Consider the following 60,948-nt stretch of genomic DNA (forward strand, 5'->3'; position numbering starts at 1 on the left):
AGGAATTCCATGTCACATGACTCCCACCTCTTCACAGTGTCCTTGACAAAGGGTGTGTATCACCTGTCTGGGTTCCCGAGATGGTTACATGTTCCAACCGTTAGGATTTGAAAGGAAGGTTGTGGGGTCATTTGCCCTACCAGATGGATAGGCCTCAGTTGGCCAGGCCTGGCTTATGAAATGGAGGTGACTTTTGTATAGTTCTCTTTGAATTTGATCTCTGCAGCCTATAGGGGCTGACGAGGGTCTCTTCAGAGATAATGAGGTGCAAGTTTCTATGATGCTTTATGATAGCTCATTTTGTTCAAAGGTCATGGACAGACATAGCTTCAGCTTTTTTAAAAAGGCCTTTGTCCAGTTTTTAAAAATTTTAGAAATTAACCATGACGATATCTATATACACTTTATAAAAATCTAGAGTGTGAGGTCTTAGTCCCCTGACGTATGACACCTTATCATATTTATATGAGAGGATAGACAAAAACCAGAGGTAGAACACCATTAAAGCCAATAGTACATTCTCCTCTGACCCAGCCCGAAAACTTTGACATCATTCTATGTTCAACAGCATTCATATGTGCTCATTTGCTATCATCTGCGTACAGAAGCAATCATCTAGTCATCATTTGACATCAAATAATGATCAAATGGCATCATTGGTGATCACCTGACATGAAATTAAATCGTGCAAAGCTCAAACAACATCATTTGTGATCATCCAGCATCATTTAACTGCTCAGAAGGCACTCAACTGACATCAAAAGCGATCAAGGATCTTGCTCGTGAGGAAAACCATCAAGTTCTAGTGATCATAGCACAATTGACTAAGTTTCAGACATCAGATTTTTCTAAGTCCCAGCAGATGCAGTATATGTAAGTAGTGTATAGATTGTTTAACACAGGGTCACTGCACAAATCGCTATAGTGATTATTATAGTGGGCGTTCAAGGATCTGGGGGAACAATTCATTAAACAAATTCAGGCAAATTTTCCAAACACAATTTCAAATGGTCTCTTAATGTATGGATTCATGATCCATTATACATCTTAAGATTATCACCAACTTTCATCCCCAGTCTCCACCCTCCCGCCCCCCCACACCACCTAACCTTTGTTTTATACGACAAAAGTGAAATACTGCGGATGCTGGAAATCTGAAACAAGAACAAAAATAGCTGGAAAATCTCAGCAGGTCTGACAGCATCTGCGGAGAGGAGCACAGTTAACGTTTCGAGTCCGTATGACTCTTCGTCAGAACGGTTCTGATGAAGAGTCATACGGACTCGAAACGTTAACTGTGTTCCTCTCCGCAGATGCTGTCAGACCTGCTTTGTTTTATATGGTCTCTTCTCGTGATTGAACGCGTTCTCTTAATGAAATCCCATTTGAGGGGCACGTTCATTCACTCATCTTTTAAAAAATTTTCTTTTAAACGAGGGGTGGAATTTTCCGTGCCCGTTGGCTTAGGGCGTGTTCAGTGGCGTGAGCGGACGTTAGACTGAGAAGGCCAAAAGTCTGTTTCACGACGTCATGAAACCAGTTTGCAATTGTCTGGTCAGCCCGTCAATGGTGGGCCACATTTCCCGCCATCGGGCGTTGGGAACCTCATTGAAATACATCTGCATATCATTATAAGTACAGCCCACCAGAATCATCCCCCGATGCTGGATCGTACACCCACACCAGGGGGAAAATACCCCAGCGCAGAACATGTCTTGACAGCTGTGACGAGCCGAAGTCAGGACTTTACCGCCAAGCCCTTGCTCGCATCGCAGACATCTGAGGAGCAGAAGACGCTGGAGCCTGACAGCAATGGCACACTGGAGGAACATCCATGGCAAGCTGGGTGGATTCTCATGGACACGGCTCCACTGTGAAGCCACTCACGGAAGGTGGAAAGTCATCGCTGAGAATCTGCTCACAACGGATGATGGTTGACGGGGTGGAGAGAAAGGTCCAACTGTGTTTGAGAGAGGAAGATGTACCAGGGGGTGGGAGAGGAAGGTCTAGCATCGACTGGGAGAGGAAGAGGTGTCGGGAGGTGTGAGGTTGGGATGGGGGGGAACAAAGATGTCGGGGGGGGGGAGGCTGGGGGTGGGAAGGAAGGTGTCGGGGAGTGAGGTTGGGAGGTGGGGAATGAAGGTGCCGGGTGGAGTTTGCGAGGTGGGGAACAAAGGTGGCGGGTGGGGAGGTTGGGAGGGGGAAGGGACTATGGGAGGAGGAGGGTGTAACATGGGAGAAACCGGGGATGTAGGTTTACAGGGGGCGAAACTGTAAGGGAAGGAGTTTGGAGGGGGAGGGACTGTGGAGAGGGGAAAGAGTCCAGGAGGAGGAAGGAGTCTGGGGGGAGGAAGGACTATGGAGAGGGGAAGGAGTCCAGGGGTAGGCAGGACTCCGGGGCGAGGAAGTAGTGCAGAGAGGGGAGGGAGTAAGGGTGGAAGAAGGAGTAAGGGTAGAAGGAAGGGTTGAGAAGGGGGAAAGGGTAAGGCTTGAGGGAGAGGTGAGGCTTTCTGAAGGAGTCAGGAAGGGACTGAGGGTGGGATGTGAGTCTGGGGGAATGTGTCTGGGGGGTGAAGGGCTAAGGGGTGGGGCAGGGGTTTGGTAGGGGTGGGGGGGCCAGAAGGGGTTCCAAGGGGGGAAGGGGTTCCAAGGGGAGGAAGGAGTCTGGAGGGGGAAGGATTACAGAGGGGGGAATATCCACCCCACCCTCCTCCATGGAGTGTAGCACCTCTCTGCCCCAGCACCGCCCCACCCCCGGAGTGCAGCACCTCCCTGTGCCTGTACCCCACCCCCAGAGTGCAGCACCTCCCTGTGCCTGTACCCCACCCTCAGAGTGCAGCACCTCCCTGTGCCTGTACCCCACCCCCGGAGTGCAGCACCTCCCTGTGCCTGTACCCCACCCTCAGAGTGCAGCACCTCCCTGTGCTCGCACCCCACCCTCAGAGTGCAGCACCTCCCTGTGCTCGCACCCCACCCCCAGAGTGCAGCACCTCCCTGTGCCTGTACCCCACCCCCGGAGTGCAGCACCTCCCTGTGCTCGCACCCCACCCCCAGAGTGCAGCGCCTCCCTGTGCCCGTACCCCACCCTCAGAGTGCAGCACCTCCCTCCTGCTACCCCTCCGATCGCAGCATTGCTGTAGACCCCTGCAGCCCTCTCACTCTCCCCTCAGCACCTACCCCCTCTACACAACCCCCAGTGCGTTGGTGAGGTGTTCAGGGAGTGGTTGGTGGTGGAAGGCCATGAGCAGCTCTCCACCAGTCAAGTGGGACAACACGGCGCCAGCAATGACAGTCAAATATTGGGCTGAGGAAGTCAGGGAGTGGGAATCCAACTCTCTCTGGGGTTGGGTGGGGTTGGTGGGATTACTGAAGGCGCCTGGCGGCTGTTTCTAGGCCAGTGGCATCACTCAAGCCCAACTGAAGGTGCCAGGGGTGGGTGAGGGGGTGGTTCTCCGAAGTTCAGTGGCGAGTAGGCCCAAGACAGGGGGGGGTTTGGTGCAGGCCCTAGACCAGGGGGAGGGGTGGGGGGTGGTGGTTCAGGTCAGGCAAACAGGCTCAATCAGGTATATATCCAGCATGCCTGAGGGAGAGGGGCAGGGAGGGGTCAAGGCCAGCCTAAGGATTGTGTGGCCCTCAGCCCCAGCAGGGGAAGGGGGGTTGAGGGAAACTTGGAAGTGGGGAGGTGACCCGCGGACCACTCTGCTGGTCTTGCCAGCAACACCCGCTCTTCTGGCAGAGCATCCCTTTTGTTTCCCCCAGAGTTGGTCACCCTGGTGGAGTAAGCAACACAGCAGAGGCAGGGGTGGTGGAAACAGGGGCAGAATCGATGGCTGAAGCAGTGATGGAGTCTGATAGGAGCAGGGCCTTTAATAGTGAGAGAGTGTGAGAGAAACAGCGTAGTCAATTACAGCGAGAGTGTGTGAAACTGGCATAAGGTAAATAAAAAGTCAAGGAATTAAATGCATGGCTCAGAGATTGGTGTGGGAGGAATGGGTTTTAGTTCATGGGGCACTAGCACCAGTACTGGGGTAGAAGGGAGCTGTTCCGATGAGACGGGTTTTATTTGAACGGTGCTGGGACCAGTGTCCTGGCGAATTGAATAACGAGGGCTTAAGAGAGAGCTTTAAACTAAAAAGGGTGGGAGGGTTCTGGAAAGGAGATATGTGGGCTTACAAAGCAAATGGATATGGCAGCCTGGCAGGGCAGCTATTTAGGTAATGGTAGCCAGAGTGTGAGAGGAAGGGACAGAGTGTACAAATGTAAAAAAAGCAGCAAATAGGGTCAAAAGGGGAATACTCCCCATTTGCCTGGATGAGTGCAGCTCCTACGACACTGAAGAAGCTGGACACTGTCCAGGACAAACCAGCCCACTTGATTGGCACAAAATCTACAAACATTCACTCCCCCCACCACCGACGCACAGTAGCAGCAGTGTGTACTATCTACAAGATGCACTGCAGGAATTCACCAATGCTCCTTAGACAGCACCTTCCAAACCCATGACCACTACCATCTAGAAGGACAAGAGCAACAGATAGATGGGGACACCACCACCCGGAGGTTCAACTCCAAGTCACTCACCATCCTGACTTGGAAATATATCGCCGATTCTTCACTGTCGCTGGGTCAAAATCCTGGAACTCCCTTCCTAACAGCACTGTGGGTGTACCTACACCACATGGACTGCAGCGGTTCAGAGAGGCAGCTCACCACCACCTTCTCAAGGGCAACTAGGGACGGACAATAAATGCTGGCCCAGCCAGCGAAGCCCACATCCCGTGAATGAATTTTTTAAAAACAACAGGGATAGTGGATGCACTGGTAGTAATCTACCAAGGATCCTTAGATTCTGGAAAAGTCCCAGAGGATTGGAGAATGGCCAATGTAACACTCTTATTCAAAAAGGGAGGGAGACAAAAAACAGGTAACTATAGGCCAGTTAGCTTAACATCCGTCATTGGGAAAATGTTAGAGTCTATTATAAAGGATGTAATAGCAGAGCATTTAGAAATGCATAATCTAATCAAGCAGAGTCAGCATGGCTTCATGAAGAGGAAATCATTCCTAACAAATTTATTATAATTCTTTGAGGAGGTAACAAGCAGGATAGATAAAGGGGAACCAGTAGATGTATTATATTTGGATTTCGAAAAGGCTTTCGATAAGGTGCCATACATAAGGCTACTTAATAAGATAAGAGCCCATGGTGTTGGGGGTAGTATATTAGCTTGGATAGAGGACTGGCTAACTAATAGAAGACAGAGAGTTGGGATAAGGGGGGCATTTTCAGGATGGCAACCTGTACTAGTGGAGTGCCACAGGGATCAGTGCTGGGGCCACAATTATTTACAACATATATTAATGACTTAGGTGAGGGAAGTGAATGTACTATCGCCAAGTTTGCGGATGACACAAAATAGTTGGGAAGACAAGTGGTGAGGATGACACAAGGGGCAGAATAATGAGCTCGGCTGGGGAGGGGGGGGGGGGCGTGCCCAACCCAGCCAAGCATAAACTGATGCATGATGATGTCATCTCGTAGTCCCGCAATATTTCATTCGGTGGGCGCGCGCCATAGTCAGCATTGTACCCGCTGACAATTAGAAGGCCTATTAAAGCCATTAAAAAGGTCATTCATTTCAAATTTACACTGACCATTCAACCTTACGGTTGGCAGGCAGGCGAAAATGCCAAACAGCCTTTGTGCTTTTTAGGGAACCTCATCCACGGGCAGGATGAGGTTTCCTAAAGCAAATAAAAATAAAATAAAAATTTCACACTTGAATTAAAAACATTTCCATGCTCGTGTGACAGATTCACATGAGGGGACATGTTTAACGCCATTTTTATTCTCTTCAATATTTTTTTAAACAGCGCTTCATCTCCCTGAGACAGCTCCGTGCCTCAGGGAGATTGAAGCACACTTATAAGTGCGATGTTCGCGCTAGGCCCACTCATCCTCCTCCCCCACCCGCACAGGCAGCGCTCAGCACTGCCACTCGCGTTCCATGCTGGGCAGGCCTTAATTGGCCCGCCTGCGTAAGATCTCTTCCCGACCGCCCCCCGCCCACCCCCGCCAACCCCCGCCAAGCACCCCTGCCAAGGGAAAAATTCTGCCCAAGGAGTCTACAGAGGGTTATAGACAGGCTAAGTGAGTGGACAAAAACTTGGCAGTTGGAATATAATGCGGGAAAATGTGAAGTTATGCATTTTGGCAGGAAGAATAGAGGAGCTGAATATTATTTAAATGGAGAAAGACTGCAGAAAGCTGCAGCACAGAGAGATTTGGGAGTCCTCGTGCATGAATCCCAAAAAGCTAATATCCAAGTTCAGCAGGTAATAGGAAGGCAAATGGAATGTTGGCCTTTATTTCAAATGGAGTATAAAAATAGGGAAGTTTTGCTAAAACTGTACAAGGCATTAGCCAGACCACACCTAGAATACTGTGAACAATTTTGGTCCCCTTATCTAAGGAAAGGTATACTGGTATTGGAGCAACCCGGAGAAGGTTCACTAAGTTGATCCCAGGGATGGAGGGATTTTCTTATGAGGAGAGGTTGAGCAGATTGGGCCTGTAGTCATTGGATTTTAGAAGAGTGAGAGGCGACCTTATTGAAACATATAAGATTCTTAAGGGGCTTGACAGGGTAGATGCTGAGAAGTTGTTTCCCCTTGTGGGAGAGTCTCGGACCAGAGGGCATAATCTCAGAGTAAGGGGGCGCCCATTTAAAACAGAGATGAGGAGGAATTTCTTCTCTCAGAGGGTAGTGAATCTGTGGAATTCTTTACCACAGGGGCCTGTAGAGGCTGGGTCGTTAAGTATATTCAAGGTTGAGATATGCAGATTTTTAATCAGTAAGCGAATCAAGGGTTATGGGGAAAAGGCAGGAAAGTGGAATCGAGGATTATCAGGTCAGCCATGATCTCATTGAATGGCGGAGCAGACTCGATGGGCCAAATGGCTGACTTCTGCTCCTACGTCTTATGATCCTACGGCCACTTCAAAAGGATGTCATTTGCTGTAAAGTCCTTTGGAACATCCTAAGGTTGTGAAAGGTGCTATAAAATGCAAGTATTTTCTTTTTAACAAATTGGGCTGTGGGAACCTGGAGCAGTGACTCATCCTGTTCCTGGAGAGGGGGAATGGGTCGTTGGATACATCAAGCAAAATCCACCATGTTTTCTAATGAGTGAGAGAGAAAGAGAGAGAGAGAGAGAGAGAGAAAGAGAGAAGGAATGTGAATTGCCACTGCAGCTGATTTCTATTATTGGCACTGGCGTTATTAAATACACTCAGCTCTATTTACATTATCATGTTTGGAGTCTTCCCTCTCATCTAATGTTTACACTGATCACCAAGTTTGACTCCTAATAAATACAGATGGGACCTTGAACAGTCCCATTCCTACATTTAGCAAGAATCTTCATATCTGAAAATGTCATTGAATCACAAAGCGCAGAAGGAAGCAATTTGACCCACGATATCGGTGTTGACTCTCCGAAAGAGTTATCCGAATACTCCCCACTCCCCTGCTCTTTTCTGTAACTATTTTTTTTTTCTTTTTAAGTGTTTATTCAATTCCCCCTTTTAAAGTTATTATTGAATCTGCTCCCACTGCCCTTTCAGGCAGCAACTTCCTCATCTAAACAATTCACTGCATAAAATATTCTCCTCATCTCTCTTTTTTTAACCAATTATCTTAAATGTATGTCCTCTGTTACCACCCCTCCTGCCAGTGGACACAGTTTCTCCTTATTTACTCTATCAACATCCCTCATGATTTTGAACACCTCTATTAAATTTCCCCTCAGCCACCTCTGCCCTGAGAACAAACCCATTTCTCCAGCCTTTCCACATAACTGAAGCCCTTCATCCCTGACAAATCTCATCTTCACCCTTTTTAGGTCCTTAACATTCTTCCTGATGTGATGTGCCCAGAAGTGACTACAGTGAATAGTCAACAACTTAATTATTATTCTATCCAGTATGGTGCAATATGAATTAGATGAACTTTGATCTTTTATCATCTTGGAATTCCTGTTTCTCCAGGCTGACTTGCTAGAATTCCTAAAATTTTGAATGTCTCATTTCTCCACTAATGATCTTTGAAGGCATTGACCTAACATTAAATCCAGCATGGAGGCAAGCCGCTTGGCCCCATTTGATTAACTTAACTCCTTCTGCATCATAGGAAGATATTTGACACCTAGTGAAACATTAATTAATCTGACATGTACAAAAGGAGAATGATCGAGTAATGAGTAGGGCATCTCGCTCTGTTTCTCTTTATTCTCCAGCTCAAAATTGTTGCGTGGTGTAACTAGCTGGGAGAGCAAGTCGATAACAGTGGGACGAAGGCAACAGAATATCTGGGACTTCAGTGAACAATGGTTCCAGAAGTCTATCCCCTTAAACAATGAGATTTAAGGGGCGAGAAAGAAACTGATAAACAACGGCGAGGGAAATTGGGTGAATTAGAGACAAATCAGGTACAGAAAGAGAAATGAAGAGAGGGAAAGAAAGATTGAATTAAGAAACTGCCACAGACGAAATGTATTTGTTCTCTTGCTGTCCAGAATCAGTATGTTTTGTATGGAAAGAAGTCTGTCTTTACTTACCCTTGGACTGTGTATTCTAATTAAGTAATCAGCAGCAAGCTTTCATGATTTTAAAATAAAGAGGGTTATTTATTCTCACACACTTACCCCAAATTAATGCAATGTCACTCGGTCTCCCATATGCACAAGTACACACAAAGATTAGAAACTGATAAAGATAGCGCACTTTTACAGATTACAGTTAATTCAGTCTCTGATTTACGATTTCCAGTCTCCCACATGGCAGGCCTGTGATTTCTTGAATGGGTTTGATGATTTAAAGTTAAAGTGAGGGTCTTATGAAGTGAAGGATTCACAGTAGGTTGCGAGGTTTCCTGAAGTCAAATATCTAGGAGCTTGATTCTCAGTGAACTTTGAAACTGGAACAGGTTAAATTCTTTGGCTGCTTGATGATTTGCAGCAAGTTTCGTAGCCTGATTGTCAGACAGGCTGGTGACTGATGGTTCCCATGGATCCACTGGGTGGTTAATAAAGCGTAAAGTATCCTGGGCTTTATTAATAGGGGCATAGAGTACAAGAGCAGGGAGGCTATTATGAGCTTATATAAGACACTAGCTAGACCTCAGCTGGAGTATTGTGTACAGTTCTGGGCGCCACACCATAGGAAGGATGTGAATGCATTGGAGAGAGTGCAGAAGAGGTTTATGAGAATGGTTCCAGGGATGAGAAGCTTGAGTTACGGAGATAGATTGGAGAGGTTGGGATTGTTCTCCTTGGAGAGGAGAAGGCTAAAAGAAGATTTGATAGAGGTGTTCAAAATCATGAGGGGGCTGGATAAAGTAGATAGGGAAAAAATGTTTCCTGCCCATAAAAGGATCAAGTACGAGAGGGCAAAGATTTAACGCGATTTGCAAAAGAAGAAAATGTGATGTGAGAAAATATTTTTTCACACAGCAAGTGGTTCGGGTCTGGAATGAACTGCCTGGAAGTGTGGTAGAGGCAGGCTCAACCAAGGCAAGAGGGCATTAGATGATTATTTAAATAGAAACAATGTGCAGAGTTATGGGGGAAAGGCAGAAGAATGGCACTAAGTCATAATGCTCATTTGGAGAGCTAGTGCAGACATGATGGGCCGAATGGCCTCTTTCTGCATCGTAACAATTCTGTGATTCTGTAATAAGGGTGCAGTCCCTGAAACTAGATTCAATCACGTGACCACAGGTCCACCCGATGTAGTTTGGCTGGGAGAGGCCATCGCGATACGACGACAATTGATAGTGGCCATCGAGATTCGATCTTCCCTTTTGTCCGGTAAGAAACATGGAGGCAGGCAGTTTGGAAACTCCATAATCTTTAGCCCATCCTTAAACAATGAGGTGTGTGAATTCCACAAATTGCTTTAACAACTTAGATTACACGTCACCCTCACTTGTCCATATTTAATTAGGCATTCACTGGAGACTTAATACTGTCTGTAGTCCAAATGCCAAAAGTCACATGATTTACAGCAACCATGTTAGCAGCTTGTTTGTGTTTGATTTTTAAAAATATTGACTGAAAGTTTGTAATATGGTATGCCTGTACTGGGCATTTTTCTTTATTCATGGTACATCGCTGGCTAGGCCAGCATTTATTGCCCATCCCTAATTGCCCTTGTTCAGAGGGCATTTTTAAGAGTCAACCACATTGCTGTGGGTCTGGAGTCCATGTAGGCCAGACCAGGTAAGGACGGCAGATTTCCTTCCCTAAAGAACATAAGTGAACCAGGTGGGTTTTTACAACAATCAACATCATTAGACTTTTAATTCCAGAAATTTATTGAATTCAAATTCCATCACCTGCCATGGTGGGATTCGAACCCAAATCCCCAGAGCATTACCCTGGGTCTCTGGATTCTCAGTGCAGAGACTCAGTCTCAATGACAAAACCACTATGCCACTGCCTCCCCCTATGGCAAAACAGAGACAAAAGGAGACAGGGTGAATAAAAAAAATTGTCATTTTTAGAATCTCCAATAATTTATTACATGAAGGAATGAAATTGAACAGTTCAAATTGTTCTAAAAACAGAAAATGCTAGAAACACTAAGCAGGTGTGGCAGGAGCTGTCAGAGAGAAACTGGGTGAACATTCCAGGTCTGTGATTTGACATCAGACATTAAATTTAAAGTGAATTAAATTGTTCTGTTTCCACACCGAGTACTTTTTGGTTATTTCGGTGAATATTAACATATTCCAACAAGGTAATTATACTGTTAAGTTCCAGCCCTAACTTTCTGTGACGAGTTCAATGGGAAACTAATGTGCAAATCCGGCAAATTCTTAAAAATAACAGGAAAGCTCAGGGTGCGATATTGTTTTTGCAAAGCAAATGGAGGAATAGCATAAATCAACCAGCAAGTTCTGGAGATTTGCAGCTCACAGGGTGTCTCCTGAAAGCATTGGGCAATTTGTAAAATAATAACGTGTGTTATTACCCCGTTAGCTTCCCAGAAAGATTTGGCTATATCTCTTTTATTTGTTTACAGGATGCCCCATTACATATTTAAACACGGAGCAAAAACAATCAATCAAAATTCTATTTCTTTATGATCAAACCGATGCAAATACATACATTGCAGATCAACTGTTGCCTCTAAATAATTATCCTGTAAATACAAAAACAATATGACACTAAATAATTTCTGATCGCACCTCTGTAAAATGCCTTGAGATATTTTTCTGTTAAGGTTGCACTGTAAATACAGTTTGTCAATGTTTAATGTTCGCAGGGGCTTCCAATATTTAAGTAGTGCAATCTCTTAGATAAATGCTTTTTTTAAAATCAAGGTTTGGAATTTTGAAGTATTATTAAGCTCTCAGGCCTTTCAATACATAAAAAATACTACTCCGAAACAGGAAAGCTTCCGCACACAAAATAAATCTTTCAGGGATTAGCAAGATCTCATTATGAAACTCACCTCCTTTGTCCAATTTATAAAGTATATGCTATTCACTTTTCATTCAAGGCTAAAGTGAATAGGATGGGTGTTTTGAAGGATCTCTCAAAGCTTAATATTGTGAATTAGATATGTTAATGTGTCATCCTTTGAACAAAAGAGTAATCTTTTTTGACATTATGGATCCCTTTCTTCTTTTCATAGAGGAAACAGCTCATTAAGACTGCCACTGTTTTGGATATCGCAAGGGTTGCAATAGAAATAAGCCCATTCAACTTGGATAGAAGATGATCACATTGCCTCTTGGTGTGATGAACCAGACTTCCATTCTTTCAGACATGACAGTGAGGTTTCTGCAGGAGGTCTGTTAATGATGTTAAGGGATATAAAGTCAGGTGTACCAGTATCCCACCTGCTTCAGATTAGACTTCTCTCGTTGGCTTTGGGTTTCTATACAAACCAGGAGAAACCAGTGCAAGAATGATCCTTTCTGTTCACGCTGCTCTCTTTATTTCTGTGCTGTTCTCTGCACAGTTCCCCATTTCGTCTGCTGTGGGGCAGTTGGAAGGAAGCAAGATGCCAGAGAATGATTTTAACCAAGAAATGTTGGCGAGTCTCGGTCTGCCAGAGAAACCGAGGTCTTCTGGCTCATTCAACCCTTATCAACTTCTGCAGCCGGACAAAGTAAGTCTCATTTATCACAGTAAATTCTCTCTTAAAATGTGTAACTGATCCTTTGATTTCCGAAAAAAAAACCTGTTCGTTCAGCCTTAAAATGTGTAATCTAAGTTGTTAAAATTGATTGGCATTATCAGCAGTAGGAACTTTCAAGATGATCGTGTCTAGGGCGTTAGTGGGGAGAATCAGCACCTTGCTCTCTTTCTATGAGGGGTTCAATGGAGTAAATAAGGAAAAACTGTTTCCATTGGCAGAAGGGCCATTCACCCATCATGTCTATGCTGTTTCTATCCAATTGACCCAACTGCCCGACTCTTCCCCACAGCCCCTGCAAATTTCTCCATTTCAAGTATTTATCCAATTCGCTTTTTAAAGCTCCTGTTGAATCTGCTCCCACTGACCTTACAGGCAGCACTTTCAAGATCAGAACAACTCGCTGCAGATTTTTTTTTCCTCCTCAACTTCCCTACTGGTCCTTTAACTATCTGTGCCCTCTGGTTACTGACCCTCCTGGAAACAGTTTCGCCTAATTTACTCTATGAAAATCATTGTAACTTTGAACAATTTACCTCTTAACTTCTTCTGCTAGAAGGTAAACAAACCATTTCTCTAGCCTCACCACATAACTGAAGTCCTTCTTATCAGCCTTTATAAATCCACCTCTACTCTGGAACTTCCCATTCTCTCTTCACCATTAAGACACTGCTTAAAACCAAAACTTTGACCAAGCACTTGGCTGCCTATTGTAATATCTCCATCTGTGTTTCGATGTTGATTTGTGTCCTTTTTATGTTCCCGTGAAGCAGCCTCGGGATGGTTTACTATGTAAAGTTTGCTATAGAAATGCAATTTGTTGTGGTAAACATCCAATCTCATTTTCTGTTTAGGATTTAGGTTTTAGGATGGACCCCAAAACCCTTCAACGTCCTTTTATATCTGCTAGCCAGAGGCTATTCAAACTACCCTTGACCTTGAATGAGCCAATGAAAGAGCCACTGTACTTCTCAGCCAAGAGGACTGATGCACCTCAAGAATCCAACCAACTGGAACAGCTTGAGATGACAGAGGCACATCAAGCTACTAATGAGGGAGAAAATGGAGCTGTACTTCCTGTGGGCAGGAGAGATTTTGACAGTAAGTCATTGCCATTTTGAAATGGTTGTTGAGTTGTGATATGCAATTATGGAGGGGAGACGGGCAAGTTGTGGGGAGATATTTATTGAGTCAACTTTTAATTTTCTTCCCTTTGCAAGACTTAAGCTATAGCCCACCTGAGGCCTGTGGATAAGTTATTCAGTAGTTTTATCTCACCCGTGGCTCACAGGAGTGACCAGCTCCAGAATGTCACTTTTCTAGACAACTCCTGCTATCCATAACGCTGAATTTACAGAACGACTCAGACTTTGCCGCTGCCTAGAACAATTTGCTAACAGTCGATAACATCACTTAGTACCTTCTTGGCACACATGCCAGAAGATGGTGAGCTCAAGACCCCACGGTTGAACTTGAGCCCATAATTTTTGTGGATGGGACAATGCAGTACCGAGGGAGTGCTGCGTAGTCGGATGTGTCATCTTTTGGATGAGGTATTAAAAACTGAAGCCCCGCATGTGTGTCCTGGTCAAAGTTCTCAATTGGCTTATGTCACATCCTCACTTGGAGAATAAAGCTGCCAGTAAATTGGCTTCCACATTTGACTGCATAACAATGGGGAATGAGCTACAAGATAAATTACTGATGAAGTGTGTTCCGACAATTCTGAGATAGGTGATGAAAGTAAGAAATGAAAGAACTCGCATTTCCACAGCTTTTTCACACTCTCATGGCATTCCCAAAGCAACACATGTTACTATTGTTGTAACATAAAATCATGGCAGCCAACTTATGCTCAGCAATGTCCCACAGCAGTAATAGGGTAACATACAGATAATCTGTTTCAGTCATGTTGGCCGAGGAATAGATGTTGGCCAGGACACCAGGCAGAACTCCCTGTTCTTTTGCAAAATAGTGCCATAGGATTCTTTTATATCTTTTACATCTGAGAAGGACCTTAATTTAACGTCTCATCTGAAAGACAGCACCTCCTTAAAAAAAAATGGAACACAGGAATAGGGGGCCATTCAGCCCCTCAGGCTGGTTCTGTCATTCAATTTGATTGTGGCTGATCTATATCTCAAATCCATCTACTCATTTTAGTAACTTATATACCCAACAAAAATTTATGAACAGAATTACCTGGAAAAACTCAGCAGGTCTGGCAGCATCGGCGGAGAAGAAAAGAGTTGACGTTTCGAGTCCTCACTGTTGAAGGGTCGTGAAGACTCGAAACGTCAACTCTTTTCTTCTCTGCCGATGCTGCCAGACCTGCTGAGTTTTTCCAGGTAATTCTGTTTTTGTTTTGGATTTCCAGCATCCGCAGTTTTTTGTTTTTATAAAAATTTATGAATCTTGGTTTTGAAAATTTCAATTGGGCCCCAGTCTCAAGGCCTTTTTTTGAGGGTGAGGGGGTTGTGGGGAGCAGTGTCCTAGATTTCCACTCCCCTTTGTGTGAAGAAACGTTTGCTGACGTCACCCTTGAACAGCCTAACCCCAATTTTAAGGTCATGCCCTTTTGTACTGGACTCCCCCCCACCACCAGGGGAAACATTCTCTCCCTATAGACCCTATAATCATCTTAAAACACCTCGAAAAGCTCACTCCTTAATCTTCTAAATTCGAGGCACTACAAATGCATTGTTAGGGCCTCATAATTTAGCCCTTTTGGACCTGCTATCATTCTGGTGAATCTAAATGCAGCTCTGCCCCAATACTGTACTGGATATCAACCTTGAGCTTTACCAAGGTGTCACAGCTTTAGTTCATGGAGTACATTCTTGCCTCAGAGTCAGAGAAACATGGGTTCGATTCCCAATCCAAATCTTCAAAAAGAATGCAGCTCCTTCTTATCTAGGACGTTTGGGAAACACTCTGATTCTAGATTTAACTATGTTTTCCTTTCTTTACCGCAGTGCTGCGATGCATGCTTGGAAGAGTGTACCGACCCTGCTGGCAAAACTGACCATCTCCTTTCGGCCACTAGATTCTTGGTGAAACTTTAACGCCCCGGTATCCGATTAGCGCAACTGTGCATTCCTGGGTGATTGAAACCGTGCACTCGGTCCTTCATGTGATTTATTCTTCGTAGCTTAAACGGTGAATTCTTTATTAACTGTTAATAGTTAGCAACTGTTCATTACTGAGCCTGTGACGGTCACTGTATTTTTTTAAAAATTTGATTAAAGTATTGAACATTCTGCACTCGTAACTGTGAGAACTTTGCGTGCGCATTGCCTTTTTGAAAATAAATTCACACAAACTGGTCGTTTATAATCAATGGATTTAACATTTGAAACGTGCACCTTGTCCAGTTTTGAAAAAAGAAAACAAATTTAAAAAAATTAAACCCTAAAGAAATTTGTCAGCTTCAATTGCCCAGGAATGAGCTTATTCTTGGCCTTAGATTTGACACCTTTTAAAGTCTTCCCCACTTTCTTCTGCGGTGTGATGGTTGTCACATCATCAGCGCACTTGGGTGGTTCGTTCTCATAGTCCAGATTGGTGTCCGATTGCCCCCGTTTCCGCTTTGCCACCTTCCCGCGGCCTTTCCGATTCCCAATTCCATCATTCCCAGCTGTCGGGAGAATGGTTCCTGGTTTGCTTTTGGATTCTGGCTGTCCTGTGGGTTGGGGTGCTAACGTTTGGCTGGATTCACCTTGGGGAACAGGATGGAAAAAGAGGAGACGAGCTCAGACGTAGATCACACTGGACAAATTCCAATTTTATATTGTAAAAAGGTCTTTTTGGAATTTATTACACTTCCTTAGTCTGATGTCTTCAAAAGATTGAGGCACTTTCCCCACCTTCCCGAAATTGGAAAAAATCAGTCAGCAGTGAAATATTTGGCACACTAGCCCTCAGTCACCCAACGTTTAGATTTAGCCCTGCAAATGTTTCCTTTAAGTTTCTGTGTATCTCCAGTTTTCAGAATTCAGAATTCCAGATTTTAACATTCGCTGCATAAAAAACAAGTTTTCTCACCACCCACATCTCCCCCCACCCCTCCCTGGCTTTGTTCCCCTAAGCTCTGGAATTCCCTCCCTAAACCTCTCCACCTCTCCCCTCCTTTAAGGTGGTCCTTAAAATCCACCTCTTTGTCCAAGCATTTGGTCACCTGCCCTAATATCTGCTCCGGTGACTCGGTGTCAGTTTTTTTTCCTGATAACGCTTCTAAAGCGCCCTGGGATGTGTCACCAGGTTAAGGCGCTGTATAAATACAAGTTATTGTTGTTGTATCCTCTAGTTACTGACCCTCCTACCAGTGGAAAGAGTTTCTGAGCAGTCAGTCGGATACCTGTACCTCGAGTTTGTGCGCTAGGACCACACCTACAACAGCATTTCCAGGGATTAATTACTTATGCGTGAGGAAGGGCTTCCTAACATCAGGTCTCAACTGGCTTTTCACCAGCTTGTTTCCCGTGTTCCCTTGTATAACAGCGGTAGTTTAGCCATTTCGATTTTACTATTTCATACACCGATAGAGGGTTGACTCTCGTCTGCTGCCTTCAAATCTGCAGAGTCTGAGGGTTTTGACCCTTCCTCAAAGCTCTAACATGACCCATCTCCACTCCACATTGACATTTCCCTATTGTTGGGAAAATAGGACCCAAATATCACCCAAAAAACCACCAAAGATGCTGCATATGTAATAGGGTTAGTTAGCTAGCTCTTGCCTCATACTAGGATGTACAGGATGGTGGGAGTTAAGGTGCAATTTCAGAATTCGCTATCCACTCGGAAGACCCAATCACAGTCGTGTTTCCCCAGTGACAATTCCACAGAATCAGCACAGGAACAAGCCAAGCAGCCCAATGCTGTTTTTTGCTCCATAGGAGCCTCTCCTAACCCTATTTTATCTAAATCAATCAACATATCTTCCATTCCTTTCTCCCTTAGGTGTTTATCCAGCTTCCCCTTAAATATATCTACACTATTCACCTCAACCACTCCCTGTAGCAGCGAGTCCCACATTCTCACCATTCCCTGGTTTGAAGAAGTTTTGCCTGCATTTCCCGTACTGGATTTATTAGCAATAGATAATAAAGTGCAGCAACACTAAAGTGCCAGTCAAAAGTCTGCAAGTGACTGAAAGGCAAGCTACTAGTAGCAAGAAATGTTCCCTTTAAAAGCTAATTGTGTGTACAGCCAGTTTTTCTAATGTGTTTAAATTTTTTTGCAAGCTATTTATCATGGAGCAAGGCCAGTGCGGTGTCTTGCAGTCTGCTGCACCGACACACACTTAGCAAGAATATTTCCTATTTATAATTATTATTCAAAACCTATTTATATTCTCTTTCACTTTGCATCACATTTCAAGGTCTGAATATTTACAACGTGTCAGCAATATTGGTACTGCAAAACATACAGATTTTACTGTTAGACTTTGCATGGTGCTGTCCACAGGCAATTGATGAATAACTTGTTTTAGATATTCAAATTGGTGACAAGAGAAATTTGCTCTACAGAGCTTCCTAGTGGTCGGAATTTGCAACTACACTGTGACAATTGGCAAAGCAAAATTGAAAGGGAGGTGTTGACATAGCAACTTATAATGGTCAATATTGACATGAAGAGGTGACAAGAGGAAGCAAGATTTGTGGATAGGAAGTGTTCTATTGTTGAAAGATTTCTAAGAAGAGATAAGTTTGTCTTGACTTCCTTTTACCTTCAGTAGGTGCATCATCACAGAAGATGGTTAGAACTGGTTTTGATCCAGGTTGCACACAAGTTGGAGTCTGGCTGAGGCTGTGATAATTGAGAGATTTGTAGTTTGCTACAGAATCTGCTTTGTACGTACAAGAGAACTGTGACTTGATTAAAGTATGCTTCACCTGGGAAAATAGATTTTGAAATGAAATCTCATTAGTGGCAATAAGGACATAACAGATGTGTTCCAACATAAATTTTGTTAAAAATATTTTTGAAATCAACAATGCAAATTAAATCCTGCATTCGTTTGGTGAACTAAAACTGGTCAGAAAATACATGACGGGTGCTGTTTTGCACCTAATCTATGATTTAATAGGAAACAGTTTAATCAGTTTAAAATAAAATTAGTTGACCTCCTGTAACATTGTACATTCCAAGTCCAGTAAGATCCACGCTGGAGGCCACACTTGGAATACCATGTGCAGTATTTGGCTTCACATTCTCTCTCCCTTCAGGTACCACACCCTGAAATTTTATTGGCAACATGGGCTTCTGTGTTGGCCCATAATTATGCTTGGCAAGGTATTGCAGTGGTTTGCCATTGCCTTCTGCAGACAGCTGACCAGGGGTCTCTCCCATTCTTACCACCTACCGTTGGCATATGTTACAACGATTTACAAGTTGCTACTGGGATACTGCCTGCACAAGGAAGTACAAATATAAAGACAGGCTTGAAATATTAAGGGTCTTTCTGTTAGAACAAGAGAGCAATTGAAAGAAAAGTATTTTAAAATGATGAAGTAATAGAACAAGGTTAATAGGAGCATCTAGGTAAGGAATGAAGAGGATCATAAATGATCAGTCAGCATGGTTGCATCCACTTGAGCAGGCACATGTGGTATGGTTTAAAATCACATCTAGAAGATTGCACCTCCGACAGCGCAGCGCTCCCTCAGCGCTGACCCTCCGACAGCGCAGCGCTCCTTCAGTGCTGCCTCTCCGACAGCGCAGCGCTCCTTCAGTGCTGCCCCTCTGACAGCGCAGCGCTGCCTCGGTGCTGACCCTCCGACAGCGCAGCGCTCCTTCAGTGCTGCACCTCCGACAGCGCAGCGCTCCTTCAGTGCTGACCCTCCGACAGCGCAGCGCTCCTTCAGTGCTGCCCCTCCGACAGTGCAGCGCTTCCTCAGCGCTGCCCCTCCGACAGCGCAGCGCTCCTTCAGTGCTGCACCTCCGACAGCGCAGCACTCCCTCAGCGCTGCCCCTCTGACAGCGCAGCGCTCCTTCAGTACTGACCCTCCGACAGCGCAGCACTCCCTCAGCGCAGACCCTCCGACAGCGCAGCACTCCCTCAGCACTGACCCTCCGACAGCGCGGCGCTCCTTCAGTGCTGCCCCTCCGACAGCGCAGCGCTACCTCAGCAGTGACCCTCCAACAGCGCAGCGCTCCTTCAGTGCTAACCCTCCGACAGCGCAGCGCTCCTTCAGTGCTGCCCCTCCGACAGCGCAGCGCTCCTTCAGTGCTGACCCTCCGACAGCGCAGCGCTCCTTCAGTACTGACCCTCCGACAGCGCAGCACTCCCTCAGTACTGACCCTCCGACAGCGCGGCGCTCCTTCAGTGCTGCCCCTCCGACAGCGCAGCGCTCCTTCAGCGCCGCCTCTCCGACAGCGCAGCGCTCCTTCAGTGCTGCCCCTCCGACAGCGCAGCGCTCCTTCAGTACTGACCCTCCGACAGCGCAGCACTCCCTCAGCGCAGACCCTCCGACAGCGCAGCACTCCCTCAGCACTGACCCTCCGACAGCGCGGCGCTCCTTCAGTGCTGCCCCTCCGACAGCGCAGCGCTACCTCAGCACTGACCCTCCAACAGCGCAGCGCTCCTTCAGTGCTAACCCTCCGACAGCGCAGCGCTCCTTCAGTGTTGCACCTCCGACAGCGCGGCACTACCTCAGCACTGACCCTCCGACAGCGCAGCACTCCCTCAGCGCTGACCCTCCGACAGCGCAGCGCTCCTTCAGTGCTGCCCCTCCGACAGCGCAGCGCTCCTTCAGTGCTGACCCTCCGACAGTGCAGCGCTCCTTCAGTACTGACCCTCCGACAGTGCGGCGCTCCTTCAGTGCTGCCCCTCCGACAGCGCAGCACTCCTTCAGCGCCGCCTCTCCGACAGCGCAGCGCTCCTTCAGTGCTGCCCCTCCGACAGCGCAGCGCTCCTTCAGCGCCGCCTCTCCGACAGCGCAGCGCTCCTTCAGTACTGACCCTCCGACAGCGCAGCACTCCCTCAGTACTGACCCTCCGACAGCGCAGCGCTCCTTCAGTACTGCCCCTCCGACAGCGCAGCGCTCCTTCAGCGCCAGCCTAATTTAAGTGCTCAAGTCTCTGAAGTGCGGCTTGAACCCATTGTCTTCTGAACCAAGCTGACTGACAGGTTGAAGAAGACAAAGAGGGATAATATATCAAAGTAACTGTCACAAAGGATATCACTGGTGGCTGACCAGGGCAGTCTTAGCAGTGGCGATAATGGCTTGTTCACTTTGGCAGCACACAGAGCACTCAGCAAAGTAAAGCCAAGTAGCATATCTGACCAAAATAAATCTTCCATAAAGTATGGTAGGATACACCCAAGAACTGCTGGCCAGTAGCAGTAAAACCATGAAAATCCCCTCTGCATACAGACAGGATTAATAAACTTCCCAGAAGTACTTCTATTTTCTTCCAAAAAGAAAGGCAAATGCATCAGTCAACCTTGAGATGAATATCAGCAAAGTGCACGGCAGAACTTCCCTCAACATAAATAACTGTACAATCTTAACACAGTAGAATTTAACCTTACCTTAACGAGGTTGTCTTCCTGGATTTTCTTCTGAATGCGATGGCGTAAGGGTTTTGGAGATAAGCCGCTTGGTTGCTTTGGAGACCTAGAATTGAAATGATTTGAAAGGTTTAACTGCAAAAAGGTTAGCAAGATTGTACCCTCTGATGCTGCCAGTCTCCCATCAAAGTGCCAATCATCAGTTGCATTGCAATGAGAGAAGACAAATGGGCTGTTTTCTCACATAAGGCCACAAGGCATAGGAGCAGAAGTAGGCTATTGGGCCCATCAAGTCTGCTCTGCCATTCAATGAGATCATGGCTGATCTGATTAACCTTAAATCCACTTTCGTGCCTTGTCTCCATAACCCTCGATTCCCTTGCTGATGAAAAATCTATCTCAGCCTTGAATATACTTAATGACCCGGCCTCTACAGTCCTCTGTGGTAAAGAATTCCACAGATTCACTACCCTCAGAGAAGAAGTTCCTCCTCATCTGTCTTAAATAGGCAACCCCTTACTCTGAGATTACGCCCTCTGGTCCTAGACTCTCTCACAAGGGGAAACAACCTCTCAATTTCTACCCTGTCAAGCCCCCTAAGAATCTTATATGTTTCAATAAACTCCAGTGAGTACAGGTCCAACCTACTCAACCTCTCCTCATAATAAAATCCCTCCATACCCGGGATCAACCTAGTGAACCTTCTCTGGACTGCCTCCAATGCCAGTACATCTTTCCTTAGGTAAGGGGACCAAAACAGTATTCTAGGTGTGGTCTAACTAGTGCCTTGTATAGTTTTAGCAAGACTTCCCTATTTTTATTCTCCATTCCCTTTGAAATAAAAGCCAACATTCCATTTGTCTTCCCTATTACCTGCTGAACTTGTATGTTAGCTTTTTGGGATTCATGCACAAGGACCCCCAAATCCCTCTGTGCTGCAGCTTTCTGCAGTCTTTCTCGGTTTAAATAATATTCAGCTCCTCTATTCTTCCGGGCAAAATGCATAACCTTACACTTTTCTACATTATATTCCAACTGCCAAGTTTTTGCTCACTTACTTAACCTGTCTATATCCCTCTGTAGACTCTGTGTCATCCTCGCCATTTGCCTTCCCACCTTTTTTTGTGTCAACCGCAAACTTGGTGATAGTACATTCACTTCTCTCATCTAAGTCATTAATATATATTGTAAATAATTGTGGCCCCAGCACTGATCCCTGTGGCACTCCACTAGTTACATGTAGCCATCCTGAAAATGCTCCCCTTATCCCAATTCTCTGTCTTCTATTCGTTAGCCAACCCTCTATCCATGCTACCCCCAACACCATGGGCTCTTATCTTATTAAGTAGCCTTATGTGCGGTACCTTATCGAAAGCCTTTTGGAAATCCAAATATATTACATCTACTGGTTCTCCTTTATCTATCCTGCTTGTTACCCCCTCAAGGAGCTCTAATAAATTTGTTAGGCATAATTTTCCCTTCATGAACCCATGCTGACTCTGCTTGGTTAGATTATGCATTTCTAAATGCTCTGCTATTACATCCTTTATAATAGACTCTAACATTTTCCCAATGACGGATGTTAAGCTAACTGGCCTATAGTTATCTATTTTTTGTCTCCCTCTCTTTTTGAATAAGGGTGTTACGTTGGCAGTTTTCCAATCTTTTGGGACTTTTCCAGAATCGAAGGATTCTTGGAAGATTACTACCAGTGCATCCACTATCTACTTACTATAATATCCTAGGATGCAACCCATCAGGTCCAGGGGACTTATCAGCCTTTAGCCCCATTAGTTTCCCTAGAATTTTTTCTCTAGTGATAGTTATTGTATTTATTTCCTCCACCTCTTTTGCCCCTTGATTATTTATTATTTTTGGAATGCTATTAGTGTCTTCTACCGTGAAGACTGATGCAAAGTATTTATTCAACTCCTCTGCCATTTCCTGGCTCCCCATTATTATTTCCCCAGCCTCATTCTCTAATGGGCTTGTGTTTGCTTTGGCCTCTCTCTTCCTTTTTATATATTTAAAGAAGCTCTTACTCTCCATTTTATTAGTTGCTAGTTTACCTTCAGTTTATTTTCTCCTTCTTAATTATTTTTTGTCATCTTTTGTTGGTTTATAAAACTTTCCCAATCCTCTGGGTTACCACTAATCTTTGCCACATTGTATGTTTTTCTTTCAATTTGATACTATCCTTAACTTCCTTGGTTAACCATGGTTGGCTTTTCCCCTTCCTAGAATCCTTCTTTCTCGCTGGGATATATCTGTTTTCTTAAACGTCTGCCATTGTTCATCAACCATATTTTCTGCTAAACTCCTTTCCCAGCCCACTCCAGCCCAACTCTGCCCTCGTTCCATTGTAATTACCCTTATTTAAGTTTAGCACAGCTGTTTCCAGCCCAAGTTTTTCACTCTCAAGCTGAATGCTAAATTCCACCATGTTATGGTCACTGTTTCCTAGGGTATCTTTTACTCTGAAGGGTTGGGGATGGGGGAGTGTTGGGGGAAAGGAAAGATCAAGGGGTGAAATCAACACTGAGTTGTGCTGGTCTATGTCCTGACATTATACCTCCCCCACCTCAGTGTCCTTAACACTTTGCCAGGATTTTAGAGACAATCTCACAAATGTCATCATTGATGATAACAACTTGCCTTTTTGTAGCACCATACAAGTAGTAAACCATCCCAAGGTGCTTCACACAAACGTAAGGCAAACAAGCAATGTCAAAGAGGAGATATCAGAGCAGGCGACCGAAAGTTTAGTTAAAGTCTTAAGGAGTGTCTCAAAGGAGAATAGAGAGACGGAGAGGTTTAGGGAGGAAATTCAAGAACTTAAGGCCCAGGTAGCTGAAGGCATGGCCACCAATGGTGGAACGTGGAAAGTGGGAGATGTGCAAGAGGCCGGAATTGGAGAAGTCATAGAGGCCTACAGCACAGAAAAAGGCCCTTCGGCCCATCGAGTCTGCGCCGGTCAAACAAGTACCTAACTATTCTAATCTCATTTTCCAGCACTAGGCCTCGTATGCCATGGCATCGCAAGTGGACACCCAAATAATTCTTAAATTATTAAAGGAGTGCTAAGATCTCGGAGGGTTGAGGGGCTGGAGCTGGAGCTGGTCGCAGAACTAGGGAAGGCTTGAAAACAAGGATGAACCCGTGCATGCCAGCAAGCATAGGGATGATGGGTGAATAGGATTTGGTGCAAGTTAGATTATGGGCAGCAGGATTTTGGACAAGCTAAAGTTTACAGAGAGAGCAAGGTGGAAAGTCAGCCTGGAGAGCATTGAAATAGTCAATTCTAGAGGTACCAAAGGCATGGGCAGATTCAGCTGAGACACTAGCCCCAGCACAGGTGAAGGGCTGAATGGACTGTTCAATTACAGCGCAAAGTATTTTCCCTTGGTACTTCCATTATTCTCAGTGAAATGACAAATCACGCAACGTCCCAACACAGAATTCGTAAAGGTAATTTTTATTTCACAAGTTACCCAGGTCTAATCCTGCTCCTTCCTCCTACCCTTTAATAATCCTCTCAGTCTCGCTCTCTTTCAAACAAAAATATTTTTGCACTGCTTCAAAAACGTGCAGCAAAAAACTCAAACTGTATTCTGTGCAAAGAATTACAAAACTAAAGTCAGCCACACCTTGCTCTTGTGCCAAGCTTCACCCAGTGGGTATTCTAAGGCTGATTCTGCACACCCATTAAGGACAGCACTACACTGGGAGCACAGCATTCCTGAACTGATCCACTCACATTCCCATCTCATGAGAAGCTATCATGGCTCCAAATAACAAGTGGCTCAGGATGGCTGTATGTTATACGTTAAATGCTTTTCTATTCTTCATGAGACTATGAACCATCAACTGTGGCACAGTCACCTCAGAGTCATGAAAGCTTTGGGTTCAAATCCAACTCCAGAGACATGGGGCTGGGTTTTAAGGGGTTGGGGGTGGGGGGGGGTGCAGTCGTTAGCTCCCTCCCCCGTTACAGAAGTGGTGCACTGACCAACTTAAAAAAAGGCCACCCCTACCATGATAACATGCTGCTGGCAGCCTAAACAAGCAGAGATTGGGACCTCCGCCCCTCAGGGACAGGGCACCCCGCCCTCAACAGCTGCCGCCAATCTGATTGGCTGGCAGCTCCAGCAGTGCCAGAACTCAGTAGGGGGCGCTGCCAGGGCTGCGAGCAATGGAGAGAGCCATGGATCCCAGAGGACCCAGACTCAGGTCAGTCCGGGGATTTTGGATGGGGAGGGATGGGGCACCTTAAGTGGGAGGGTGTGGGGGTGGGTGGGGGTGTTGGAGGCCAGGCAGGGAGGCAGTCATCTGGGGAGAGGGGGGTGCCCTTGGTGCGCACGGGGCATCCCCAAAAAGACAGCCCTCCTTCCCACTTTTTCACCCTAGATGGTGAAAAACTGTCACCCGCCTACCCATGCCAAGCGCATTATGGTGTGGGCAGAGTGATATTTGGGTCAATTGGCTTGTTTACAACCTCAACTATCTCTAATATTTTTTTTAAATGGCAAGTGGGTTGCTGACTTCAGCGCCTGTCCAAGTACTATATCAGGGGAGGTGATGGCGAAGTGGTATTGTCACTGGGCTAGTAATCCAGAGACCCAGGGTAATGCTCTGGAGACCCCGGTTGGAATCCCACCGAGACAAATGGTGGAATTTGAATTCAATAAAAATCTGGAATGAAATGTCTAATGGTGACCATGAAATCATTGTCGGGTATCATAAAAACCCATCTGGTTCACCAATGTCCTTTAGGGAAGGAAATCTGCCGTCCTTCCCTGGTCTGGCCTACGTATGATTCCAGGCCCACAGCAAAGTGGTTGACTCTTAAATGCCCTCTGAAATGGCCTAACAAGCCACTCAGTTGTATCAAATCACTACAAAATCGACTGCAGTGGTTCAAGAAGGTAGCTCACCACCACTTTCTCAAGGGCAATTAGGGATGGGCAAAAAATGCTGGCCTAGCCAGCGACACCCACATCCTGTGAAGGAATTTTTAAAAAAATGATGAGAAACTGGCGCATTATCGCCTCAGCATGGCAGAAGTCTCAATTTGCGAATGGGAAATCCAGACCAGGATTACGCTCGGTTAACTCTCTCAGTGAGGGAATGCTGCCCGCCTTTCAGATGAGGCCAAGAACAGTCTGTTCTCCAAGGTGGATGTAAAAGATCCCATGGCACTATTTTGACAAGTGGGGAAGTCTCTCTGGTATCCTGGCCAATCTTTTGTCAAGACTATTAAAACAAATTGTCTGGTCGTTACTGTTTGTGGGAGCTTGCTGTCAGCAGATTGGCCAATGTAGTTCCATGTTTCCTGTATAACAACAGTGAGAACACTTCAGGAATAGGCTGTAAAATGCTTTGAGACATTTTGTTCTTTCTTTATCAATAAAACTTTGACTGAAATATATTTCACTTCATACCTGAACAGGGTCAGCATGCATGGTATTCCAATTATGTCTACATGTTGTTCAGTTCCATAGAGCAGTTCAGCCTTGCCTTTGCTGGGAGGGTTAACTGCTTCTTCATCAAGTAGGGATATGAAAGCTTTGACAGTGCTCCTACCACCATATGCTGTGGCATGGTTGATAGCATAAACTTTGGGCTAACAATTAAAAAAAAAACACAAAGTATTCATCAAAAGAAATAACAAGACTAATCGTAGAATGACATAGCACAAAAAAGGGACCATCCAGCCTATCAGGTTTGTGCTGGTTCTTTACTAGAGCTTTCTAATCCCTACCCCCCCACTGCTCTTTCCCCAAAGCCCTGCAAATGTTTCCTTTAAAAGAATTTTATCAATTCTCTTCACTATTGAAACCAGTTCCACAGCCCTCTCAGGCAGAGCATTCCAGATCATAACTCACTGCATTTTTTAAAAAAAATTCTCATCTCCCCTCTGGTTCTCTTGTCAATTATCTGAGGATCCAATGAACGTTTCATGCGGCTTTCAATGTATCCCTGATATTTACGTTTAGTTAAAACTTCATCGTGGCAAAAAGCAGGTCACCTAATAAATTACTTCTGAAGTTCGGGGATTGTTACCTCAGTGAATTAAGCAGCTAGTCTGGTCCTGCGCAATGTCTCAAAAAAACAGGTGGTGGAGGGGATTTGAATTGTGAAGAGACGCGGCAGGACAGTGTAGATGAAAATTGCCCTTTAATAGTGGTCGAGGGGTCTAGAATGAAGGCATTAGGTTCAAGATTAAATATAAAAGATTTAGGAGAGAACAAGAGACAACTTCGCTCAACACACTCTGAAACTTTCTGCCTAAAACAGTCCCACGCCCCTTCCCCAATTTACACACCCAACTCGTTATTCTTTCTATTGACTGCAATAAAATCCCACCAATATTGCGTTGGGTCTGGGGGGGGTGGGGGGGGGCTAGATTAAAATGAATCACATCATTCTGCTTTGCCCTCGATCGCTAACTTCACAGAAATACAATTGAAATTGCAAATACTTTAAAAAAAAAACCCAAACTGACACAGAAACAGGAATCAGTTTGGAACACCCAATATTGGAGATACACGTTTTGTAGTTAATTTAAGGTGAGTAAATTTTTCAGGTAGTGACAGTGAAGACGGAAAATTTGAAAGTCAATGATGCAATTTATATATAGAACCAGAGCTGTTGCTAAGTGACTTTAAAGATCTTTCCGAGTCATTTGGCTTATCTTTTCTTGCATAAATAGCAAATACATTTATCCCAAAAAAAATCAGGCTGTGTCACTAATCAGGGGATTAACTCTAATCCCTGGGTTATGTGTGTCATGTGTTAAAGAAAAGGGAAGTGATGATTTTGATGCAAAGCAGTGGGAGGTTTGAGCAGAAAGGATCATTACCCGCGCAGGACTGATGTCATTTGTAATTTGATCCGTGGACTCGTGCTGAGAGTTGACGACATTATTAATCCTCGCCGTTAGTTCTTGTGAGACCTCCTCGGCGGCTAGGCAGAATGGACTCTCACTGCTTCGACCCTTCAGCAGTCGTCTTTTGATGGTGGACAGGATCTGACACCCTGCAACACTGAAAACAAAAAACAGTCATCCTCTGGTTGTTCTTCCATAGCATTTCTGGCCAGACCTCCCCCCCCACATTCTACCCTCCGAACTCATCCAAACTCTGCTGCCCCTGTTTTAACTCACACCAGGTCCCATTCACCCATCATCCCAATGCTGGCTGGCCTACATTGGCTCCTGGTTAATAAGTGCCCTGATTTTAAGATTCAAATCCTGGTTTTCAAACCCCTCCATGACTTCACCCTTCCCTATCTCTGTAATATCAGCCATCCCTATAAGCCTCTGAGATTGCTGTTTTCCTCCAACTCTGTCCTCTTAAGCATTCCTGATTTGAATCACTCCACCACTCTACATGAACAGTGACAATGTTACTGGATTTTAATGATCTGGAGACACGAGTTCAAATCCCACTAGGGCAGCTGTGGAATGTAATTAAATCAATTCATTAAATGGAGAATAAAAAGCTTGTGTTAGTAATGATGACATTAACAACTGGATTCTCATTAAAAAAAAACCCATCTGGTTCACCAATGCCCCGTTGGGAGGGGAAATCTGCCACCCTTACCCGGTTAGGCCTATACGCAACTCCAGACCTACAGTAAGGTGGTTTACTCTTAACTGCCCTCTGAAATGGTCTAGCAAGCCACTCAATTTTATCAAACTGCTCCAGAAAAGAAAGAAAAAAAAAAAGAATAAAATCAGTTAATCCACCCAGGTACTGGAAACAACAAGGCCACATCCTGCCCAGTCAACCCAGGAAAGCCTTCCTTACTAACATCTTGGAGCTTGTTTCAAACTTGGGAGTGCTGGTCCACAACCTAGTTAAGCAACAGCCTGACTTAGTCAAAGTCATACCTTACAGGCTACATCCCAGACACCACCATCACCATCCCTGGGAGTGTCCTATCCCACTGGCACAGTGGGATACAGTCAGGAGGGAGTTGCCCTGGGAGTCTTCAACATCGACTCCAGACCCCATGAAATCTAATAGCATCAGGTCAAACATGGGCAAGGAAACCTCCTGCTGATTACCACGTACTGCCCTCCCTCAGCTGATAGAGAGAGAGAGGGCGAGAAAGAGAGATATACGGAGAGGTTTAGGGACGGAATTCCAGAGCTTAGGGCTCCAGGCAGCTGAAGGCTTGGCTGCCAATGGTGGAGCGATGGAAATTGGGGATGTTCAAGAGGCCAGGCTTGGAAGATTGAGCAAAGGGATGCAAATGTACATAAATCGTTGATGGTGGCAGGCTGGAATTGGAGGAGTGCAGAGATCTCAGAGGGTTGTGAGGCTGGAGGAGGTTAAGGTTATGGGTTGGGGGGTGGGGTGGGGGGTGGGGGGGCAGGGAGTGGGGGGTGGTGAGGTCCTGTTAGGATTTGAAAACAAGGGTGAGCATTTTAGGATCAAGGTGTTGCTGGACTGGGAACCAATGTAAGTCAGCCAACACGATGGGGTGATGGGTGGATGGGCCTGGTGGGGGTTAGGACACAGGGCAGCAGAATTTTGGATGAGCTTAAGTTTACAGGGGGTTTACTTGGAGGAAGCAATGAGCAATGCAAAGCACAGAATGTACTCTGGTGGAGAACTTCAATGTCCATCAGCAAGAGTGGCTCGGTAGCACTGACTGAGCTGGCTGAGTCCTGAAAGACGTACCTGCCAGACTGGGTCTGGGGCTGGTGGTGAGGGAACTGATATGAGGGAAAAACCTACTTGATCTTGCTCTCACCAATCTACCTGTCGCAAATGCATCTGCCCATTAGTGTTGGTGAGAGTGATCACAACGCCCTTGTGCAGAAGAAGTCCCATCTTTGGACTGAGCACACCTGCCATTGCTTCATGTGACACTACCACCATACTAAATGGGATAGGTTCGGAATAGAAAGCCCAAGACTGGGTATCCATGAGGCGCTGTGGGCCATCAGCAGCAGCAGAATCGTATACAGCCACAATCTGCAACCTCATGGCCCGGCACATCCCCCCACTCCACCATTACCACCAAGCCTGGGGATCAACCCTGGTTCAATGAAGAGTGCAGGAGGGCATGTCAGGAGCAGCACCAGGCATACCTGTAAATGAGGTGTCAACCTGGTGAAGCTATAACACAGGACTTCATGCTAAACAGCGGAAACAGCATGCGACAGACAGAGCTAAGTGATCCCACAACCAACAGATCAGATCAAAACTAGACTTGTAACACCCAGAATGTTGACGGTGATGGGGTTATTTGACTGAGGTTTATTCAGATTTTGAAAGGAATTGCTAGGGTAGATAGAAAAAGCTTTTCCTGCTGATAGTGGGCAAGTCTAGGACAAGGGGACATAACAGTAGAATCCGACCAGGCCATTCAGAAAAGAAGTTTAGCAACAATTCATGCAGTGGTGGAACTCTCTCCCACAAAACACAGATGTTAGCTTAATTAGTAATTCACAATCTGAAATGGATAGATTTTTGTTACACAAGAGTATAAAAGGATATGGAGCCAATGCTGATGGATGGAGTTTGGATAAAAATCAGCCATGACTTCACTGAATATCAGGAGGGGCCCGAGGGGCTGAATGGCCTCCAATGTTCCAAAACTTGTGCTTTGATCATTTCTGTCTGGCTTCAGTTAAATTTATTCTCATTTATATCATTTCCTTCCTTAATAAATCCTAACCTGCTGGTGCTTTTCTGGAACTGGCAAGAGAAATAGAGGCAGAGAGAGAGAGAGAGAGAGGTACAATGAGAGGGAGGGAGAGAGAGAGAGAGGTACAATGAGAGGGAGAGCGAGAGAGAGGGACAATGAGAGGGAGAGAGAGAGAGGGGTACAACAAGAGGGAGAGAGAGAGAGGGGTACAACAAGAGGGAGAGAGAGAGAGGTACAACGAGAGGGAGAGAGAGAGAGAGAGGTACAATGAGAGGGAGAGAGAGAGAGAGGTACAACGAGAGGGAGAGAGAGAGAGAGAGGTACAACGAGAGGGAGAGAGAGAGAGAGAGAGAGGTACAATGAGAGGGAGAGAGAGAGAGAGAGGTACAATGACAGGGAGAGAGAGAGAGAGAGGTACAATGAGAGAGAGAGAGAGAGGTACAATGAGAGGGAGAGAGAGAGTGAGAGAGAGGTACAACGAGAGGGAGAGGGAGAGAGAGAGAGAGGTACAATGAGAGGGAGAGGGAGAGAGAGAGAGAGGTACAATGAGAGGGAGAGGGAGAGAGAGAGGTACAATGAGAGGGAGAGAGAGAGAGAGAGAGGTACAACGAGAGAGAGAGAGGGAGGGAGAGGTACAACGAGAGAGAGAGAGGGGGGGTACAACGAGAGGGAGAGAGAGAGGTACAACGAAAGGGAGAGAGAGAGTGGGAGAGAGGTACAACGAAAGGGAGAGAGAGAGAGAGAGAGAGAGGTACAACGAGAGGGAGAGAGAGAGAGAGAGAGAGGTACAATGAGCGGGAGAGAGAGAGAGAGAGAGGTGTACAACGAGAGGGAGAGAGAGAGAGATACAATGAGAGGGAGGGGGAGAGAGAGAGAGAGAGAGAGAGAGGTACAACGAGAGGGAGAGGGAGTGATACGAGAGGGAGGGAGAGAGAGAGAGAGAGAGGTACAACGAGAGGGAGAGTGAGAGAGAGAGAGGTGTACAATGAGAGGGAGAGAGAGGGAGATACAATGAGAGGGAGGGGGAGAGAGAGAGAGAGAGAGGGAGATACAAAGAGAGAGAGAGAGAGGGAGATACAAAGAGAGAGAGAGAGAGGGAGATACAAAGAGAGAGAGAGAGAGGGAGATACAAAGAGAGAGAGAGAGAGGGAGAGACAAAGAGAAAGATAGAGAGGGAGGGACAAAGAGAAAGATAGAGAGGGAGGGACAAAGAGAAAGATAGAGAGGGAGGGACAAAGAGAAAGATAGAGAGGGAGGGACAAAGAGAAAGATAGAGAGGGAGGGACAAAGAGAAAGATAGAGAGGGAGGGACAAAGAGAAAGATAGAGAGGGAGGGACAAAGAGAAAGATAGAGAGGGAGGGACAAAGAGAAAGATAGAGAGGGAGGGACAAAGAGAAAGATAGAGAGGGAGGGACAAAGAGAAAGATAGAGAGGGAGGGACAAAGAGAAAGATAGAGAGGGAGGGACAAAGAGAAAGATAGAGAGGGAGGGACAAAGAGAAAGATAGAGAGGGAGGGACAAAGAGAAAGATAGAGAGGGAGGGACAAAGAGAAAGATAGAGAGGGAGGGACAAAGAGAAAGATAGAGAGGGAGGGACAAAGAGAAAGATAGAGAGGGAGGGACAAAGAGAAAGATAGAGAGGGAGGGACAAAGAGAAAGATAGAGAGGGAGGGACACGTACGGAGAGAGGGAGGGACACGTACGGAGAGAGGGAGGGACACGTACGGAGAGAGGGAGGGACACGTACGGAGAGAGGGAGGGACACGTACGGAGAGAGGGAGGGACACGTACGGAGAGAGGGAGGGACACGTACGGAGAGAGGGAGGGACACGTACGGAGAGAGGGAGGGACACGTACGGAGAGAGGGAGGGACACGTACGGAGAGAGGGAGGGACACGTACGGAGAGAGGGAGGGACACGTACGGAGAGAGGGAGGGACACGTACGGAGAGAGGGAGGGACACGTACGGAGAGAGGGAGGGACACGTACGGAGAGAGGGAGGGACACGTACGGAGAGAGGGAGGGACACGTACGGAGAGAGGGAGGGACACGTACGGAGAGAGGGAGGGACACGTACGGAGAGAGGGAGGGACACGTACGGAGAGAGGGAGGGACACGTACGGAGAGAGGGAGGGACACGTACGGAGAGAGGGAGGGACACGTACGGAGAGAGGGAGGGACACGTACGGAGAGAGGGAGGGACACGTACGGAGAGAGGGAGGGACACGTACGGAGAGAGGGAGGGACACGTACGGAGAGAGGGAGGGACACGTACGGAGAGAGGGAGGGACACGTACGGAGAGAGGGAGGGACACGTACGGAGAGAGGGAGGGACACGTACGGAGAGAGGGAGGGACACGTACGGAGAGAGGGAGGGACACGTACGGAGAGAGGGAGGGACACGTACGGAGAGAGGGAGGGACACGTACGGAGAGAGGGAGGGACACGTACGGAGAGAGGGAGGGACACGTACGGAGAGAGGGAGGGACACGTACGGAGAGAGGGAGGGACACGTACGGAGAGAGGGAGGGACACGTACGGAGAGAGGGAGGGACACGTACGGAGAGAGGGAGGGACACGTACGGAGAGAGGGAGGGACACGTACGGAGAGAGGGAGGGACACGTACGGAGAGAGGGAGGGACACGTACGGAGAGAGGGAGGGACACGTACGGAGAGAGGGAGGGACACGTACGGAGAGAGGGAGGGACACGTACGGAGAGAGGGAGGGACACGTACGGAGAGAGGGAGGGACACGTACGGAGAGAGGGAGGGACACGTACGGAGAGAGGGAGGGACACGTACGGAGAGAGGGAGGGACACGTACGGAGAGAGGGAGGGACACGTACGGAGAGAGGGAGGGACACGTACGGAGAGAGGGAGGGACACGTACGGAGAGAGGGAGGGACACGTACGGAGAGAGGGAGGGACACGTACGGAGAGAGGGAGGGACACGTACGGAGAGAGGGAGGGACACGTACGGAGAGAGGGAGGGACACGTACGGAGAGAGGGAGGGACACGTACGGAGAGAGGGAGGGACACGTACGGAGAGAGGGAGGGACACGTACGGAGAGAGGGAGGGACACGTACGGAGAGAGGGAGGGACACGTACGGAGAGAGGGAGGGACACGTACGGAGAGAGGGAGGGACACGTACGGAGAGAGGGAGGGACACGTACGGAGAGAGGGAAAGATGCGGAGAGAATTGCAACAGAGACACTCTGACCAAGGATCTGTCAAGTTTCATTTATCCTTTCCTGCTCAGTTGGAATTGGGAACTTGCTCTGTTTGGAATCAGGTGCCAGCCAATATTCGAGCTTTATCACTGGGTTTCAACTTCACTCCAGATTCAGTCTTTTTAAAATATCTTTCCATTGTCCGTGTGACCTCGGCAGTGCGATACCAGCTCTGCTTAACAAGTGAAGGTGGAACAAGTATAACATCGCAATAACCAAATTACAATTTACAAATGCCTCGAAGAGGCAGAGTACAGAACCTGCTATGGCTGTTACTGGGTTAGCAATTCAGGGGCCTGGACTAGAGATTCAGGGAACGAGAGTTCAAATCCCAACACAACAACTGCAGCATTTCAATTGAGTTTTAAAAATCGGGAAAAGCAGCAAAATCAGCACGGTGACCGTCACACCGTCGGCACGGTGACGGAAACGCTGTCGGCACGGTGGCCATCACGCCATCGGCACGGTGGCCGTCACGCCGTCGGCCCGGTGGCCGTCACACCATCGGCACAGTGGCCGTCACGCTGTCACGCTGTCGGTACGGTGACCGTCACGCTGTCACGCTGTCGGTACGGTGACCGTCACGCTGTCACGCTGTCGGTACGGTGACCGTCACGATGTCACGCTGTCGGCACAGTGGCCGTCACACCGTCGGCACGGTCACCGTCACGCTGTCGGTACGGTGACCGTCACGCTGTCGGCACGGTCACCGTCACGCTGTCACGCCATCAGCACGGTGGCCGTCACGCTGTCACGCTGTCGGCACGGTCACCGTCACGCTGTCGGCACGGTCACCGTCACGCTGTCGGCACGGTCACCGTCACGCTGTCGGCACGGTCACCGTCACGCTGTCGGCACGGTAACCGTCACGCTGTCGGCGCGGTAACTGTCACGCTGTCACGCTGTCAGCACGGTAACCGTCACGCTGTCAGCACGGTGGCCGTCACGCTGTCGGCACGGTAACCGTCACGCTGTCGGCGCGGTAACCGTCACGCTGTCAGCACGGTGGTCGTCACGCTGTCGGCACGGTAACTGTCACGCTGTCACGCTGTCAGCACGGTAACCGTCACGCTGTCGGCACGGTCACCGTCACGCTGTCGGCACGGTAACCGTCACGCTGTCGGCACGGTAACTGTCACGCTGTCACGCTGTCAGCACGGTAACCGTCACGCTGTCGGCACGGTGGCCGTCACGCTGTCAGATTCTAAACACCTAACCAGTTCACTAACCCAGAAACAGGAAACAGGCCATTCTTACCCAGTTTCGAACCAGACCCACAACATGGTTGGCTCTTGACTGCCTCAGTTTATGAAAGCAGCCCGCCACCACCTCCTCAGGTCAACACGGGGTAAATAGGGCATTAGTTCCGGACTCTCCAGCCAGGAGCATCAGCCTTTCAGCAGACACCTAACCAAACCTTGAGAATTTTCAGCGCGTCAGTGAGATCACTTTAAGCTCCAGAGAATGTCAACCTATTCTACTCAGTATCCTGCTCATTTCAGTCATTAAGACAGATTATCTGGTCATTGTCACATGGCTGTTTGTGGGAGTTTGTTGTGCACAAATTGGCTGCCACGTCCCCAACATTACCACAGTGACAGCAATTTTAAAAGCACTTCATTGACTGTAAAGTACTTTGGGACAACCAGAGGTCATGAACGGTGTTATACAAATGGAAGCCTTTCTGTGTAAGCAACGAAAGGAATGGCCTAAAGAGCAGAGGCACCCACTAGTTTGCAAATGTATGTAAGACATATAGACGCACACAGACAGATGCACGCACACCTGGCTGTCATAATGTAGCCTAAATGTTGCAGAGAAAATTTTGATAAAGTCATAATTGTGCTTAACAGACAAGACATAATGAAAATAAAATAACGACTATTAGCGTAATGAAAAAAACCTGTTGCTTCGCAGAAAGGAAACGCTGAAAGTAAAGGTTGGATTGGGAAAGGACATTAAGCTCCAACCTGATAGAGCTGGACCCTGACCTCATAACAGTGAAGATATTTGGCCAATTCCAAATCGTGTAATAATTGACAGATTATAAAAATAAACCAAATGCAAGGCTCACTAGCAATTCTGCTGATGTCGCTCAGCATTACTAGGAATTCAGGACAATGCCACGGTTCTGATCGTTTAAAGAGAAATGCAGATATAACAAACAAGTTTGCCAAACAAAACAGTGTTGGTGAAGATGGTCCAACCATTGCACCATGAGGATTGGAGACCTCAGCACTTAACACATTCCAGCTTCCCAAGTTGCCTTTATTGGACACATGGAACTAGCCATTTGCCATTAGAGAGCTGCTTATAAAAAGAATTACATTTATATAGCACCTTTTGCAATCTCAAGTTGTTAGAGAGTGCTTTACAGCTAATATATTACTTTCAAGGTGTAGACACCGCTATAACACGGAGCCAATTTGCACACAGCAAGCCCCCACAAATAGCAAATTTATAATAATGACTGATATTTCTATTTGTGTAGCGATTTTAGTCGAGGGATAAATATTAGGCAGGACACCAGGGAGAATGTCCCTCTTTTCCTCAAATACTGTAGTGGGATCTTTTATGTCCACCTGAGAAGACCAAAGAATTTCATGTCTCATCATAAAGACAGTGTCTCAGTGTCAGGGAGCTCCCTCAGTGCCGCACTGCAGTGCCAGACCTGGTTCTGTGTCCAAGTTTCCGGTGCGGGACTTGACTTGAATCCACAGCCATCCAAATTAAAGGACAAAATTCAGGGGTCAGCAAGAGTGCACATTTAGCAGTACGCTTCCTGTCCCCACAGCAGCCCCTGGAGGCAGCCTGAGCAGACCCATAACTAAAGGCTGCAGACCAAGGACTTCCAAGTGTAGGGGAAGCCATTGCCTCATTTTACAAGTTGAGAGTGGGCTTCCCACACTGTTCCTGGTCTCCTACACTGTTTAAATCAAGCTGAAGGAACAACACCTCATTTTTTGATTAACTTTCCAGGCTCAACATTGAATTCAATAATTTCAGGTCCTAATCTCTGCTTCCATTTTTTTTTCAGACAGCAGCTTTTGCTAATGGTTCTGCTGTTGTTATTTACACCTCCTCTAGGCCCAGCTTTTATTTCTTTACTTGCTCCTCTTCGAACTTGAACCATCTTTTTCTGTCATTTAATTTCTCCTACCTTCCATCGTATCATTGACCTCCACACCCACCCCACCCTTCCCTGCCTCTATCCTTGCTTAAATCGGTTACATCTCCAACTTTTCCAATTCTGAAGAAAGGTCATTGACCCAAAATATTGGGTAAGAAATTGGATAGTGTTTTTTTAGGTGCAGGAATCGCGATTCATGACTTGCCCATTCAGATTAAGGTAGGTAAGACTGACCTACGGCTGCACTGTAAAGGAAATCTGCATAAACACATTACTGCAATGTAAATTATTGCAAAGTGAACACGGAGGGAGAGAGAGGGTTCCATTGTGGGGGGTGGGGGTGGTGGAACACTAGGTGCATTCATGGTGCAGATGGGCAGGAGGGAAAATGCCAAGATTCTACATGGCACCAAGGACCACCCTCAGAAGGCATTGGGTGCAGGGGACCTGGAAGATCAACTCCCAGAATCTGGACCTTTCATTCCCAGATGGAGTTTAGAAGGATGAGGGGGGATCTGATTGAAACTTACAGAATACTGAAAGGCCTGGATAGAGTGGACGTGGGGAAGATGTTTCCATTAGTAGGAGAAACTAGGACCCGAGGGCACAGCCTCAGAGTAAAGGGAAGACCTTTTAGAACAGAGATGAGGAGAAACTTCTTTAGCCAGAGAGTGGTGAATCTATGGAATTCATTGCCACAGAAGGCTGTGGAGGCCAGGTCATTGAGTGTATTTAAGACCAAGATAGATAGGTTCTTGATTGGTAAGGGGATCAAAGGTTACGGGGAGAAGGCGGGAGAATGGGGTTGAGAAACTTATCAGCCATGATTGAATGGCGGAGCAGACTCGATGGGCCGAATGGCCTAATTTCTGCTCCTATGTCTTATGGACCTGAGGGCTCGGCAGCAATGTCACAAGAAATCTACTGACTTCATTCAGGTGGCCAATGTCATGTGAAGGCTCATTCACTGACAGTTCCCACACATCACATCACAATCACTCACCCAGCAGCGAGCCCAAACACCCAGATTCTCCACCTCACATGCCTACCAATACTGCCAGCCTCACACCCACCCCCCCAGTGCAGTTTCTTATTCATTCATGGGGTGTAGGTGTCGCTGGCAAGGCCAGCATTTATTGCCCATCCCTAATTGCCCCTCGCTGTGGGTCTGCAGATACATGTAGCAGACTGGGTAAGGATGGCAGATTTCCTTCCCTAAAGGACGTCAATCAACCAGATGGGTTTTTATGATAATCGACAACGGGTTCATGGTCACCATTACTGAGACTAACTTTCAATTCCAGCTTTATTAATTTGATTTCATGACATTAGGGCCGGGCCTCTGGATTACTAGTGCAGTGACATTACCACGACATCTCCACTGGCTTCCACATACCTTCAGCTATTCGGCTATGGCAGGCACATCACCCAAGCATGATGCAACACAATCACCGGCATTCGGCCCTGTCTCTTGCAGGACACAACAGAATGGGGCGGAGCAGAGCAGGACTGGCAGAGGTTGCCTGCATCTCCTGAGGCTATGGGACAGAAGCTGGCCACATCTTTGCAGCAAGCCGCGACAGAGACCGTGGCATCCAATCACTGAGCAGGTTGAGGAATCACAGAATCGTTACAGCACAGGAGGCCATTCAGCCCATTGTGTCGGTACCAGCTCTCCAAATGAGCATTTCACCTAGTGTCATTCTCCTGCCTTCTCTCCATAACCCTGCAGATTGTTTCCTTTCAACTAATCATCGAATTCCCTCCTAAATGCCTCGATTGAATCTGCTTCTACCACACTCTGAGACAATGCATTCCAATGAGTCTTTGGAACTCTCTTCCTGAAAAGCTGGTGGAAGCAGAGTCTTTGGATATTTTTTAAGGCAGAGGTGGATAGATTCTTGGTAAGCAAGGGGGTCGTAGGTCATCGGGGGTGATAGGTCATCGGGGGTAGGTGGGATGCAGATTTCAGGTTACTATCAGATCAGCCATGATCTTATGAAATGGTGGAGCAGGCTCGAGGGGCTGAATGGCCTACTCCTGCTCCTTGTCTGTATGTTATGTTTCTGCCTTATCCTCCTTCTCACCTCCAAGTTCAGCCTCATCCTGCTGTTGGACGTCATGAGCAGGCTGATGACGGTGTCACCATGAACCTCTTGCTTCCTGCCCCAAATCCCTCTCCTTACTCCAACTCTCCTCTTCCAATTTCCTCCCTCCAGGTCCCTCAGATCTGTTGCCTGCCACAGTCTCAGGCACAGCACCCAGGAAACAACAGCATCACTTCATCTCACACAGATCGGTCGTCCGAAACCCGGCACAGTCGGGAGCGAGACGATGCCAGGCTTCGGATTTTCCTGGATCTTGGACGATAAAAATCGGATGGCCTATCCCAGGCCAAATTCAATGAATATGTGATACATGAATGTTCTAGCCCTGGAGAGGGTCCAGAGGAGGTTCACGAGCACGATCCCAGGAATGAAAGGCTTAACATATGAGGAACGTTTGAGGACTCTGGGTCTATACTCGATGGAGTTTAGAAGGATGAGGGGGGATCTGATTGAAACTTACAGAATACTGAAAGGCCTGGATAGAGTGGACATGGGGAAGATGTTTCCATTAGTAGGAGAGACTAGCACAGCCTCAGAGTTAAGGGAAGACCTTTTGGAACAGAGATGAGGAGAAACTTCTTGGTGAATCTATGGAATTCATTGCCACAGAAGGCTGTGGAGGCCAGGTCATTGAGTGTATTTAAGACGGAGATAGATAGGTTCTTGATTGGTAAGGGGATCAAAGGTTACGGGGAGAAGGCGGGAGAATGGGGTTGAGAAACTTATCATCCATGATTGAATGGTGGAGCACACTCGATGGGCCGAATGGCCTAATTTTTGCTCCTATGTCTTATGGTCTTATGAAATAAAGTGTGGTATGTGATATAGTCTATGAAACATATAAAGTATACAATGGAGGTAGCTGCTGGCCTCTTTTTCATGCTTGCAATGGCAAAAGCACGGGAAATCACAATAAGCCCCCTAGCGCCAGTATGATATGAGAACCACAACAGCACTGACAGCAGGCAGGCAGAGGTCGAGTGGTTCAGGCCAGGTCAGGCCAAGGGTCATTCGGGTCAGCTTGGGGCATGTGAGCTGGACCGGCGTGTCACTGTAAACAAAGCAGCAAAGCCGATAGGCTGGAATGAGTAGGTTGCCTTCTGGGGAAAGGTTGGACAGACTGGGCTTGTTTCCACTGGAGTTTAGAGGAGTGAGGGGTGATTTGATTGAAGTATACAAGATCCTGAACGGCCTTGACAAGGTGGACGTGGAAAGGATGTTTCCTCTTTCGGTGAGTCCAGAACTAGGGGGGCACTGTTTTGAAATTAGGGGTCGCCCTTTTAGGACAGAGATGAGGAGAAATTTTTTCTCTCAGAGGGTTGTGTGACTTTGGAACTCTCTGCTTCAGAAGGTGGTGGAGGCAGGGTCATTGAATAGTTTTGAGGTGGAGTGAGATAGATTCCCTTGCCTAACAAGAATCTAAAGTTATCGGGGTTAAATGGGAATGTGGAATTCAAAACACAAAAAGATCACCCATGATCTTATTGAGTGGTGGAGCGGGCTCGAGGGGCCGAATGGCCTCCTCCTGTTCCTATTTATGTTCTTATGATAACGTGTCTGGTGTACCATCGAGAACTAGCGCCAAACTGAATTGTCCTGGTATTTGGATAATAAGTCCGAACTTCATTTAACTGAATATCAAATGGAACATTTTCAAAAACGTCCAGTTTTGGTCAGCTGGATTTTGGATGTCCAACCTGTCACCAGCTCAGAGACTTGGCATTGCACATAGCTTGGAGGTGAGTAGAGAGTTGGGATCAGTGTGCGGTGAATCATCCAGGCATGAGTGGGCTGCAAATAGGCCTTGGGGAAAAGATGGTTTGTTTGCCAGCTCATCAGAAGGTGAGGTCTCAGACAAGTTCTGCTGCAGAGGGCTCAGTTGAGGACTTCAGTGGGGCAGAATACAGGAGAACGCTGGGTACATTGGCTGCTGGACATCTGCCTCCAACACAGCATCCTGCAGTAGACCCTGAGGCACAGACACCACGGCCCCTATGCCTGTTGCAGCCTGTGTTTGGACAGGTCACATACGCCTCTGGCCACCTCTGTGAGGACACAGCAACACTCTCCGGAAAATCCAGCAAGTCAACAAAACACCTCCAAAAACACTTCAGGTCACTTTCAGACACTTTGCAATAGAATATATTCCAAAGGGATGAATTATCGGCAAGTTGGGTGTCAGACCCTTTAAATAACACTAGCGCAGGCTCATGCTCATAGTTCATCAAGAGAACAACAGAGAGGTTGACCGCATGTACATTGACCAAAAAGGAAACCTGGCGTCACACCAGCCAGCTGGGGAACATCAGGATGGCATCCATTCAAGGTCCTCTGGAACACAAAGGGGACACCTGTTTGTGCCAGTCTTATCCAGCAATGCCGAGTGGATTGTGCAGGTTTGTAGCTGGCAGCCCAGGGTAGACAGGTAGACCCACACAAGGTAGCAACCCTACATGAGGCAACTTCACACCCATTAGCAGTCTTACTCTCCACTCTCCATTGCCTGACCTGCTGAGCAGTTCTATGCATTCGTATTTTTTTTTTTTATTATTATTTCAGGTTTCCAGCATCCCTGCTTTTGTGAAAAGATGCTCTGTCCTTTTCCCCTGTCTATCAGCTCCTATGTTTCAACGTTGATCCAAGCAGCCCAGATACTCACATTAAAAAAAGCTGGGGCCCAGTGAGTGTGCAGGTCACAGCCAAGTCTGTGGCTGTTCTGGCAGCCTGCAGGCCAACGTACAGCTGTAGACCACTGCAACAGCTGGGGAGCGTTTAGGCCCTCCCTAGGATTTGGTCAGATGCACATACACAAATTTTATGACGCAAATTAAAAAAAGGGCAACAGAGCAGAGTTACATAATAGAGTCTGTGAAAAGAACACCACTTAATGTAACTCAATTAGTTTCAATTATTTCCATGTTAGCTGTCTGCGTGCTGTAATCATGACACAGCTGATTGATTAAACACATGGATTCTTGCGATTTTTAGGGACTAAATGGAGGTGGATTAACTTCAACAGCTGCTCAGAGCTCTTTCCAAGAATGAAACACAATTTGATTTTCCAGTCAATGCAAACTCAGCATTTTTCACTTTGGCATTCAGCATATAAAATCTGACAAGCCATTTTGTCTCCCTCCTGGTTCTTTATTTCAAGTTTATTTTCGAGTTAAGCCTTGCTTTAGACAGTAAACCAGCTATTTCTGAGTTGAAAAGCGGTGCTTTGCTTTCAGTTGGAGTCGTACAGCACGGAAGGAGGCCATTTGGCCCCTCATGCCTGTGCTGGCTCTTTGAAAGAGGTACAAGTTACATTTTTTGGCCTTCCCTAAATTGAGAATAATCACTGCTTCATGTTACAGCCCTCTCTTTGCAAAACTTCCTGTGTATGGAAAATCTACATTCGTATATTGCATAAGGGGGTTGTAAAAATCAAAGCATTTACTTTGTAAAAAGGAACACAGCTCTACTCAACTGTTTGTAAGCCCGAATTTAATTAGACTGCAAGGGTAACATTTCCCTTGTGCCTCTTGAGCCAAAGCAATTGTGTTTCTCTGCTCCAAGGTTTTTGATCTGTTCATTAACAGGCCACTTACCTCCCATCTCCGACCCGCAACTCCCACAGGAGCTTGCAGGAGGCCCACCCTGCCTCTTTTCCAGAAGGCCTGTCGAACGACATGCCAATCAGGCAGTGCCAAGGCCAGCAGCGGGCCTTCTCCTGGAAACGAGAACCCAGAGGCTGGGGTCTTGCCTACCAAGAGCTGCCAGCCAATCAGAGGGCCTCAATTGGCTGAAGGGCAAGGAAGGTTGGCCATGGGTCCTCCTGCCCAGAAGTTAACTCTGGCAGAGGTGGGGAGGTGGCAGGGTTCTGGCTTGCCACCATCGCGCCTCATTACGTGTCCTTCCCACCTCCAAGCTCGCCATCAGAGAGAGTAGTGGAATCCACCCCCAGTTTCATTTTTGTCCTTATCGAATCAGTGAAAAATAAAATAATTTTGTAACAATGGCTCAGTTAGCCTCGACTGTTAATGTTTACTCTTAATATGAAGCTTCGAATTGAATTTCTAAAGCAGAGATTGAATAAACAAAAATACATGGTTTATTTCATTCTTGGAAAGTGGCAACACAGGTGAGGCAGCATTTATTGCCCTCCCAAGTTGCTCTGAGACATTAGGGATCAGCCAGAGAGAGAGACTGGAGTCACCTGTAGCCCTAGAGCAGGTAGGGCTGGCAGTTTCCCTTCACTGATGAACCAGTTGTGTTTTTTGCTGGTGACAGTCCAGAAACTGTCAGAAATATTGAAATTTGAGCTCCCAACATGTGGGTTTCGAGTCTAGTTGGGCCTAGGGTAGTGTCCTCGGCACAACCATCTTCAGCTGCTTCATCAATCACCATCCCCCCCATCATAAGGTCAGAAGTGGGATGTTTGCTGATGATTGCACAATGTTCAGCACCATTTGTGACTCCTCAGATACTGAAGCAGTCCATGTCCAAATGCAGCAAGACCTGGACAATATCCAGACTTGAGTTGACAAGTGGCAAGTAACATGTGTGCCACACAAGTGTCAGGCATTGACCATTTCCAACAAGAGAGAATCTAGCCATCACCCTTGACATTCAATGGCATTACCATCACTGAATACCCAATTATCAATATCCTGGGGGGTTACCATTGACCAGAAACTGAACTGGACCAGCCATATAAATACTGTGGCTTCAAGAGCAGGTCAGAGGCTAGGAATCCTGCGGCGAGTAACTCACCTCCTGACTCCCCAAAGCCTGTCCACCATCTACAAGGCACAAGTCAGGAGTGTGATAGAATACTCTCCACTTGCCTGGATAGGTACAGCTCCCACAACGTTCAAGAAGTTTGACACCATCCAGGACAAAGCAGCCCGCTTGATTGGCACCCCATCCACAAACATTCACTCCCTCCACCGACACACAGTAGCAGTAAAAAAACCCACATGCCTGCCATATCCTATATTCAAATGTTAAGTGAAAACAGGAAACATTGGAGATGCACAGTGAGTCCATCAACATCTACAAAAAAAGGGATTGGTTCATGTTTCATGTGCAGATCCGTCAGCAGAATTGGAACTAGAAATCTTGTTTGTCTTCCAGCTTCGAGAAAGGTTCTACAGCTGAAATGTCCTATCTTTCCCACTATCAACATGCCTGGTGTATATTGTTGGAGCATCGTGTCCAATTCTGGGCACCACAGTTTAGGAAAGATGTCAAAGTCTTGGGAAAGATCAGAGATGAGTTAATAGGATGAGCGACATGTGTGGAGACACAGGAGAAGTTGGGGCTGTTGATCATGAAACAGGGAAGGTTAAAGGGAGATTTAATAGGTTCAAAATCGTGAGGTTATTTTCTGTTTCTAATGATGGAAGGTTCAGTAACCAGAGGGCAGAGAGTTTAAAAAGATAATTGACAAAATGTGGATTTTTACAAAAAGACACAGCAGTTACTATAATCTGGAATGCACTGTCTGAAAGGCTGGTGGAAGCAGATTTAAGAGTTATATTCATAAGGAAATTAGATAAATATAGGAAAGGGGGAACATTTGCACGACTATGAGGAAAAGAACAGACAAGTTGGATTGATTGTATGCCTCTATCAAAGAGCCAGAACAGGAACAATGGGCTGAATGGCCTCCTTCTGTGCTGTAAAGTTGTATGAAGTCAATGTTGTGGTAAATATAAAGGCTGTTTGTCCTTCATTAAATTTACCCCAGTGTCTTTGTGATTATTATAAAAACGCATCATGTCTCATTCAATTCATAAGCTGCTAAGAGATGTTTGATTACCTGGAGTCCGATGTTTCTCCCATTATTTCTTGCAACTTGTCTATGAAATGCACAAAGTCTAGAAGTCCTTTGACGTGCTGCATCAGTGGATCTTTATCTGAAGGAGCATAACTTCTTCCTCCAAGTTCCAAACATCTAACAAAGGATGTTGCAGCCTTGGGGTGGGGAAGAGGGAAAAATAAACACACTGTTATATTACATACCAGCGAGATGAATATAAACATGAGCTGCTGTACTCCCTGAGCAGTAGTGCAAGGCAATAAATGAGCTTTGGCAATCTCTTAACACAATTCACATGCCCGGCAATGTCAGTAGTCGAGGACATGTTCTAGGGTGTAGTTTTAGTGGCAGAGGCACCAATTTTTAAAAATCCTTTCACAGGATGTGGACATCACTGGCTATGCCAGCATTTTTATTGCTTGCCTTTATTAAGGTGGTGGTGAGCTGCCTTTTTCAACCGCTGCATTCCATGTGGTGTGGGTACACCCACAGTGCTGTTGGGGAGGGAGTTACAGGATTTTGACCCAGCGATAGTGAAGGAATATTTCCAAGACAGGATGGTGAGTGACTTGGAGGGGAACTTCCAGGTGGTGGTGTTCCCATCTATCTGCTGCCCTTGTCTTTCTAGATGGTAATGGTCGCAGGTTTGGAAGGTGCTGTCGAAGGAGCCTTGGTGAGTTCCTGAAGTGCATCTTGTAGATGGTGCACACACTGCTGCTACTGTGTGTTGGTGGTGGAGGAGCTGGATGTCGAAGGTGGTGGATGGAGGGCCAATCAAGTGGGCTGCTTTGTCTTGGATGGTGTCAAGCTTCTTGGGTGTTGTGGGAGCTGCACTCATCCAGGCAAGTGGGGAGTATTCCACACACTCCTGACTTGTGCCTTGTAGATGGTGGACAGGCTTTGGGGAGTCAGGAGGTGAGTTACTCGTCACAGGATTCCTAGCCTCTGACCTGCTCTTGTAGCCACAGTATTTATATGGCTAGTCCAGTTCAGCTTCTGGTCAATGGTAACCCCCAGGATGTTGATAGTGGGGGATTCTGTGATGGTAATGCCATTGAACATCAAGGGGCGATGGTTGGATTCTCTCTTGCTGGAGATGGTCATTGCCTGGCACTTGTGTGGTGTGAATGTTACTTGCCACTTGTCAGCCCAAGCCTGGATATTGTCCAGGTCTTGCTGCATTTGGATACAGATTGCTTCCAAGTAAGGATAGCAACAAGAACTTGTATTTGTGTAGTGCCTTTACCATTGTAACACATCCTAAGGTATGTCACAGGATGGTAATCAACAAATTGTACACAAAGACATGCAAGGAAATATTAGGAAAAGTGACCAAAAGGTTGTTCAAGGAGGTATGGAGAGTCATAAGAAGTAGAAAGTAGGAAGGAAATTCCAGGGCTTAATGCCTCGACACCTGTAGGCATGGCTACTATTGGTGGAGCAATTAAAATGGGGATTCAGTCGAGGCCAGAATTAGATGAGTGCAGATATCTTGGACGGTTGTAGGACCGGAGGAGATTACAGAGGTAGCAAGGGGCAAGGCCATGGAAAGACTTGAAAACAAGGATGAGAATTTTAAAAACCAAGGTATTGTTTGACCAGGAGCCAATGAAAGTCAGAAAGCAGGGCAGTGATGGGGCTTGGCATGAGAGTTTGGATAAAGGCAGCAGGGGTTTGAATTGCTTTTATGTTTATTTGAAAGATGGGGGCCAGCCAGAAGCGTGTTGCAATAACCTAGAGATATCAAAGGGTGAAGGATGATTGTGGAGAAGGCTCAAAGTGCTGAATGGCCTTCTCCAACTCCTATAGTGTCCTTAACTCCTCCATAGCTGTCAATGTAACTGCAGGAGATGGATAGCACTGAGGATAGCACTGCAGGAGATGGATAGCACTGAGGATAGCACTGCAGGAGATGGATAGCACTGAGGCAGCTATTTAGTTAAAAGCATAAGTGAGATTTTGTTGCAGTTTTTTCACTGTAAATTAATACGAAGTGAATAATTTGTGACAAATTATGGTTTTTGTTTAGCAGGTGTCGACAAGCTAAAGATAGGCACTATATAAATGCAAGCTCATTCTTGGCCTCAGGATGTACCAATGCGCTTTACAGCCAATGAATTACTTTTGAAGTGTTGTAACTATAGAATTATAGCATAATGCAGCACAGGAGGCCATTCAACCCACTGTGTTTGTGCCAGCTCTTTTGAAAAAGCTATCCAATTACCCCTAATCCCCTGCACATTTTTCTCCAATTACCTTTTAAATGTTACTATTGAATCTGCCCTTTCAGGGGGTGACTTCCGGACCTTAACACATTACAGCGAAAAAAAAAACTCATTGCTCTCCTGCCAGTGAAAACAATTTCTTTTTATTTACTTTATCAAAATCCTTCATGACTTTGAACACCTTGGCTAAACCTCCACTTAACCTGTGTGCCAATTTGCACTCAGCAAACTCAAACAAACAGCAATGAAGCAACTGACCAGATAATCTGTTTAAGTGATGCTGGTTGAGGATTGAACATTGGCCCAGGGGGCAGCAGGGAGAATGCCCTGCTCTTAGACCAGTATCTTGCGATCTTTTAAATCCACCTGAGGGGGCAGATGGGGCCTTGATTTAAGTTTGCATCCAAAGCATGGCACCTCTGACAGTGCAGCACCCTGTCAATATTGCAGCATATGCTCAAGTCTCTGGAGTGGCGTTTGGTCGCAGGATCCTCTGACTCTGAGATGAGGGTGCTACCATTGAGTCACAATTGAAATTTTCTCCTGAAAAACAGGTCAATGGTTATTGGTTTTCTTAAATGTATTACATGCCAAATGTGATACCATCTGTATATTTCACGATTGGCCAGTTAATGCGCTCTCATCAATTCCCTTTTACCTATCTCCCCTGTACTCAATGATCTACATCAAGTCACGGTCCGGCAAGACCTCGATTTAAAAATTCTCATCCTTGTGTTCAATTCCCTCACCCCTTCCTATCTCCTCCAGTCCTTCAATTCTCTTAAAGCCCTGCATCCCGCCAATTCTGTCCTCCTGCACATCCACCAGTGGAGATTTTACCTTTAGCTGCCTCAGCCCTAATGCAGGTAATTCCCTCTCTAAAGCCCATTGCAAATCTTAAAACCTACCTCTTTAACCATGCTTCTGGCCACCTTTCCTACTCTCTCCAAATGGCCTCTTTTGTGCTGTAAAATTGTAAGATTCAATGACTCAGTGTCAATTTTGATCTGATAGTAAAATGCACTAAGGTCCTTCACAGAAGCACTATGTTAAATGCAATATATAAACATGAGTTGCTGTTGATCAAGGAACACGTCAACTTGAATAAGATGGAAAACATTGTCTTAGATGGATATTTTTTTTTTTACCAGATACAGTGATGTTTGCTTGCTGCATGCAGTGTGCCTCAGGTCAGTGAAGGCAGCTCCTCCAAGGCCTCGCTCGGGGATATTGAAGATACATGCCAGAGCAAGGTCGCTCTTCGAGTTCACCAGCAAGTTCAAATAATCACAAAGGAGCTTCCTCAAGGCTGGTGCCAACTGCAGCAGAAGTATAATACAGCAATACAAAAACATTAACAGCAGTTACATAATCAGACCATTTACTTTGTCTCCAGATAAAATGAGCGCCAGATTACACTTCCCAATAAATTATAAATCTAAAAGGAACATCAGACTATCTTTTTAAAAACTTGGATGAAGACTGAAAATATCTGCATTAAAAAGGTCAATAGTCTTCTGTTGTGTCAGCTGTGGCTCAGTGGGTAGCATTCTCTCCTGAGTCTGAATGTTCAGCTTTAAATCCCACTCAGAGACTTCAGCACAAAACCTAGACTGACACTCCCAGCGCAACATCGTGGGACTAACGCAACGCAAGGGAAAAGGGGGTTGGAATAGATCGAAGAGCGTAAAGTGAAATCAAAAGTAAACAGAGGGGGAAGAAAAGGCACATCAGCGATAGGCATTGAAGTTCGCTTTGTACTTGTGCAAGAAATTCTGTGTTAAGCCTTGAAGAGGTCAGGATTGAAGTTACAGCAAGAAAGCTGCTCATGACATTTAAAATATTTTACCATGAACATTCAGCATTATTCGCAAGGGTCTGTTTGAACTGAAAATATAAAAAAATTGGCTGAGAGAGTAAGGAGGAACCCAAGGGCTGTTAGGAATCTAAGCACTCGCCTACACATCAGTAGATACTCTTTAATCTCTGCTTGAACAGCTTTTCAATTAATGAAGATTAAACCAACTGAAGTGGTTTGCTGCTTTCTTAAAAGAAAAACCACTATCGGGCTCAATTTTTTTTTAAACAGAACATTTCTCCCTTGAACTCTCCCTCACAGACATAGCATTAGGTCTCTAGTAATTACCCTCACTTGGAGATTTTCAGAACCATTACCCAACCTACTTAAATCTTCCCATCTATTTGCCAGGAACATAGGAAAAAGTGGAGCACATTCAGCCCCTCAAGTGTTATGATCCAGAAAGTTAGTTGATGAAGGGTAGAACTGGAGCCTATCTTACACATGTTCATAAGCTTTTATTTCCAGAGTTGCACATTACATGCATACACCTCCTAACCCAACAACCACAGTTTCGTTCTGTGTCTATATGAGTGCACAAGTAAATCCCCAGTTAATGCTCAGCACCTGCAGACAATGAAACACAATTTACATACAATTAATATCAAGGCCTCTTCCACCATTTACCCTCCTTGGTTCCATAAACCTTAATACCTTTAGCCTAACAAATATCTAGCAATCTCAGTTTTGAAATGTTTAATTGACTCCCAGCCTCAACAGCTTTCTTGTGGAGAGAATTCCAGATTTATACCATCCTTTGTGTGAAGAAGAGCTTCCTGACATCACCACTGAATGGACTAGCTCTAATTTTAAAGTTATGCTCCTCTGTCTGGACTCCCCTCCCCCCACCACCTCAACAGAGGAAATAGTTTTTTCTCTATCTACCCTATCAAATAATTTAATCATCTTAAACACCTCAATTAGATCACTTATACTCAATGGAAATCGAGCCTAGTTTATGCAACCTTCATAATTTTACCTTATAGCCCCAGTACATTCAGGTGAATCTACACTGCACCCCCTTCAAAGCCAATATACCCTTCCTGAGGTGCAATGCCCAGAACTGAACATAGTTACTCCAGATGGTGTCTGACCAAAGCTGTATACAACTGTACCATCACTTCCAACTCCTTTATATTCTGACATTTCTTTCTTTTAAGTAAGATGGACTTTTGATGACTACCAATTATTTATCCTCATGGGAACTATCTTTAGAACTACAGTTTTGCATTTCCTTTCATTTGCCTTTTCATCAAACGCACTATAGCACCAAGAGAAAGTATTTGTATTTGTATAGACCCTCAGTGCATCCTCAGGGTTTCTCAAAATGTTTCACAACCAATGGTTGGTTATGTAGATAGATGTATGAACATACAAATTAGAAGCAGGAGGAGGCCATTCGGCCCCTCGAGCCTGCTCAGCCATTTGATTAGGCGATGGCTAATCTGATTCTGGTCTCCATTCCACTTTTCTTCCTACCCCCAATAGCCTTTGACTCTCTTGTCAATCAATAATCTATCTACCTCTGCCTTAAAAATATTCAAAGACCCTGCCTCCACTACTCTCTGGGGGAAGAGTGTTCCAGAAACACATGACCCTCTGAAAGAAAAATTTCTCCTCATCTCCATCTTAAATGAGAGACCCTTTAAACCTAGTTCTAGTCTCTCCTTTCAGCATCCACCCTGTCAAGTCCCCTCAAGATCTTAAATGTTTCAATAAGATCATTCTTCTCAACTCCATTGGATACAGGACCAACCTGTCCAATACTTCCTCATAGGATAAACCCCACCACCCCATCCCAGTCGAATGAACCTATTCTGAACTGCTTCTAGTGCAATTATGTCCTTTCTTAAGGAGACCAAAACTGTGCACAGTAGTCCAGATGTGGTCTCACCAATACTCTATACAACTGTAACAAAACATCCCTACCTTTTTCATAAAAATATAATAATTGCATAATATTATTGTGACTTATTGTAAAGGTAGGTTAATTGTGGGGTTTGGATTAGTTTCTCTGTGTGAGGTTGTGGGGGGTTTTTAATTGAATTGCAGACAGCTAGTCTGGAGCTGTTTTTGAGATTTCTAAAGAGAAGGTAGGTTTGAAATGCTAAATACGTAAACATGGCTAAAGTTTTAGAATGTGAGGTGTGAGGGACATTTGCATTTTTAGATAAACCAGAGTTGTGAATTTCAAAGTGATGGTAAGGTGTTACACCTAGCCATAAGAGACTAAGCCAAACAGTGTGTTTATTTTTCCCAAAGATTACTGATAATATGAGTACTATGGAAGATTTATATTATGGAAAAAGTAATGTTGCAAAGGCATAGTGAGACAATGGAATTTACATCAAAATGGAGAAACCTGTAGAAAGGAGATGAGGTATAAGGTGAAGAACTTAGTTCTAAGTCTAACAAGTGTGAAAAGCCTCCAGCTTCTATGCACCAAGCTATCGTCTACAGGAACTGAAGCTAAGAAAACTCATTGTGAAATCCCTGTCCAGGGTATTGTGTGCTTTGCCTGGATCTGTTGAAATCTATCTTTCTTTACTGTTGATTTAACAAAGGTGTAACTGGGAGCTAGATTAATTAGAGGGTTTAGGAGTTATTATGGTAGTAATTTGTAGACCTATGTATGTGCTTAAAATCTTTTCTTCTATTAATAAACATTTCATTTAGTTTTGTAAAAAACCTCTAAGACTCGGTGGTCTTATTACTACTGAATTCAAGGCACGCATCTCGAAATAAAAATACAAATTGCAATACAGTTGTGGCAGCTGTTTCAAGTTTCCCTTTGGGATTTGAGCAGTTAGGCATTTACCACTTACTGTGTCAAAACACAGTTATATTCTATTCCATGTGGTAATGAATTACTCACAAATAAAGTCATCAAATTGAAAGAGATGGGGCAGGATTTTACAGCCCTTCCCGCCGGTGGGATTTTTCGATCCCGCCGAACTCAATGGACTTTTGAACGGCTCACTGCATTTTCAGGCCCTGCCCCTGCTGTGGCCCATGGCGTTGGCCGAGGGATGATGTCGGCCAGAATACTTAAACTCCCTGCTCTTCTTCCAATAGCATTGTGGGGCTTTCTACGTCTGCCAAGAAGGCAGACAGGGCATCAGTTTAATGTCTCACCCAAGAAACAACTTGCGACCATCCTGCAGTCCGTCAGTACAATACTCAAGTGTCAACCTAGATTATAGCGTTTCTGACTGAGAGGTGAGAGTGCTACCAACTGAGCCATGTAGACCTTCAGGTCATCAAGGCTGAATTTCTTCCTGTATCCCCCACTAACATATTGTGCCTTGAATATTCCCAAATCTGCCTAACAATTGTTTCCCACCTCATTCACCCTTGGGCCTCAGAGTCAGAGAACTGATACAACATGGGAGGAGGCCATTCGGCCCATCCTGTCTGCACCAGCCCTCCGAATGAGTAATTCACCCACTGCCATTCCCCCAGTGATTTTCATCCTTGTTTATCTTGCCTCGTTCCCACGATTGCGACAAAATTCTTTGCCAAAAAGATGGTCAAGAACTTAAAATAAAGTGTAAACAATTGTTTCCCAGACATCTTAGTATCACCTTAGAAATGGCTTGACGGTTCTCATTGGCTGGAGAAGTGGGAATTGGAGAAGAGGAATCTTCCAATACTTTCGAAGTGCCCAAAAGGAAATCCAACAGTTCCACCTGAAAGAATTTGCAATTAATTACTTTCCCCATACACATCTTAGCAGCACATCAAAAATACATTGCATCAAATAAAACAGAATGATAGAGTTAAAATGATGCCATCCAGCTGGTTCCCTGAAAGAACCATCTGATTAGTCCCACACCCCAGCTCTTTTCCCAATAACCCAGCAAGTATTTACCTAATTCTCTCTTGAAAGTTATTATCGATTCGGCTTCCTCCACCTTTGCGTTCTAGATCATTGATAGATAGATAGGCAGATCATTGATAGATCATAGATCATCTAGACTCACTGTGTTAAAAGGTAGAATTCTCACCTCTTCTTTTACTAATCATTTTAAGTTAGTGTCCTCTGGTTGCCAGTGGAAATAGCTTCATCCTATCGACTATCACCAAGGTCATTCGCCTCAAATATTCTGTGGCAGCAAGTTCCACTTTCACGTTACTCTCTATCCAAAGATATTTCTCTTCAGTTCTTCATCAGCAGATTTTCAGTGGCATTGCTCAACCATTTTGCACAGACACAAGTGTATTTTAATATTTTGATGCTAAGGTTAGAACTGTTAAGGCCACAGGGCCCAATTGCTGTTAAGCAAACACAGCCTTGGATCAAAAACCGAAAATGCTGTAACAACTCAGCAGGTCTGGCAGCATTTGTGGAGAGAGAAACAGAGTCAATGTTTTGAGTCCATATGACCCGTATGAAGAAGGGTCATATGGACTCGAAACGTTAACTGTGTTTATCTCTCCACAGATGCTGCCAGACCTGAGTTTTTCCAGCTTTTTCGGTTTTTGTTTCAGATTTCCAGCATCCTCAGTATTTTGCTTTTATCACAGCCTTGGATCAATCGGTGTTCCATTGTTGCTGAGTGAGAGAGCAGTGCAGGTGTTTAAATACTTACAATTTCAGGCTGCAGCTCATGGATAAATGAAATGAATGAAGGAAAGGAGACAAGAGAGATAAGCAGGCAGGGAGAGGCCTGGATTTTACATTAGTAATAACGATGAGGCTACTAGTACTCGCTATGATTGAGTAAATCAGATAGCAACTTCTGGAATACGCACATGTGCAGTTAAAAACAGAAACTTGAAAGCTGTGATCTGAGTATCTCTGCGCCATACAGAACCTCGCCAAAGGATTCAGCATGGAAAGAATTGCAATGGTATGAAGTTGGGGTATTTATCCACTAAACACACTTGGGAAAAAAAAAGGACTGGTGCATTCAGATACAAGTGAATTTTAACATTGTGATAGACCATAAGTACTGCCAAAAATCATCTCCAGCTCTGAAAATCAACTTTACAACTGCGGAGTATCATGCCTTCAGAATTCAATTATCATGGGGAAGTTTTTTGTTTTAAAAATTAAAGCACTTTCTTTTTTATTTTTATGTCTGTTTCTTATCTGTCTTAATTCCATCTTTCTTTACTAATCTTCATTTTGGTTTCTGTACAAGGTTTAATCTAATTTATACACATTGGTTTAGGTTCTGTGCACTTCAGTGAGGATTCTTCAATCTGATTGGTTGAAGAGCTTGCCATTGCTTGTCATGCTCACAGGCATCACACTGTGCTGGGACAGACACTGGATTAGAGCAAAAGTTCACTCAAAACCTGCTAAATCTCTGTGGGCACCAGTCATAAGGTGAACAGTGAGTGCTATTCTTTAGACACTGACTTCAAAATCCGGACCAAAGAGACGCAAGCTCAGGCATTTATATAGCATCTTCCATGTCCTAAGATATCAAATAGTGCTTTACTGCCAAAGTACCCACAAACAGTAATTTCACAATGACCAGATAATCTGTTTTTACTGACGTTGGTTGAGAGATAACCATTAACCAGGGCAATTGTCCTCCTTGGAATGAGATGTTAAACTGAGGCTCCAACTGCCCTTATAGACAGAGGTGAAAGATCCCATGACACTATACTGAAGAAGAACAGGGCGTTCTTCCTGTTGTATGATGTTGTATGTGCCTGCATGCCACTGTAATGTAAAGGTGCTTGGCAGAGTAAGGGTTAACGTGAGGCTGGGGAATAGCACCGCTCATGGTATGATGCATAGAGTCACATGGTAATAGACTGAGAGAACAGTTTAGAGAGAACACTCGAGAAGCAGCCTAGCCTGTATGGTGAGCAGCACCATTTGGGAACTGTGGGTTAAATAAATCTCTGTATTTAATAGGGAAACATATTGATGGTTTGTGTCAGGAGTGTGGGGAAGGATTCCTGCAATCGGTGGAGCATGTTTTATTACACTGTACTAAGTTTGCAGCTGAAAGGGGAACTATGCCGTCTAATTTACATCAGAAGGGCATACAGTGTGATACGGTGGCTAGTGTTTTAGCAGTTAGATTTGGGTATTGGGATATTTATTAAGTTGTGCTGTGTTTTTTATATTTCACATGATTAGCGCATAGAGTTTAGGTTTTTTTTATTGCACTGCACTTCTTCCTCCAATACAGTAGGTGGCAGTAATACACCAAAGCGGTGTTAATTTGCAGAAACCGGGAAAAAAAAGAAAAGAAAGAGCAGCACAATGCAAGATAGTAACCTGGGATCTGTAAATAGTTAAAGGTTAACAATAAAGGGTTCATGTTTAAATATACAAGTTTCAAGACCTTTTCATCAATGAGCCACAACAGATGATACCATCTTACAACGCTCCTTGGTGTGGTCAATATTTATTCCTCAGCCATCAAAAAAAAAATCCATAATTTACACAGTATTCAAAGCAGAGAAACAGGCCATTTGGCCAGTGTTTATGCTCCACACAAACCTCCTCCTAACTTACTCTGTCTCACTCTACCAGCATATGCTTTTATTTCTTTTTCCCTCATATACTTATCCATCTACTCCTTGAGTCACACAGCTTACCTTAGACAATGTTGCCGCAGGATCGCTTTCAGGTTTTAATTTGTCACAAATCTTGTGCACATCTATCAGGTCCACAGAGTTACTTCTGCTCAGAAAAGCCTGGTATGCTTTTTGGACTTTGTTGAATCCATCTGGCACCTCTTCAAATTCACTCAGCAACTCCAGCTTCTCCAGAAGTAAATATTTCCATGACAGGAGCAGGTCACTCAAGGCCACGGTGAATTCTCCACAGGACTGAGGATTAAATGCAAAACAGTGTCCAACCAGAAATCCCATCAAGGTGTTAAAAACAGAAAGAAAATGATTCAAAGAGAGTTAGAAATTGCAAAAGTATTTCATAAGCTGTTATGGCTCAATTCCAATCAATCAATCAATCACAGCTCGGGGTGTAGACTGCAGTAAAGTTTAATGTTAAATTAGGAATTGCATGCGGACCCAGCTGACCTGTTCTTAGCTGTCAACTATGGCTCAGTGGGTAGCACGCTCCTCTGTGAATAATCCAGGATCCTTTTCTTGATAGTTGGTTTATTGAAAGGACGAAGCATTACATATTACATTACATTACATATGTCTGCCTCTTACTTACTAACAACCAGTGACCCAGCAGTCCCATAATCCAGACTGATGCTCCACTGTGGCACTAAGGGAGTGCTACACAGCCAAAGGTGCCTACTTTTGGATGAGATGTTAATTCGCCCACCCTCTTGAGCAGATATAAAAGAGCCCACAGCACTACCTGAAAATGAGGGGGAGTTCTCTCCAGTGTCTGGTCAATATTTATCCCTCAACAAACATCATTTTTAAAAAAAATATTGCTGTCTGTGGGATCTTGCCATGTACAAATTGGCTGCATCATGTCCTACATTTTGAAGCGTCACTGCTGTTGTAAAGTATTTAATTGGTTGTAATGCTGTCGGGTTGTGAAAGATGCTATATAAATGCACATTCTTCCTTTAAATGTGACCTAGACTCGTCCATAGACTTGGGCAAAAGGAGAGAAACAAAGTAAGCAGGAAGCAGAATTCTATAGGATGTAAGTCAGAGGGTGTCGTGCTGAAACTGTACAGCCTCCTCTGGGCAAACAACATCAGTGAAAATGGTGGCTAGTTTAGTCCAATGAAATACATGAGCCACAAAACTGACCCCTGGTCTCAAAGGTCTGAGCAATGATGAAAGATAAGGAAGCTTACACTTTTCAGCTTTGTAAGGAACTGAGAGGTATTCAGAAATATTTAAAACAGCATAGAATTATAGAACAGTACAGTGCCGTAAGGGGACATTCGGCCCATTATGCCTGTGCCAGCCCTTCAAAAGGGTAACCCAATTAGTCCCACTCCCCAGCTCTTCCCTAATAACCATGCAAAGCTTTCCTTTTCAAATATATTTCCAATTCTCCTTTGAAAGTTCACATAACTGAAGTCCCTCATCCCTGATACCATTCTAGTAAATCTCCCCTGTGACCTCTCCAAGGTCTTGACAGCCTTCTTCCGAATTCTGTTATGATCCAGAATGCGCTTAGTGCAAGGGTGGTGGAAGCAGATTCAGTGGTGACTTTCAGACTTTCTATTTATGAAGAAAACATTTGCAGGGCTATGGCTTTACAATCCACCTGGTCCCATAATCCTATACCCCTCAATCACCCACTCCATCAAATGTTGATCCAATTCTCTTAAATTTTCCTACACTACCTGCCTTTCTCAACAATCAATTCAACATATTCACCACACTGTGTGAGATATTTCAATCTAAACTGTCTGTGCACCTCCTTTAGCTCTTGAATCTATGCCAATCTCAAACAATTATTCATGGAATACAGAACGGGTTATTTGATTGAGGATTTTAGGACTTTGAAAGGGGTAGATAGGGTAGATAGCTCATTTCTTCCACCACTTGGAGAGTCTAAGATGAGGTGACAAAGCCTTAAAATCAGGATTATGCTATTCAGAAGAGAAGTTAGGATACGCTTATTCATGCAAAAGGTAGTAGAAGTGTGTTAAATGGATCCCAAGCCAGACGGTGAAGTATGAAACTAGACAAGGATCCTTTTCTTGATAGTTGGTTTATTAACAGAACGAAGCATTACATATGTCTGCCTCTTACCTACTGACAACCAGTGACCCAGAAGTCCCATTTTTATACTCTTTTGAACAAACAAATGGAACAAAAATAAATAAATTAACAAATGAACCAATTAAATTGACAGCCCCATAAAGAGGCAGTCCCTTTTTTATATGTGCTCATGATACTTAGTCAATCAATACTCTCCACCTGTTTATCCTTAACATTAACACAAGTGTGGAGTTCTCTCCCATAAAAAGCAACAGATGCTAACTCAATTAATACTTTTGAATCTGGGAGCGACATGTTTTTGCTAAACATATGTATAAAAGGACATGGAGCTAAGGTGGATGGATGGAGTTAGGATGCAGATCAGCCATGACCACAGAGTGGCAAGACAGGCTTGAGGAGCTAAATGGCCTCCTCCTGTTCCTGTGTTATCCAAGTTCGATTCCACTGATGATCTCAACTTACCTCTTTATTTATCTCAGCCATAGCAAGCTGCAAAACCATCAGCATGTTATCTGCACCACAAACGGTGGTTCTCTCACGCTCGGGTAATTGGCACCATCCTTTCCGAAACCTCCTTATCAATTGTAACACCCTCTGCTGAAGAGAATCCATGTCCCTGAGTGACAGTGAAGAAATACCACCATAAATTATATAAGCATCGATAAATTCAAGATGCATGTCCATAGGTAGGTTATTTAAGACATTGAATTGAGGAATGAATGTTATAGCAACTATATCTCAGAGGCTCTTTGGTGGAATGCACTAATTATCCTTTGTTCAGAATATTGTGACCTTTTGTGGAATGAGGTTCTTTTCTAGAATGGGTCTGCTGATGCAACAAAGCAAAAAGAGACTGAATCTGCATTTAACCAATACGAAAGCTTGCACAAGATTTCCATCAAATAAACACAGGAAACAACAACTTGCATTTACATAGCACCCTTAATGTAATAAAAGTAAGGCAGTATGTAAATCTTATTAGATAAATACAGATAGTCACCTAGTCAGGATCAAGACATTTCTCTCATTAATTAGCAAGGGAGAGATTTCAGATGGTGGTGTGGTGGTAATATCACTGGATTAGTAATCCAGGGACCCAGGTTAATGCTCTGAGAATATGGGTTCAAATCCCACCATGGCAGCTGGTGGAATTTAAATTCAATTAACAAAATCTGGAGTGATCATCATTACTAAGACTATCATTGATGTTGTAAAAACCCATCTGGTTCACTAAAGTCCTTTAGGGAAGGAAATCTGCCATCTTACTTGGTCTGGCCTACATGTGACTCCAGACCCACAGCAATGTGGTTGATTCCTAACTATCCTCTGAAACACCCTAGCAAGCCACTCAGATCAAGGACAGTTAGGGATGGGAAACAAATGCTGGCCTTGCCTGCGACGCCCATTTCCCATGGGAAAATAAGATTAGCACAAGCTAAGATGTTAATGTTATATACAGGCTAGCTGAACTCCCATTGCTCAAGATCGAGATTGCCGCATCCTGAGATCCACACTCAGTGCCGTGCGCCGCCATATGAACACACTCGACCTCTCCCTCCAGCAGCACCGACTCATCCTATCTCAAAGCTGTCTCCAGTTTTATTCTTTGTCTCATCCGACGCCTTAACAGATGATAAGGAATGTAAACTCCAACAACTTATTGATACCAATGTCCATCCAGGACCCTCCACCCCTTCCCTTCCTCTAACCCTATCCCTTCTTCTTATCCCAGCCTGGGCCGTGTATTCACCATACTTTCTGACCTTCCCCTCTCTGAGACTGAACGTTCAGTGCTCAGCAAAGGACTCAGTTTCATACCCTTACACCGTCACCTCAATGAATTTCGGGCTCGGCACGATGCTGAACTCTTCTTCTGCTGCCTTGGTCTCCGTGCTCACTTCTTTGGGCAGGAGTCCTCCTCCCGTTCCACGGATCCTTTTACCCACCTCCAGTATTCTCCCTCCACCTGGACCCCTCCCTCTGGCCTTTTACCTGCTCTTGATCATTTCATCAAGAACTGTCGGTGTGACATCAGCTACCTTAATTTCTCTGCGCCTCTCACCCACTCTAACCTGTCTCCTTCTGAACTTGCCGCACTCCATTCTCTCAGGTGCAACCCTGACTTTATCAAACCTGCTGACAAGGGTGGTGCTGTTGTTGTCTGACGCACTGACCTCTACCTCACAGAGGCTGTGCGCCAACTCGCAGACACTTCCTCCTACCTCCCCCTGGGCCATGACCCCACCACCGAACATCAAGCCATTGTTTCCAGGACAGTCACTGACCTCACCTACTCTGGAGATCTTCCCTCCACAGCTTTCAACCTCAGTCTCCCAACCTCGGACAGCCCACTTCTACCTCCTACCCAAAATCCACAAACAGGACTGTCCCGGAAGACCCATTGTGTCAGCCTGTTCCTGCCCCACAGGACTCATTTCTTCCTATCTTGACTCCGCTCTCTCTCCCCTTGTCCAGTCTCTTCCCACCTACATCCACAATTCCTCTGATGTCCTACGTCACATCAACATTTTCCAGTTTCCTGGCCCTAACAGCCTCTTCTTCGCTATGGACGTCTAATCCCTCTACACCTCCATCCCCTACCAGGATGGTCTGAGGGCTCTCCGCTTCTTCCTTGAACAGAGGCCCGAACAATCCCCATCCACCACCACTCTCCTCCATCTGGCTGAAATTGGTGTCTCACTGAACAATTTCTCCTTAAACTCGTCTCACTTCCTCTAAATAAAAGGTGTGGCTATGGGCACCCGCATGGGCCCCAGTTATGCCTGTCTCTTTATGGGGTATGTGGAACATTCCTTGTTCCAGTCTTACTCCGACCCCCTCCCACAACTCTTTTTTTTCAGTACATCAATGACTGTCTGGACCTGGAAAAATGTATCGATTTTGCTTCCAATTTCCACCCTATCACTTACACATGGTCCATCTCCAACACTTCCCTTCCCTTCCTTGACCTCTGTCTCCATTTCTGGTGAAGACTGTCTACCAATATTCATTACAAGCCCACCGACTCCCACAGCTACCTCGACTACAGCTCCTCACACCCCGCTTCCTGTAAGGACTCCGTCCCATTCTCTCAGTTCCTTCGCCTCCGTCGCATCTGTTTCGATGGTGCCACGTTCCAAAACAGCGCTTCTGACATGTCTTCCTTCTTCCTTAACTGAGGTTTCCCACCCACTGTGGTTGACAGGGCCCTCAAGTGTGTCCGACCCATCTCCTGCACCTCTGCTCTCACCTCTTCTCCTCCCTCCCAGAACCATGATAGGAAAAATCGATACATTTTTCCAGGTCCATACAGTCCCCCTTGTCCTCGCTTTTTACCCCACCAGCCTCTGCATTCAAAGGATCATCCTCCGCCATTTCCGCCAATTCCAGCATGATGCCACCACCAAACACATCTTCCCTTCACCCCCTCTGTCAGCATTCCATAGGGAAAAGTCCCTCCGGAACACCCTGGTCCACTCCTCCATCGTCCCCAACACCTCAACCCCCTCCCACGGCACCTTCCCATTAAATTGCAGAGGTTGCAACACTTGTCCCTTTACCTC

At 45.5% G+C, this 60,948-nt stretch overlaps 1 protein-coding gene across 1 annotated transcript; it reads right to left on the bottom strand.

The window, feature by feature from the left end:
* Positions 1-15,537: 15,537 nt before the first annotated feature.
* Positions 15,538-58,005, bottom strand: parpbp (PARP1 binding protein). The gene is made up of 10 exons (XM_078567623.1): positions 57,848-58,005; positions 55,316-55,549; positions 52,333-52,437; positions 48,039-48,209; positions 44,666-44,820; positions 27,586-27,769; positions 26,165-26,346; positions 20,745-20,829; positions 17,937-18,102; positions 15,538-15,926 (listed from the first exon to the last, which is right to left on the bottom strand). The coding sequence occupies exons 1-10, from the start codon at positions 57,995-57,997 to the stop codon at positions 15,613-15,615; spliced, it is 1,746 nt and encodes a 581-aa protein (XP_078423749.1). The 5' UTR covers positions 57,998-58,005; the 3' UTR covers positions 15,538-15,612.
* Positions 58,006-60,948: the final 2,943 nt, after the last annotated feature.

This window comes from Cetorhinus maximus, chromosome 22, assembly GCF_964194155.1.
Source record: "Cetorhinus maximus chromosome 22, sCetMax3.hap1.1, whole genome shotgun sequence".
Taxonomy (NCBI): domain Eukaryota; kingdom Metazoa; phylum Chordata; class Chondrichthyes; order Lamniformes; family Cetorhinidae; genus Cetorhinus; species Cetorhinus maximus.

Coding starts and splice junctions, on each gene's coding strand:
- parpbp (XM_078567623.1), bottom strand. CDS start 57,997: ATGGATTCTCTTCAGCAGAGGGTGTTACAATTGATAAGGAGGTTTCGG. Junction 55,550..57,847: donor TGGCTGAGATAAATAAAGAG/GTAAGTTGAGAT, acceptor TTTAATCCTCAG/TCCTGTGGAGAATTCACCGT. Junction 52,438..55,315: donor CTGCGGCAACATTGTCTAAG/GTAAGCTGTGTG, acceptor AAATTCTTTCAG/GTGGAACTGTTGGATTTCCT.